Source organism: Triticum urartu, chromosome 6A, assembly GCF_056163025.1.
Source record: "Triticum urartu cultivar PI428250 chromosome 6A, HENAU_Tu73, whole genome shotgun sequence".
NCBI classification, from domain to species: Eukaryota; Viridiplantae; Streptophyta; class Magnoliopsida; order Poales; family Poaceae; genus Triticum; species Triticum urartu.
Window position 1 is genome coordinate 536,899,376 of NC_141878.1, and position 72,089 is coordinate 536,971,464.

At 43.1% G+C, this 72,089-nt stretch overlaps 1 protein-coding gene across 1 annotated transcript; it reads right to left on the reverse strand.

Moving 5' to 3' along the window:
- Window positions 1–735: 735 nt before the first annotated feature.
- LOC125514754 (uncharacterized) lies at window positions 736–52,517 on the reverse strand. The gene is made up of 7 exons (XM_048680107.2): window positions 52,337–52,517; window positions 4,396–4,880; window positions 4,176–4,292; window positions 3,500–3,607; window positions 2,974–3,224; window positions 1,420–2,198; window positions 736–915 (listed from the first exon to the last, which is right to left on the reverse strand). Exons 1-6 carry the CDS (start codon window positions 52,515–52,517, stop codon window positions 2,195–2,197), a joined length of 1,146 nt encoding a protein of 381 aa, XP_048536064.2. The 3' UTR covers window positions 736–915; window positions 1,420–2,194.
- Window positions 52,518–72,089: the final 19,572 nt, after the last annotated feature.

The following is a 72,089-nucleotide window of genomic DNA, read 5'->3' on the forward strand; positions in this document are numbered from 1 at the left end:
GGGAGTGAAGCGCCTTTGGTAGGTGGAATTTGGTAAGGAAAATTTTATATAGTGTGCTGAAATTTACTGTCACATGTTACTATGGAAAGTAATCCCACTACAAGAAATATATCAACTTGTGACCACCACTATTGGTCACTGAAAGGTCATGGTTTTTCATTTGCGGCCTTTTTGTGACCAAAAATAGAAGGTCAAAAGCTGGCGGTCATAAACTGACTATAGCAACCTTTCTTCTGGAATGGTCGAAGACGTTTACGACCAAAATATTCCTACTGTGGCGTTTTGGTCACTAGCTGCCTCCCCAGGCCACGTAGGCATCCAGCGTGGCAAGCTGATGTGGCACAAGATTCAGCCCGGTCCATTTCGGTGCTTTAGATGGGCCAAGCCCATTAATTCAGCCTTTTTAATATTTTTTCCTGTCAATTTTTCTTCGATTTCATGGGCCTAGCCCAACATTATAGCCTTTTTATTTTCTGGGCCATGGCCTTTTTGGCTCAACAATTCCAGATTTTTTTATAATTACATTTTTCTTTTCTTGTTTTAAGATGGGTCAATTGAGATGGGTCCCAATTGTAAGTTCTGGTAATCGGTCCCAGTTGTCAGGTTCTAGTAAGTGGGTCCCAATTTTCAAGGTCATATTCTTCAGATTTCAGTTTCATAGTAAAAAAATAGCCAATATTTAAATTGGCACAGACAAAAAAATACAAGTAGTACTTAAAATAACAGCAGCCAAAATCAGTATGGAGCAGCTACTCTATAAATAACACATAATACATCATCAATCACTGTTTTACAAGCTCTATGTGTAACAACAGAATCAGTATGGAGCTCTATGTGTAACAGCTACAGAATTTACAAGCTCTATGTGTCTTCAATCTTCTTCAACATGGAGCTCCTTCGGCACAAACTGGGCACCTGCAACATCACAGGAAGGCAATTTTAGTGCTCCATCAAAGAACCAAGTAAATTGCCCTCAATCATACAAACAAAGTAATACTGTTGAAGAATAGGTTCAAATGAGAAGGCAGCATGAAACTAGTGATACAACATGCAGAAAACACTACAATGTAATACTGTTGTAAGTTCATATCAGCACAAAATCAGCACTATTATATAGAGCAAATGATATGCCCCCCTTTTAATAAAACTGTAGTCTATGCTAGTGACAAAACAAGGGATAGGACTAATATGATGTGCTAGATTGCCAGCAACAGTGCGTGCATCTTCATATTTCAAAACGACCAATAGACTAGTTAGCTGGCAAAATACTAAAGAAGGCATAGACAAAACCGAAGGTAACATGCATCACATCAAAAAATAGTAACCACTGAACCTACATCATATCTACACCAATTAGGTTGCATGTGTATGCTAGAAATCAAGAATCAAAAGGACTTCAGCTTGTTTAAAATATCTTGCCTCTGTTGCTCCCAGTTCAGTAAAGAAATGGTCGAGCAATGAGCGCTTTGTTTCAAGAACTTGGCAGTGCAAAATAGATTTCGGGTGGAGCACAAATAGAATACCTGGAAAAGAAACATAAAGAGCTATACAGTTAAGTAAGCATCATTGGCTGTACAAATAAGTGGAGAACAATAAAGAGCTATATAGTCTGTTGAGAACAATAAAGAGCTATACAAATTCATATTCAAGTTTGACTACATGCTAACATACTCATGATCAAGTTTGACTACAAGCTAACATATCATTGTGAATACAGATGATTTTCGGACTAGAACCGTTGCGCAAGTTCAGGTCGTTTGAAGTTTTGACAACAAGCTACAAAATCTAGTTAAATCAATAGTAGTATTGCAAGTAACAAATAGACTCTCAGAGCAGAACCAATGCACAAGAACGGACCAGCAACTACTAGGCCCAACAACTAAGATATGTAGGAAATTTCAGATGTATCACTTCATAGATCAAGCATAGGCGCAACATAAAAGGCTCATGAGCGCTACAAAGTCTGAACGATTCAGTAGGAAGCAAGCGGAATCAATCAACTAGACATGCGGACAATAGAGGCGCAGGGGAAGAAGCTCCTGCACCGGCAGAAGCAGACACAATCTGGTCCCACCAATAGGTCAGCCATGCCAGCATCTCCAGAGAACATAGGAGCAATGGTGTCAGAAATCTTAAGCTTCTCCATAACAGGATCGTGCCCAACAAGACCGACTTGGTGCAGAATCACCCCAGTCTATCTGCAGGCAGATACATTAAACAACAAAGTCAAGGAAAATGAAACTGAAACAAAGCAAACACAATGGTTGGATACGAGCAGAATCATGGGAGACAGCTATAATATAAAGAATTGTTGCAAAATTGGACCAAATCATTTTTCAGTTGGAATGCAAGCTAGTTTGCACATGACATAGCAGGGAGACATCTATTCAACAGAGAGACATAGCATGGGAGGAGCACCTATGTCAAGAGAAATCACACATGTCATGAACCCTGGGCATCATTTTAACTTACAAACTGCATCACCAAATAAAACTACCAGGTTAGTGACAACCTTAAAATGGAATCAGGCAGTCTTACGTTTTGAGCCACTTGTAAGATCAATTACAGTTTTCTTTAACTCGGATGTGAAAGCAAAAAACTTGCCAGAATTAGCAAGGATTCCTCTGCCTAACTAGATTCAACACGAGCCAAGCAGGGCACCTTATGCTCTGCACCTAGCACGACATTTTTTTGTTTATTTATATTTAGAAAATGGATGAGATTTATTATTCTTGGCTTCCTCTGCAAGTAGCCAGGCTAGTGGGGTGACCCAAAAGATTCATGGATTTAAGGATAAACACCATGATGCATAATATTGATATATTGAACGCACACTATGAATCTAGTCAGAAAAAAGGCAAAGCCTAAGTCACATGAAACACATGCTGCGTGCGTGCGTGTGGAAACTTCAGTACAGCCCACAATGAACATCAACATCAGAATAGTTCAGAAGGTGGCAAGTGTTGGTCGTACCTGCGATGAGCATGAGTATGTTGACGTCCATGGTGCGCCACGGCGAACCACTTGAGCAGCCTCCAGAAGTGCTCGAAGAGCGAGACCACCAGAAGCACCCCGCAGACGAGCACGTAGTTAACTTCTGCTTCACGGTTGTTCTGCAGGACTGAGCATTTCCTCACCGAGAAGAGATGCTGTGATCTTGCCCTCTTTGCTTCGCCTTCTTCTGGTGCTTTGTAGCAGTTCCACTGGTTGTGTATGTTGATGATCTGTTACGGCACAACAGAACTCTGTCAGCTATTACTGAAATTCCTCCCCAAAATGAGACAAGAGATGGGGTTACCAAGTATAAACCAACATTCTTGTTTTATTAATTTAGTCTGCTAAATGTCGGTAAAATTACTGGGAAACTGACAGCGGCTCCAGTGCAGATAGGATACAAAGTTTCAGATGTGTTCTGCAGTTATATTACATACAGACTGAAGAAATTGACAGAGCACAGTGCAGATAGGAGATGATGCTGGACATGCTACCAGTTGTTTACCTGTTCTGGGTGTTCGTGTTGTGCCCAACAGAGTGGGGATCCTCTGCTATAGGCTGGTGGCGGGCAATGGGGATCCTTTGTTGTAGATGATGAGGAGACACCTCGGGCCTGCAATAAGAATAATATAGGATGAGAATAATATAGGATGCTTCGCTTGCAATAAGTAAATGCATCATGAAGGTCGCAGATCCGCATACAGAATGAAGTTATGTAGGATCAGCAAGCTACTGGGAAATATAATCCCAACAAGCAAGCAAACCCGCGCGACTTATTTTTAATCTATTTAATAAAGGCACTCAGCATTGTGTTTCTGTATGCAGCGTGCTTTCAAGATCACACTTTGAATCTCTACTGTGATATCGATGAGAAATGGCCATTTGTGCTAATTATCTTATCATGAATGTAAATCTACATTTCCACCACAAACCCACAATGATTCTGGCTTCTTATGATGGAAGGGGATCATAAAGAAGAGATTGGAGGGCTCATAGGTGGATGAGTGCAAGATGCTGCAGGAGAGAACGCCTGCAACTAAGTAAATTGACATTGAAAATTAACACTAGAAACCTTGAGACGGAGACGGACTAGAAACCTTGAGCAGCACCTTCTAGCCCCAAACCGAACTCCTAATAATCACTAGAAACCTTGAGCAGCACATTCTTGCAGGTATACGTACCGGATATGGAGACGGAGACGGACTACTGGGAGACAGAGACGGACTCCTGGGAGAGCACACACCGTATCTGCTCCAGCGAGTAGGGGTGCTCCAGGTCCTTGATGTCCTGCACCGTATCTGCAAACGCCCAAATCGGTTCCCCGTCAGTCAGTGAAGCTAAGCCAATCAATGGAGGAAAAAACCAAATAAGGAAACCGAGGGATCCGGGCGCTTCCATTACCGAAGACATCGAGCGCGTCGAGCGCCGCGTGCGCGGGGTGGACGGCGTGCTCCGGCCGCTCGTGCACGAGGCGGGGGCGTCGGCGAGGAGCCAGCGGAGGTGGCGGTGGAGGTGCGGCGCCGAGGGTGTTGCGAGCGCGGCGGCCCTACGGCGGAAGGCGCCGAGTGAGGCATCAGGGACGGGGTGGGTCGGCGGGCGGCGGCCTCGGCTGAATCGGGGGTCGCGCTTGGCCACTTGAGGATGCGCGCGCCCGATCTGGCCCGATGAGAGGAAGGAGCGGAGGGATGGGGTCACCGTGGTGAGCTCGGCGCCACCGGAGGGTGGGATCGGGCGCCGTAGGTGGTGGTGGTGGCGGCGGCGAGGAGTGGTGCGGGGGAGAGGAGCTCGCGTCGGTGGGTAGGGTTTGGTGGAGAAGATACGAGTGGTGCGCCGCCGCCAGGGACGAGGGGAATGAGACGGAGGAAGGGGCTGCGGGTGGGGTATCTCTTTTCAATTTTTTTTATTTTTTCTGTAGATAAATGGATGGATGGATGTGGGATGGAGAGATGGATGGACAGATGGGCGCCATGTCATCGATCCGTGGGAAGAGTTTCGATTGGTTCAAGAAATCAGTGATTTAAATAGTTTCCAAGTACTAAAAAATAGAGGGATTTTGTGAAGTAGCTATCAAAAATATTTTGCAAAAGGGCACCCCACAAATTTTCACTAGAGTTAGAACACATTTTATGGATAAGTACCAATTTATATGCATTTCTAATCTTTCTAGTTATTTTTAATCATTTTTCGAGTACCTAAAAGGAGGTTTTTTTGTGAAGAATCTACCAAATAATTGTTGCAAAATTGGACCAAATCATTTTTATAAAATACTAGGCCATATTTAATGCACAATTGACCAAATGGTTGGGTGTAAAAAGTTTTGATCCTCCTCTCGTGAAAAAGACAAATTTTCACCGATTCAGTTGGAAGCGGGTCAAATTTGAACTGTAGCTGCCTTATAGTTTGCTCTTCATTTTTTCCAAAAATCATTTATAGGTACATAAGTATCTATTAGAAACACCAAAAAAATCCAAGATTCAACCACTAGCTAGGAACGGTCATTCCCGTCGTTTTGACCGCATTTTGAAACAGGCATAAAAAATTCAAAAAAATCAAAAAATTGGGAAACTTTCGCATTGTGTCATTATATGTGGCCAAGTTCCCAGGAAAAATAACAAACTTGTAATACGGAAATTATTTTAAAAAAGTGTTCTCAGAAACGAGCTATCACATGTGGAGATCAATGGCTTTCAAGACAAACGATCAATCTTATGGCCACATTCATGGCATAGTTTGCTCAAATGATCTCATATTGTGCACAAGGGTGCATATTGGAATGGCAAACAATGTTGCATAAGGAAGTTTTCATTTTCTTTGGACGAAAAAACTATTTTCCATTTTTCGAGTGCCCAAAAGGAGGTTTTTTTGTGAAGGACCTCCCAAATAATTGTTGAAAAATTGGACCAAATCAATTTTCTAAAATACTAGGCCATATTTAATGCACAATTGACCAAATGGTTGGGTTTCAAAAGTTTTTATCCACCTCTGGTGAAAAAGACAAATTTCCGCCGATTCAGCTGGAAGTGGGTCAAATTTGAACTATAGCTGCCTTGTAGTTTGCTCTTTATTTTTTCCAAAAATCATTTCTAGGTACATAAGTATCTATTTAATCAGAGAAACACCAAAAAAATTCCAAGATTCAACCACTAGCTAGGAACGGTCATTCCCGCCGTTTTGACCGCATTTTGAAACGGGCATAAAAAATTCAAAAAAAATCAAAAAATTGGGAAACCTTCGCACTGTGTCATCATATGTGGCCAAGTTCCCAAGAAAAATAACAAACTTGTAATACGTCAATTATTTTAAAAAAGTGTTCTCAGAAACGAGCTATCACGTGTGGAGATCAATGGCTTTCAACACAAACGATCAATCTTATGGCCACATTCATGGCATAGTTTGCTCAAATGATCTCATATTGTGCACATGGGTGCATATTGGAATGGCAAACAATGTTGCATAAAGAAGTTTTCATTTTCTTTGGACAAAAAAACCATTTTCCATTTTTCGAGTGCCCAAAAGGAGGGTTTTTTTGTGAAGGACCTCCCAAATAATTGTTGCAAAATTGGACCAAATTAATTCTCTAAAATACTAGGCCATATTTAATGCACAATTGACCAAATGGTTGTGTTTCAAAAGTTCTTATCCACCTCTGGTGAAAAAGACAAATTTCCGCCGATTCAGTTGGAAGTGGGTCAAATTTGAACTGTAGCTGCCTTGTAGTTTGCTCTTTATTTTTTCCAAAAATCATTTCTAGGTACATAAGTATCTATTTAATCAGAGAAACACCAAAAAAATTCCAAGATTCAACCACTAGCTAGGAACGGTCATTCCCGCCGTTTTGACCGCATTTTGAAACGGGCATAAAAAATTCAAAAAAAATCAAAAAACTGGGAAACCTTCGCATTGTGTCATCATATGTGGCCAAGTTCCCAGGAAAAATAACAAACTTGTAATACGACAATTATTTTAAAAAAGTGTTCTCAGAAACGAGCTACCACGTATGGAGATCAATGGCTTTCAAGCCAAATGATCAATCTTATGGCCACATTCATGGCATAGTTTGTTCAAATGATCTCATATTGTGCACAAGGGTGCATATTGGAATGGCAAACAATGTTGCCTAAGGAAGTTTTCATTTTCTTTGGACGAAAAAGCCATTTTCCATTTTTCGAGTGCCCCAAAGGAGGTTTTTTTGTGAAGGACCTACAATATATTTATTGAAAAATTGGACCAAATCAATTTTCTAAAATACTAGGACATATTTAATGCACAATTGACAAAATGGTTGGGTGTAAAAAGTTTTGATCCACCTCTCGTGAAAAAGACAAATTTCCGCCGATTCAGTTGGAAGCGGGTCAAATTTGAACTGCAGCTGCCTCATAGTTTGCTATTTATTTTTTCAAAAAATAATTTCTAGTTACATAAGTACCTATTTAATCATAAATACATGGTTTGGTAGCGATACGTGGAGGTTTGGGCGGTGGTCGGGGGCCCCAACTCTAGAGTGCGTAAACTCGCATGGCCGCCGCATGGTCACTGAGTGACCGTGGCGTTGCCATGTGTTTTGGGCGGCCTAGGCATGTCTAGTGGGTTGGGAACTCCCCAGGTAGGTGCTAGTAAGAATATTACAACATAAGATTCTCATGAGGAGATCGATCGATGCTCAAACATGAATTAGCAGCCAAGTGTTTGATTAGCGGTTCGGGAAATGTACATCGCTAATGGGCGTGAGTTTTGGCTGAGGATGATCAGTTACTAAGAAGACCGTCTTCACAAATTTTCAGCTCAAAAGGAGGAGCCTAGGTGGTACTTGCTTTGCAAAGTACCACACTGGACATAAATACGAATGTTGAAGCTGAGCTCAAAATAATGAATGGATTGAGCTGGCATTTGGTGAAGGATGGTTATTTGGGCATAGGAAAGCACTGTAGAAAATGGATACTATTTGGACATGCCAAAGTGGTACTTCCTTCACAAACTATTGTTTTGAACAGAATAGGAAAATGAATATTTTTGAACTAGGCAAGGAAGGTTTTTACATATTTGACGAAGATATGACCCAAAGAATTTATGACATTTTTTTGGGAATTTTGGGAATGACAAAAATATAGGTTGCTTCACAACCTAGGGCAAAAACTGCCACATGGACATGACACATAGGCAAAACTGATGAGGTGGCGCCTAGTCATAGCAAAACTGAGATAGTAGCTTCTTTCTATGAATCTTTTGCTACTTATGTTGATCTCCCCAAGGAGAAGTGGTTTAAATATCATCCTCCCATAGAAGTAAAAGTAGCTGCATCTATTAAAGTTGAAGAAAATATTGTCACTTATAATGATCCTATTGTTCCTACTGCATATGTTGAGAAACCACCTTTCCCTGTTAGGATAAAGGATCATGCTAAAGCTTCAACCGTGATTCGCAAAAGCAATATAAAAACTTATACACCTCATGAGAAAATTAAAGTTGAACCTGATATTGCTATTGTTAAAGATCTCTTGTCTGATAATATTGATGGGCATGTCATTCATTTCCTTGATGAAACTGCTAGAATTGCTAAACCTTGTGCTAAAGATAAAAAAAGACCGGTGGTAGGCATGCCTGTTATTTCTGTTAAAATAGGAGATCATTGTTATCATGGCTTATGTGATATGGGTGCTAGTGCTAGTGCAATACCTTATTCCTTATACAAAGAAATTATGCATGACATTGCACCTGCTGAGATAGAAGATATTGATGTCACAACTAAACTTGCCAATAGAGATACTATTTCACCAATGGGAATTGTTAGAGATGTTGAAGTCTTGTGTGGGAAAACTAAATATCCTGCTAATTTTGTTGTTCTTGGTTCCCCACAAGATAGTTTTTGTCCTATTATATTTGGTAGACCTTTCATGAACACTGTTAATGCTACCATAGATTGCAAAAGGGATGTTGTTACTATCGGTTTAGATGATATGACTCATGAATTTAATTTTTCTAAATTTAGTAGACAACACCGTGAAGAAGAATTACCTAGTAAGGATGAAATTATTGGTCTTGCTTCTATTGTCTTACCTCCTAGTGATCCTTTAGAACAATATTTGTTAGACCATGAAAATGATATGTTTATGAATGAAAGAAGGGAAATAGATGAAGTATTCTTTAAACAGGAATCTATTCTAAAAAAATTTGCCTATTGAAATCCTAGGGGATCCCCCTCCACCCAAGGGTGATCCCGTGTTTGAGCTTAAACCGTTACCTGATACTCTTAAATATGCTTATCTTGATGAGAAAAAGATATATCCTATTATTATTAGTGCTAACCTTTCAGAGCATGAGGAAGAGAGATTATTGAAAACTCTGAAGAAGCACCGTGCTTCTATTGGGTATACTCTTGATGATCTTAAGGGCATTAGTCCCACTCTATGTCAACATAAAATTAATTTGGAAGAAGATGCTAAACCAGTTTGTGATCATCAACCACGGCTGAATCCTAAAATGAAAGAAGTGGTAAGAAAGGAAATATTAAAGCTCCTTGAGACAGATATAATTTATCCCGTTGCTGATAGTCAGTGGGTAAGCCATGTCCATTGTGTCCCTAAGAAGGGAGGTATTACTGTTGTTCCTAATGATAAAGATGAATTGATTCCTTAAAGAATTATTACAGGTTATAGGATGGTAATTGATTTCCGCAAATTAAATAAGGCAGCTAAAAAGGATCATTACCCCTTACCTTTTATCGATCAAATGCTAGAAAGATTATCCAAACACTAGCACAGATGCCCGTGCGTTGCAACGGGAGAGATTTTTTTGCGAGAAGCATCGGGAGAGATAATTGATGTGTCCATCAAAACGTTCTCCACAACAGTGGCGCCATAGAGCGGAGAGTTGTGGTGTTCTCGTGGGTCATGTTTGGTCTGCGAGATGTTTATAGTAGTGGGGTTGGTCTGAGTGACGGCCACTACCCAACTTGTGCCTATTTTTCCCTTCAGGTCCACGTCCTTATCGAGGTTGTGGTTACCTCCTGATTTTTCTTAAAACATATCAGCATTTTTTTGGAAAGAACGTTAATTGCTGGAAAAGGCAAAAAACTTGAAATAGGAAGATTTTTTTAAATTCACAAACATTTTTTGAAAACAAGAACATTTTTAAGGCGGAGAATCGGACATTTTTCGAATTTGTGAAACATTTTTTAAATGGAAACTGGTTTTGAACTTTCAAAACCATTTTTGAAAATGTGTTTTTTATCATGAACATTATTTTGAATTTGTAAACATTTCAAAAAAAATATTTTTCGAATTACTATTATTTTTAAAATGAAATTTATTTTGTATGTCTCGAAAAAATTTAGATTTTGTTAAATTGCGAATTTTTTTAATTTCGAGAAAAAATGAACGAAAATATAAATTTAAAGTTCCAAATAATTTTGAAAAATAGAACAAATTTTGAAATTCTAAGATTTAACGAAAATTATTACAAGAAACGAAATTTGGGAAAATTACAAAAATACATTTATGAAAAAGGAAAATATATCTTGGAAGGGAAAATTGAAAAATAAAAAAACACACAGAAAAAACGGAAATGGGCCGGCCCAACATTGGGCGACAGATGAGATGCTCCAACTATATGTGGCTCTGTGCGACAAATAAGGTTCTCTAGCAGCGTACACAAGATATAAATTTGGGGCTTTTCTGGGCCTTAGCACGTGCGGCCCATGTATGAAATTCTGGACAAAACTCTTTTGTTTTCTTTTCTAGCAGTTGGACCACAAAAATTTAGTACCACCTCGGATATAAAGATATATTTTCGGCGGTGAATGGATGAAAAAATTGGCGAAACACACCTTGCTTTATTAGTAGGTATAGATACACATTTTTGCTTTCTAGATGGTTATTCTGGTTTCTCTCAAATACATGTGTCAGCCAAAGATCAATCAAAGACTACCTTTACCTGCCCTTTTGGTGCTTTTGCTTATAGACGTATGCCTTTTGGTTTATGTAATGCACTTGCTACCTTTCAAAGATGCATGATGGCTATGAAGGAAATATGCCCTAGAGGCAATAATAAAGTTATTTTTTATTTCCTTGTATCATGATAAATGTTTATTATTCATGCTAGAATTGTATTAACCGGAAACATAATACATGTGTGAATACATAGACAAACAATATGTCACTAGTATGCCTCTACTTGACTAGCTCGTTGAATCAATGATGGTTAAGTTTCCTAGCCATAGACATGAGTTGTCATTTGATTAACGGGGTGACATCATTAGAGAATTATGTGATTGACTTGACCCATTCTGTTAGCATAGCACTTGATCGATTAGTTTGTTGCTATTGCTTTCTTCATGACTTATACATGTTCCTATGACTATGAGATTATGCAACTCCCGTTTACCAGAGGAACACTTTGTGTGCTACTAAATGTCACAACGTAACTGGGTGATTATAAAGGTGCTCTACAGGTGTCTCCGAAGGTACTTGTTGGGTTGGCGTATTTTGAGATTAGGATTTGTCACTCCGATTGTCGGAGAGGTATCTCTGGGCCCACTCAGTAATGCACATCACTTAAGCCTTGCAAGCATTGCACCTAATGAGTTAGTTGCGGGATGATGTATTACGCAACGAGTAAAGAGACTTGCTGGTAACGAGATTGAACTAGGTATTGAGATACCGACGATCGAATCTCAGGCAAGTAACATACCGATGACAAAGGGAACAACGTATGTTGTTATGCGGTCTGACCGATAAAGATCTTCGTAGAATATGTAGGAGCCAATATGAGCATCCAGGTTCCGCTATTGGTTATTGACCGGAGACGTGTCTCAGTCATGGCTACATAGTTCTTGAACCCGTAGGGTCCGTACGCTTAACGCTACGATGACAGTTATATTATGAGTTTTATGTTTTGATGTACCGAAGGTTGTTCGGAGACCCGGATGTGATCACGGACATGACGAGGAGTCTCGAAATGGTCGAGACATGAAGATTGATATATTGGAAGCCTATGTTTGGATATCGGAAGTGTTCCAGGTGAAATCGGGATTTTACCGGAGTACCGGGGGGTTACCGGAACCCCCCGGGGGCTTAATGGGCTTACATGGGCCTTGGTGGAAAAGGAGGGAAGCAAGGGAAGTGTGGGGCGCGCCTCCCCAAGGCCCAAACCGTATTGGTTTAGGGCAAAGTGGGTCGGGCCCCCCTCTTTCCTTCTTCCCCCCTCCCAAGTCCTAATCCAACTAGGAAAAGGGGGGGAGTCCTACTCCCGGTGGGAGTAGGACTCCTCCGGCGCGCCTCTCCCCTTGGACGGCCGCACCCCCCTTGCTCCTTTATATACAAGGGCAGGGGGCACCTCTAGAGAGAAGTTGATCGTCTCTTAGCCGTGTGCGGTGCCCCCCTCCACCATAGTCCACCTCGATAATACTATACCTGTGCTTAGGCGAAGCCCTGCGTTGGTAGAACATCAACATCATCACCATGCTGTCGTGCTGACGAAACTCTCCGTCAACACTCGGCTGGATCGGAGTTAGAGGGACGTCATCGGGCTGAACATGTGCTGAACTCGGAGGTGCCGTGCGTTCGATACTTGATCGGTCGGATCGTGAAGACGTACGACTACATCAACCGCATTGTGCTAACGCTTCCGCTTTCGGTCTACGTGGGTATGTGGACAAGACTCTCCCCTCTCGTTGCTATGCATCACCATGATCTTGCGTGTGCGTAGGATTTTTTTTGAAATTACTACGTTTCCCAACAGTGGTATCAAAGCCAGGTTTTATGCGTTGATGTAATATGCACGAGTAGAACACAAGTGAGTTGTGGGTGATATAAGTCATATTGCTTACCAGCATGTCACACTTTGGTTCGGCGGTATTGTTGGATGAAGCGGCCCGGACCGACATTACGCGTACGCTTACGCGAGACTGGTTCTACCGACGTGCTTTGCACACAGGTGGCTGGCGGGTGTCAGTTTCTCCAACTTTAGTTGAACTGAGTGTGGCTACGCCCGGTCCTTGAGAAGGTTAAAATAGCACCAACTTGACAAACTATCGTTGTGGTTTTGATGCATAGGTAAGAACGGTTCTTGCTCAGCCCGTAGCAACCACGTAAAACTTGCAACAACAAAGTATAGGACGTCTAACTTGTTTTTGCAGGGCATGTTGTGATGTGATATGGTCAAGACGTGATGAGATATAAGTTGTTGTATGAGATGATCATGCTTTGTTGAAGTTATCGGCAACTGGCAAAAGCCTTATGGTTATCTCTCTATTGCATAAGATGCAAGCGCCAAATAATTGCTTTACTTTATCACTATGCGACAGCAATTGTTGGCGAGACAACCATGTGACGACACATTGATATAGATCAAGATGATGGAGATCATGGTGTCATGCCGGTGACGATGGAGATCATGACGATGCTTTGGAGATGGAGATCAAAGGCACAAGATGATGATGGCCATATCATGTCACATATTTTGATTGCATGTGATGTTTATCTTTTATACATCTTATTTTGCTTAGTTCGACGGTAGCTTTATAAGATGATCTCTCACTAATTATCAAGGTACAAGTGTTCTCCCTGAGTATGCACCGTTGCGAAAGTTCTTCGTGCTGAGACACCACGTGATGATCGGGTGTGATAGGATCTACGTTCAAATACAACGGGTGCAAAACAGTTGCACACGCAGAATACTCAGGTTAAACTTGACAAGCCTAGCATATAACAGATATGACCTCGGAACACGGAGACCGAAAGGTCAAGCGTGAATCATATAGTAGATATGATCAACATTGTGATGTTCACCATTGAAACTACTCCATCTCACGTGATGATCGGACATGGTTTAGTTGATATGGATCACATGATCACTTAGAAGATTAGAGGGATGTCTGTCTAAGTGGGAGTTCTTAAGTAATATGATTAATTGAACTTTAATTTATCATGAACTTAGTCCTGGTAGTATTAGCATATCTATGTTCTAGATCAATAGCTCGCGATGTTGCTCCCAGTTTATTGTGTTCCTAGAGAAAAATTATGTTGAAAAATGTTAGTAGCAATGATGCGGATTGGATCCGTGATCTAAGGATTATCCTCATTGCTGCATAGAAGAATTATGTCTTTGCTGCACCGCTAGGTGACAGACCTATTGCAGGAGTAGAGGCAGACGTTATGAACGTTTGGCTAGCTCAATATGATGACTACTTGATAGTTTAGTGCACCTGCTTAACGGCTTAGAATCGGGACTTCAAAGACGTTTTGAATGTCATGGACCATATGAGATGTTCCAGGAGTTGAAGTTAATATTTCAAGCAAATACCCGAGTTGAGAGATATGAAGTCTCCAACAAGTTCTATAGCTAAAAAGATGGAGGAGAATAGCTCAAGCAGTGAGCATGTGCTCAGATTGTCTGGGTACTACAATCGCTTGAATCAAGTGGGAGTTAATCTTCCAGATAAGATAGTGATTGACAGAATTCTCTAGTCACCATCACCAAGTTAGTAGAACTTCGTGATGAACTATGATATGCAAGGGATAACGGAAATGATTCCCAAGCTCTTCGTAATGTTGAAATCAACAAAGGTAGAAATCAACAAAAATATCAAGTGTTGATGGTAGACAAGACCACTAGTTTCAAGAAAAGGGCAAAGGGAAGAAGGGGAACTTCAAGAAGAACGGCAAGCAAGTTGCTGCTCAAGTGAAGAAGCCCAAGTCTGGTCCTAAGCCTGAGACTAAGTGCTTCTACTACAAAGGGACTGGTCACTGGAAGCGGAACTGCCCCAAGTATTTGGCGGATAAGAAGGATGGCAAAGTGAACAAAGGTATATTTGATATACAGATTATTGATGTGTATTTTACTAGTGTTTGTAGAAACCCCTCGGTATTTGATAGTGGTTCAGTTGCTAAGAGTAATAACTCGAAACGGGAGTTGCAGAATGAACAGAGACTAGTTAAGGGTGAAGTGACGATGTGTGTTGGAAGTGGTTCCAAGATTGATATGATCATCATCGCACACTCCCTATACTTTCGGGATTAGTGTTGAACCTAAATAAGTGTTATTTGGTGTTTGCGTTGAGCATGAATATGATTTGATCATGTTTATTGCAATACGGTTATTCATTTAAGTAAGAGAATAAATTGTTGTTTTGTTTACATGAATAAAACATTATATGGTTACACACCCAATGAAAATGGTTCGTTGGATCTCGATCGTACTGATACACATATTCATAATATTGAAACCAAAAGATGCAAATTTAATAATGATAGTGCAACTTATTTGTGGCACTGCCGTTTAGGCCATATTGGTGTAAAGCGCATGAAGAAACTCCATGCTAATGGACTTTTGGAATCACTCGATTACGAATCACTTGATGCCTGTGAACCATGCCTCATGGGCAAGATGACGAAGACTCCGTTCTCCGAAACAATGGAGAGTGTTAAGGCTCATGGCAAGTATCGTTCTTTTTCTGACCTTCACAGATGATTTGAGCAGATATGGGTATATCTACTTAATGAAACACAAGTCTGAAACATTTGAAAAGTTCAAAGAATTTCAGAGTGAAGTGGAGAATCATCGTAACAAGAAAATAAAAGCTTCTACGATATGATCGCAGAGGTAAAATATTTGAGTTAAGAGTTTGGCCTTCAGTTAAAACAATGTGAAATAGTTTCACTACTCACGCCACCTGGAACACCACAGTGTAATGGTGTGTCCGAACGTCATAACCGTACTTTATTAGATATGGTGCGATCTATGATGTCTCTTACCGATCTACCACTATCGTTTTGGGTTTATGCATTAGAGACAGCTGCATTCACGTTAAATAGGGCACCATCTAGATCCGTTGAGACGGCACCGTATGAACTATGGTTTGGCAAGAAACCTAAGCTGTCGTTTCTTAAAGTTTGAGGTTGCAATGCTTATGTGAAAAAGTTTCAACCTGATAAGCTCAAACCCAAATCGGATAAGTGCGTCTTCATAGGATACCCAAAAGAAAATGTTGGGTACACCTTCTATCACAGATCCGAAGGCAAGATATTCGTTGCTGAGAATGGATCCTTTCTAGAGAAGGAGTTTTTCTAAAAGAAGTGAGTGGGAGGAAAGTAGAACTTGATGAGGTAACTGTACCTGCTCCCTTATTGGAAAGTAGTTCATCACAGAAATATGTTCCTGTGACTACTACACCAATTAGTGAGGAAGGTAATGATGATGATCATGTAACTTCAGATCAAGTTGCTACCAAACCTCGTAGGTAAACCAGAGTGAGATCCGCACCAGAGTGGTACGGTAATCCTGTTCTGGAGGTCATGTTACTTGACCATGACGAGCCTACGAACTATGAGGAAGCGATGATGAGCCCAGATTCCGCGAAATGGCTTGAGGCCATGAAATCTGAAATGAGATCCATGTATGAGAACAAAGTATGGACTTTGATGACTTGCCCATTGATCGGCGAGCCATTGAGATTAAATGGATCTTCAAGAGGAAGACGGACGCTGATAGTAGTGTTACTATCTAGAAAGCTAGAATTGTCGCAAAAAGGTTTTCGACAAGTTCAAGGTGTTGACTACGATGAGAGTTTCTCACTCGTATCTATGCTTAAGTCTGTCCGAATCATGTTAGCAATTGCCGCATTTTATGAAATCTGGCAAATGGATAAATAAAACTGCATTCTTTAATGGATTTATTAAAGAAGAGTTGTATATGATGCAACCAGAAGGTTTTGTCAATCCTAAAGGTACTAACAAAATATGCAAGCTCCAGTGTCTATGGACTGGTGCAAGCATCTCGGAGTTGGAATATACGCTTTGATAAGTTGATCAAAGCATATAGTTTTATACAGACTTGCGGTGAAGCCTGTATTTACAAGAAAAGTGAGTGGGAGCACTACAACATTTCTGATAAGTATATGTGAATGACATATTGTTGATCAGAGATAATGTAGAATTATTCTGCAAAGCATAAAGGAATGTTTGAAAGGAGTTTTTTTTTCAAAGAAAGACCTCGGTGAAGCTACTTACATATTGAGCATCAAGATCTATAGAGATAGATCAAGACGCTTGACAAGTTTTTCAATGAGTACATACCTTGACAAGATTTTGAAGTAGTTCAAAATGGAACAGTCAAAGAAGGAGTTCTTGCCTATGTTACAAGGTGTGAAATGAGTAAGACTCAAAACCCGACCACGGCAGAAGATAGAGAGAGAATGAAAGTCATTCCCTATGCCTCAGCCATAGGTTCTATAAAGTATGCCATGATGTGTACCCGACCTATTGTATCCCCTACCCTGAGTTTGGCAAGGGAGTACAATAGTGATCTAGGAGTAGATCACTGGACATTGGTCAAAATTATCCTTAGTGGAATAAGGATATGTTTCTCGATTATGGATGTGACAAAAGGTTTGTCGTAAAGGGTTACGTCGATGCAAATTTTGACACTGATCCAGATGACTCAAAGTCTCAATCTGGATGCATATTGAAAGTGGGAGCAATTAGCTAGAGTAGCTCCGTGCAGAGCATTGTTGACATAGAAATTTGCAAAATAGATACGGATCTGAATGTGGCAGACCCGTTGACTAAACTTCCCTCACAAGCAAAACATGATCACACCTTAGTACTCTTTGGGTATTAATCACATAGAGATGTGAACTAGATTATTGACTCTAGTAAACCCTTTTGGTGTTGGTCACATGACGATGTGAATTATGGGTGTTAATCACATGGTGATGTGAACTATTGATGTTAAATCACATGGCGATATGAACTAGATTATTGACTCTAGTGCAAGTGGGAGACTGAAGGAAATATGCCCTAGAGGCAATAATAAAGTTATTTTTTATTTCCTTATATCATGATAAATGTTTATTATTCATGCTAGAATTGTATTAATCGGAAACATAATACATGTGTGAATACATAGACAAACAATAGGTCACTAGTATGCCTCTACTTGACTAGCTCGTTAATCAAAGATGGTTATGTTTCCTAACCATTGACATGAGTTGTCATTTGATTAACGGGATCACATCATTAGAAGAATGATGTGATTGACTTGACCCATTCCGTTAGCTTGGCACTCGATCGTTTAGTATGTTGCTATTGCTTTCTTCATGACTTATACATGTTCCTATGACTATGAGATTATGCAACTCCTATTTAGCAGAGGAACACTTTGTGTGATACCAAACGTCACAACGTACTGGGTGATTATAAAGGTGCTCTACGGGTGTCTCTGAAGGTACTTGTTGGGTTGGCATATTTCGAGATTAGGATTTGTCACTCTGATTGTCGGAGAGCTATCTCTGGGCCCACTCGGTAATGCACATCACTTAAGCCTTGCAAGCATTGCAACTAATGAGTTAGTTGCGGGATGATGTATTACGGAACGAGTAAAGAGACTTGCCGGTAACGAGATTGAACTAGGTATTGAGATACCGACGATCGAATCTCGGGCAAGTAACATACCGATGACAAAGGGAACAACGTATGTTGTTATGCGGTCTGACCAATAAAGATCTTCGTAGAATATGTAGGAGCCAATATGAGCATCCAGGTTCCGCTATTGGTTCTTGATCGGAGACGTGTCTCGGTCATGTCTACATAGTTCTCGAACCCGTAGGGTCCGCACGCTTAATGCTACGATGACAGTTATATTATGAGTTTTATGTTGTACCGAAGGTTGTTCAGAGTCCCGGATGTGATCACGGACATGATGAGGAGTGTCGAAATGGTCGAGACATGAAGATTGATATATTGGAAGCCTATGTTTGGATATCGGAAGTGTTCCGGGTGAAATCGGGATTTTACCGGAGTACCGGGGGGTTACCGGAACCCCCCGGGGGCTTAATGGGCTTACATGGGCCTTAGTGGAAAAGGAGGGAAGCAAGGGAAGTGTGGGGCGCGCCCCCCCAAGGCCCAAACCGTATTGGTTTAGGGCAAAGGGGGCCGGCCCCCCACTTTCCTTCTTCCCCCCTCCCAAGTCCTAATCCAACTAGGAAAAGGGGGGAGTCCTACTCCCGGTGGGAGTAGGACTCCTCCGGCGCGCCTCTCCCCTTGGCCGGCCGCACCCCCCCTTGCTCCTTTATATACAGGGGCAGGGGGGCACCTCTAGAGAGAAGTTGATCAAGTTGATCATCTCTTAGCCGTGTGCGGTGCCCCCCTCCACCATAGTCCACCTCGATAATACTGTAGCGGTGCTTAGGCGAAGCCCTGCGTTGGTAGAACATAAACATCGTCACCACGCCGTCGTGCTGATGAAACTCTCCCTCAACACTCGGCTGGATCGGAGTTAGAGGGACGTCATCGGGCTGAACATGTGCTGAACTCGGAGGTGCCTTGCGTTCGGTACTTGATCGGTCGGGTCGTGAAGACGTACGACTACATCAACCGCGTTGTGCTAACGCTTCCGTTTTCGGTCTACGAGGGTACGTGGACAACACTCTCCCCTCTCGTTGCTATGCATCACCATGATCTTGCATGTGCATAGGATTTTTTTTGAAATTACTACGTTTCCCAACAGGCTATATTCTCTGACTTTTGTGAAAAGATTTGTGAGGTTTTCATGAACGATTTTTCCGTCTATGGATCTTCTTTTGATGATTGCTTGAGCAACCTTGATCGAGTTTTGCAAAGATGTGAAGAATCTAATCTTGTCTTGAATTGGGAAACGTGCCATTTTATGGTTAATGAAGGTATTGTCTTGGGGCATAAAGTTTCTGAAAGAGGTATTGAAGTTGATAAAGCCAAAGTTGATGCTATTGAGAAGATGCCATGTCCCGAGGACATCAAAGGTATAAGAAGTTTCCTTGGTCATGCTGGATTTTATAGGAGGTTCATTAAGGACTTCTCAAAAATTTCTCGGCCTTTGACTAATTTATTACAAAAAGATATACCATTTGTTTTTTATGATGATTGTGTAGAAGCATTTGAAATACTTAAGAAAGCATTGATCTCTGCACCTATTGTTCAGCCACCTGATTGGAATTTACCCTTTGAAATTATGTGTGATGCTAGTGATTATGCTGTAGGTGCTGTTCTAGGACAAAGAGTTGATAAGAAATTAAATGTTATTCAATATGCTAGTAAAACCCTAGACAATGCTCAAAGAAATTATGCTACTACTGAAAAAGAATTCTTAGCGGTTGTATTTGCTTGTGATAAGTTCAGACCTTATATTGTTGATTCTAAAGTAACTATTCACAGTGATCATGCTGCTATTAAATATCTTATGGAAAAGAAAGATGCTAAACCTAGACTTATTAGATGGGTTCTCTTGCTACAAGAATTTGATTTGCATATTGTTGATAGAAAGGGAGCTGAGAACCCCGTTGCAGACAACTTGTCTAGGTTAGAAAATGTGCTTGATGACCCACTTCCTATTGATGATAGCTTTCCTGATGAGCAATTAAATGTCATAAATCCCTCTCATACTGCTCCATGGTATGCTGAATATGCTAATTACATTGTTGCTAAGTTTATACCACCTAGTTTCACATACCAGCAAAAGAAAAAGTTCTTCTATGATTTGAGGCATTACTTTTGGGATGACCCACATCTTTATAAAGAAGGAGTAGATGGTGTTATTAGACGTTGTGTACCTGAGCATGAACAGGAACAGATCCTACGCAAGTGTCACTCCGAAGCTTATGGAGGACACCATGCTGGAGATAGAACTTCACATAAGGTATTGCAATCTGGTTTTTATTGGCCTACTCTCCTCAAGGATGCTCATAAGTTTGTCTTATCTTGTGATGAGTGTCAAAGAATTGGTAATATTAGTAGACGTCAAGAAATGCCTATGAATTATTCACTTGTTATTGAACCATTTGATGTTTGGGGTTTTGACTATATGGGATCCTTTCCTTCCTCTAATGGATATACACATATTTTAGTTGCTGTTGATTATGTTACTAAGTGGGTAGAAGCTATTCCAACCAATGCTGGGGATATCGCTTATCGGGAACTTATCGGTCAACCTACGATAAGGGGTAAATCGGCCAGTTTATCGGCATATCGGCCGATTTATCGCCATATCGGTTGATTTATCGACCGATTTATCTTATCGGTCAGAGCACGATAAGCGATAAATCGGCCGATTTATCGGAATATCAAAAGATATCTTGAACAGTGATTCCAACTAGTAGTGCTGATCATAACACTTCTATTAAAATGCTTAAAGAAGTTATTTTTCCAAGATTTGGAGTCCCTAGATATTTGATGACTGATGGTGGTTCACATTTTATTCATGGTGCTTTCCGTAAAATGCTTGCTAAATATGATGTTAATCATAGAATTGCATCTCCTTAGCATCCTCAGTCTGGTGGTCAAGTAGAATTGAGTAATAGAGAGCTCAAATTAATTTTGCAAAAGACTGTTAATAGATTTAGAAAAAATTGGTCCAAGAAACTTGACGATGCATTATGGGCCTATAGAACTGCATATAAAAATCCTATGGGTATGTCTCCGTATAAAATGGTTTATGGAAAAGCATGCCACTTACCTCTCGAACTAGAACACAAGGAATATTGGGCCATTAAAGAACTCAATTATGATTTTAAACTTGCCAGTGAGAAGAGGCTATTTGATATTAGCTCACTTGATGAATGGAGAACCCAAGCCTGTGAAAATGCCAAGTTATTTAAAGAAAAAGTTAAAAGATGGCATGACAAAAGAATACAAAAGCGTGAGTTTAATGTAGGTGATTATGTATTGCTATACAACTCTCGTTTAAGATTTTTTGCAGGAAATCTTCTCTCTAAATGGGAAGGTCCTTACGTTATCGAGGAGGTATATCGTTCCGGTGCCATAAAAATCAACAACTTCGAAGGCACAAATCCGAAGGTGGTGAACGGTCAAAGAATCAAACATTATATCTCATGTAATCCCATAAATGTTGAAACCAATGTTATTGAAACCGTGACCTCGGAGGAATACATAAGGGACACTTTCCGGAACGTTTCAGACTCCGAAAAGGAATAGGTATATGGTACGGTAAGTAAACTGACTCCAAAACAGTTTTTAAGGCAATATTTCTCTGTTTTGGAATATTTAGAAAAATAGAAAAATAAGTAGCAGTCCGGGAAGGACACGAGGGCTCCACGAGGGTGGAGGGCGTGCCCTGCCCTACTGGGCGCGCCCCCCTACCTCGTGGGCATCTCGTGTGCTCTCCGGACTCCGTTTTCGTTCACGACACGTATTTTGGTCGGTAAAAATTCATTATATAATCTCCCAGAGGTTTTGACTCCCGTATCATGCAATTATCCTATGTTTTGTGTTTCGAGTTGTTGCTGCTGCAGATTAGAGAAAGATGTCTTTGCAAGAGTCGGTGGGGGAGAGCCGGGTGTCTCACCCGGCACCGAGATCAATGACAAACAACAATGTTGACCTCTTTGGGCCAGTAACGGAGGAAGAGATGGAGGCCAAATTGAAGAGGATAGATGCCATGGAACAGGATCAAGAAGTCACTTCCCGCTTCCGAGCTGGATTCACAATGGGAGAACTGCAGAGCTCGGCTATTCCAAACTCAGTTATCCCTTCCAATATTAGATTTCTTTCTTATGAGAATATGAAAGAGTGTCACTAGTTCTCCCGCAGCTATGCAACACCCTTGGGTGCAGGGAGCTTTGGCTGTTACAGGAAAATTCCGAAAGGAAATAATGGACCTCAAGCAGCAAGTCAATAAGCTCGAGGAGGAGAATCGTATCCCGAGGGGCATCATCGCCAAGAACATCACATCACCACCCACGAAAAGAGAGACATAATCACCTGGGTATGGGCACTCCCCTTGGCAACTGCCAAGCTTGGGGGAGTGCCCCGGTATCGTATCACCATCACTTTTATCTTTACCGTTTTTCTTAGTTCGATCCTTTTGGTAATATCTTGATCTAGTAGAATAAAAGTTCTTAGTATGATCTAGTTGTGAGTTTTGCTTTATAATCCTTCTATGTAATCGAGTCCGTGAGCTATATAATAAAGATTAGTGTTGAGTCAAGGGCTTGATTATTTTGCCATGATCCTAAGGGAATAAAAGAAAAGAGAAAGAAATAAAAAGAAACAAAGAGATCATGTGAGTATTATGGAGAGTAATGAGCTCACATAGAAAAAGTATGATGAATAAAAGTTGTTGAGGGTTGACAAACATAGTTTTGGTCATCGTTGCAATTAATAGGAAGTAATAAAGAAAGATAGGTCTTCACATATAGATATAGTATCTTGGACATCTTTTATGATCGTGAGCACTCATTAAAATATGACATGCTAAAAGAGTTGATGTTGGACAAGGAAGACAACGTACTGGGTTATGTTTTCTTACATCTGAGATGAATTATATTTTCATGGATCATCCAACATGGTTGAGCTTGCCTTTCCCCCTCGTGCTAGCCAAATTCATCGCACCAAGTAGAGATACTACTTGTGCTTCCAAATACCCTTAAACCAGTTTTGCCATGAGAGTTCACCATACCTACCTATGGATTGAGTAAGATCCTCTAAGTAAGTTGTCATGGGTGCAAGCAATAAAAATTGTTCTCTAAATATGTATGACTTATTAGTGTGGGAGAAAATAAACTTTATATGATCGTGTGATATGGAAGAAATAAAAGCGACAAACTGCATAATAAAGGTCCATATCACAAGTGGCAATATAATGTGACGTTCTTTCGCATTAAGATTTTGTGCATCCAACCACAAAAGCGCATGACAACCTCTGCTTCCCTCTGCGAAGGGCTTATCTTTTACTTTTATCTCCTACATTGCATAAGAGTCATGGTGATCTTCACCCTTCCTTTTTACATTTTATCCTTTGGCAAGCACAGTATGTTGGAAAGATCCTGGTATATATGGCTAATTGGATGTGAGTTTTCATGAACTATTACCGTTGACATTACCCTTGAGGTAAAACGTTGGGAGGCAAAAACTATAAGCCCCTATCTTTCTCTTTGTCCGATTAAAACTCCATACCCATAAGTATTGCGTGAGTGTCAGCAATTGTGAAAGACTATATGATAGTTGAGTATGTGGACTTGCTGAAAAGCTCTTATATATTGACTCTTTCCTATGTTATGATAAATTACAATTGCTCCAATGACTGAGATTATAGTTTGTTAGTTTTCAATGAAGTTTACTATTCATACTTGAAATTGTGATTGAATTATTACTCTAGCATAAGAAATCATATGACAAGAATTATATAAGTTGTTGTTCTAAGAATGATCATGATGCCCTCATGTCCATATTTTATTTTTATCGACACCTCTATCTCTAAACATGTGGACATATTTTTTGATTTTGGCTTTTCGCCAGAGGACAAGCGAGGTCTAAGCTTGGGGGAGTTGATACGTCCATTTTGCATCATGCTTTTATATTGATATTTATTGCATTATGGGATGTTATTACACATTATGTCACAATACTTATGCCTATTCTCTCTTATTTTATAAGGTTTACATGAAGAGGGAGAATGCCGGCAACTGGGATTCTGGGCTGGAAAAGGAGCAAATATTAGAGACCTATTCTGCACAGCTCCAAAAGTCCTGAAACTCCACGAAAGACGTTTTCAGAATATATAAAAAATACTCTGTGGAAGTGAAAGAACATGCGGTGCCCCCATGTTTGGTTTTGGTAATTGATGACAATCTCCATGGACTAATGGTTGCCTTGAGTTATATTTGAAGGTTTTGTCCATAGGCATTTCTTGGAGTACATGTGTTGGTTTCAAGGAGAGTTTGTGTTGCCAAGGTGTTATTCGAGGAATTATCCAAATATTGGTCATGTGAGAGTTGAGCTTTTTGCAAGCATGTCTTGAAGAAGAAGATTGTGTGATCATTCATGTCTACCTTCAAGACATCATCCAAATGAAGATAATTGGAAAGGTTCAAGGTTGATCAAGACTAAGTCAAGAGTGAATCAAGTTGATCAACTCACAAAGCGTAGAAGATGTACTGAGAGGGATCAAGTGATCCCATGGTATGGTAAGCATTGTTAATTACGATTTGTGTACTAACCCATGGTCTTCGTGAGAGTTCTGTGTGGGGTTAGGTTGTCGTGTGCAAGTTCAAGTGATGCATCACAAAGAGATCAAGTGCTTGAAGCTTGCCATCCATTGTGGTGACAATGGACTTGTGAAGATGTGCGGAAGAGTTGCTCACCCATAGTGGAGTATGGGGGAGCAATCTACTAGTCTTCACCAAGCCAACGCAATCAAGAAAGGTGGTCCAACTTGAGGGAGTCAAGATCGACATCATCTAGCTCAAGTGGACTATGTGCAAGACAAAGGTTTGCCCTTGATAGGTTTTCTATTTTACCGGTCTCATAGTGGTAGTTGGGAGACCGGGTTATAGGATCGATTGCCGTACTATCAAGGGGGGCTCTCGATGAGTAGCTTGATCGTATCGTTCGTTGAGAGCTCAAACCATTGCATCCTTGCATCATCTTTCTTGGTTCTTGTTTGGTTCTCTTTGTGATTCTTAGAGCTTATGGTCATCTTGTTGACAAGCTTGAGTTCATCGAAAACGGAGTCCACATGCATCTTCTATGATGTTTTCGATGTTGGAGGTTTTGCCGGTTCTTATCGGTTGGAGGTTTCACTCCTCTATTTGTTTGCATACCTCCCCTGCCTCTTCTTACTATAACCTCTTCATCGAAAATGGAGTTCACATGCTACTCGTCGTCTTGTATCCAACAAGCTTGAGTTTGCTCAATTTGGAGCTCATATGCAGAAGTTATGGCAGTTCTGGTTTTCCGTGGAGTTTACTTGCTTTTGTGGAAGTGGCATAAGGATGGCGCCAACGGTAGTACCGCTGGCCGGAGCGGCAGTACCCCTTATCACCACAAGCGGTAGTACCGCTGTCCCACAGTGGTAGTACCGCCCATGGCCATAAGTGGTAGTACGGCTCCGGTTCCGTGCTGGTACCGCCTTGACTTGAGATGTGGTTTTCTCGTGTCGGGTTCAGCGGCATTGGAGCGGTAGTACCGCTCATGTGCGGTAGTACCGCGGCTACCACCACCCCTAGTATCGCTCAATGGCCCTCCTCTCTGTTCCTTCTTCCTGTGCTCGTGGTAGGCACTGTGCGCGGTCCCAGCAGTAGTACCGCCGGGCCGGAGCGGCAGTACCGCTTATCGCCACAAGCGGTAGTACCGGTGTCCCAAGAGGCAGTACCGTTGCGGCCAACGGTAGTACCGCTGGCTCCAGCGGTAGTGCCGCTCATACGGCTCTGCCTCGCACTCTGTTTCGCTCCGCTCTCCATGTTCTACCGCTCGAGCGATAGTACCGCTCCCCTGAGCGGTAGTACCGCTCATGCACGGACTGAGCACATAACGGTTGGATTCGGGAGCTCCTATAAAAGGGGGTCTTCTTCCCCATTCAACCTTATCCTTTGAGCTCGTGTTCTTCCCCCTTTGTTGACCTTCTTCGAACTTGCTAACTCTCAATCCCTCCATGGATTCTTGCTAGTTTTTGAGGGAAAAGAGAGAGGAGATCTAGATCCACATTTCCACCAATCACTTTCTCCTCTATGTGAGGGGAACCCCTTGGATCTATATCTTGGAGTTCTTGGTGTTCTCCTTCTTGTTCTTCCTCTCAATTTCCTCCCTAGCATTAGTTGCTTCGGTGGGATTTGAGAGAGAAGGACTTGGGCACCACGTGTGCCCTTGCCATTGCATTTGGTGCATCAGTTTGAGTTCTCCACGGTGATACGTGGAATTGAAGTTTGAGAAGCTTACTACTCTTGGGTGTTTGCGCACCCTAGAGCTTGTTCCTCTTGGGTGCCTTGGCGCCCTAGACGGTTGGTGGTGTTCGGAGCTCAATCATTGTGGTGTAAAGCTCCGGGCAAGCGTCGGGATCTCCAATTAGGTTGTGGAGATCGCCCCGAGCAATTTGACGGGTACCGGTGACCGCCCCCAAGGGTTGCCAAAGTGTACGGGTTCGGTGACCGCCCACAAGGGTTTCCATTTGTACGGGTTCGGTGACCGCCCTCAAGGGTCCCTTAGTGGAATCACGGCATCTTGCATTGTGCGAGGGCGTGAGGAGATTACGGTGGCCCTAGTGGCTTCTTGGGGAGCATTGTGCCTCCACATCGCTCCAAACGGAGATTAGCATCCACAAGGGTGTGAACTTCGGGATACATCATCGTCTCCACGTGCCTCGGTTATCTCTTACCCGAGCCATTTACTTATGCACTTTACTTTGTGATAGCCATATTGTTTCTTATCACATATCTTGCTATCACCTAGTAGTTTATATTGCTTAGCATAAGTTATTGGTGCACATAGGTGAGCCTAGTTGTTGTAGGTTTTGTGCTTGACAAATTAACCTCTAGGTTTATTCCGCATTTGTTCAAGCCTAAACCGTAATTATTTTAAAACACCTATTCACCCCCCCCTCTAGGCGACATCCACGATCTTTCAGGAAGAGACTCACCAGGGGGGCCACATCCTGCCCACGAGGGTGGGGGGCGCGCCCCCCTACCTCATGGCCCCCCTGGTGGCCCTTCAGTGGCCATCTTCTGCTATATGAAGTCTTTCGATGGGAAAAAATAACAAGCCATCTTCTTGGACGAAACTCCGCCGCCACGAGGCGGAACCTTGGCGGAACCAATCTAGGGCTCTGGCGGAGCTGTTCTGCCGGGGAAACTTCCCCCCCGGAGGGGTCATCGCCATCGTCATCACGAACGCTCCTCTCATCGGGAGAGGGCAATCTCCATCAACATCTTCATCAGCACCATCTCCTCTCAAAACCCTAGTTCATCTCTTGTATCCAATTCTTGTCTCCAAGTCCGGGATTGGTGCTAGTAGGTTGCTAGTAGTGTTAATTACTCCTTGTAGTTGATGCTAGTTGGTTTAATTGGTGGAAGATCATATGTTCAGATCCTATATGCATATTAATACCCCTCTGATTATGAACATGTTTATGCTTTGTGAGTAGTTACGTTTGTTCCTGAGGACATGGGAGAAGTCTTGCTATTAGTAGTCATGTGAATTTGATATTCGTTCGATATTTTGATGAGATGTATGTTGTCTATCCTCTACTGGTGTTATGTGAACGTCGACTACATGACACTTCACCATTATTTGGGCCTAGAGGAAGGCATTGGGAAGTAATAAGTAGATGATGGGTTGCTAGAGTGACAGAAGCTTAAACCCTAGTTTATGCGTTGCTTCGTAAGGGGCTGATTTGGATCCATATGTTTCATGCTATGGTTAGGTTTACCTTAATACTTTTGTTGTAGTTGCGGATGCTTGCAATAGAGGTTAATCATAAGTGGGATGCTTGTCCAAGTAAGGGCAGTACCCAAGCACCGGTCCACCCACATACCAAATTATCAAAGTACCGAACATGAATCATATGAGCGTGATGAAAACTAGCTTGACGATATTCCCATGTGTCCTCGGGAGTGCTTTTCTCTATATAACAGTTTGTCCAGGCTTGTACTTTGCTACAAAAAGAATTGGGCCACCTTGCTGCACTTTATTTACTTTTGTTACTTGTTCCTCGTTACAAATTATCCTATCACAAAACTATCTGTTACCACTTATTTCAGTACTTGTAGAGAATACCTTGCTGGAAACCGCTTATTATTTCCTTCTGCTCCTCGTTGGGTTCGACACTCTTACTTATCGAAAGGACTACGATAGATCCCCTATACTTGTGGGTCATCATTGAGACAAATGCAAAGTGCCCACAGAAATTTGCTAGTTGTGTTGCTCTTGAACGAGTGAGTGGACCAGGTGCATTGATGCTATCAATTATCTTCTCAATCTATACTTCGTTTGCAACACGAGGATGAACTGGAAGAAAATTTTGCTATTGCTGATCATTGTCATCATTAGGAGGATTGTCTTCAGGCTGAGCATTTGTAAGTGCATCTAGTGCCACCCCTAGTTGGTTTTGGAGTATTGACGACAAACCTGGTTGAGGGACTAATGTGTTTGTGAGAATTGCAGGATAACACAGGTAGAAGTCCCTCATTGATTCGGTTTTCCTACCGGAGATGACCCCTAAAAATGTATGAAGACATTGAATTCAAAGGTGGTATGTGAAGACATTCACATTGAAGACTATGACAAGAGAAGACATCGTGTGAAGACTATGGAGCGCGAAGACTTAGTTGTTTCGTCGTTCTTTTTCTTCTTTGTTGAGTCATAGGAACCACCGTACTGTTAAGTGGGGTCCAGGTGAACCAGTCAGAATGACTGAAGTGATGCTTAACCAAAATCCTATATCTTCGAGCGAAGACTATGAGAGCAAATCTTTTCCAGAGCTGGATAAGTCAGCTTTGCTTGTAGCTCAAGTAAAGTTGCCGTGTGTGTTTGAAATCTGACCGTTGGAACATGTGTCAGTTCCTTAGTGACCCAGGGTCATTTCAGACAAATCAGGTCGGGTTGCCTAGTGGCTATAAATAGCCCACCCCCTACACCATAAATTGGTTGGCTGCTCAGAGTTAGTGCACGGCTTTTGTCGTTTGAGAGCAACCCACCTCGAAGCCTTTGAGAGAGAAATCCTTGTGAGGACAAAGCCCTAAGCACCCAAAGCCAAAGAGTGTTAGGCATCACTGAAGTCTTCCTATTTGTGTGATCTGAAGACTTATTACACTTGAGGACTGTGAATCCTCCAACCGGTTAGGCGTCGCGTTCTGAGCATCCAAGAGTCATTGTGGATCGCCGGTGAACGAAGTCTGTGAAGGTTTGGAAGTCTACCTTGAAGACTTACCAGAGTGATTGGGCGAGGACTGGGTGTCCTTAGCTCAAGGGGAATAAGGTGAAGACGCGGTCTTCCGAGTTAAATCTCAGCCTCCCTAACCAGACGTACAATTGTCACAGCAACTGGAACTGGTCCAACAAATCATTGTCTTCAATGAGCAACTGGTTCTATCCTTCCCATCTCTTCATTTACAGTTGGTCCTTGTGAAGTCATTGCCTGTTTGCATAATCTATTTGTCTTCACTGTGTGACTGCTTATTCTGATTGGCTTCATACTATCTTCCATCCTGATCCATACTGCCTATCTTCTATTAGTCTTTGTGCTTTCACTTCATTGAATACTTGACTATGGCTTGCCTAGTGTAGTCTACCTTCCGCTGCATGTTAATAGGTTCATTTCTATCGATTGTCTTCGAAACTTCCATGTTTTGAAGACTTTCATAAAAATTGCCTATTCACCCCCCTCTAGTCGATAACTAGCACTTTCAATTGGTATCAGAGCAAGGTACTCCCTTGTTCTGTGTGATTCGGTTTAACCACCTAAAGTTTTAGCTATGTCAACTGCAGGGATAATCAAAGTCTCCGCTGTGTGCCCCGTCTTCGATGGAACTAAATATCCCTACTGGACGAATAAGATGCGCATGCATCTTGAAGCCATTGATGTCGACCTCTGGTATGTCGTCAAGAATGTCGTTCCCAAGGCTGGTGAAGGTGTCACCGTTGCTGATGTCAAGAAGTTTGTTCAACTGGACTCCACTGCCAAGAACATCATCTGTGGTCATCTAACCAAAGGGCAGTATGGCCGTGTGAGTGCTCTGGAAACATCTAAGCTAGTCTGGGACTGGCTCTCCAAGGTCAACGAGGGCGTCTCAACCCAGAGAGATCAAAGGATCAGTGTCCTTCACAACCTCTTCAACCGCTTCAAGAGAAACGACAATGAGAATGTTCAGCTCACGTTTGATCGACTCACTGACATCACAAATGAGCTTCAAGCTCTCGGCGCTACTGAGATCACCAAGCATGAAATCGTCAAGACACTCCTGAGATCACTTGACAGCTCATTTGACACCCTAGCCAAGAACGCCCTGAATTCAAAAGCCTTGATCCATCTGCCATACTTTAAAGGCTCAACACACATGAGTTTCAGCTTTCTGAGAAAAGAGACATCTACGGTCCCAACTATGGCCGAACTCGCACTTTGAAGGCAAAAGTTGTTTCCTCATCTGAAGAAGAATCTGACTGCAGTTCTGATGATCCCGAAGACATTGGAAAGGAGCTTGCTATGCTTGTGAAGAAGTTCCAGAAATTCACCAAGAAGAAAGGCTTCAGAAAGTCATCATGATCCAGCTCAAGGAATGATGAAGCTTTTGCTCATGACTACAAGAAGAGAACATGCCACAAGTGCAAGAAACCTGGTCACTACATCTCTGAGTGTCCGCAGTGGGACAATGAGAACTAGAAGAAGTAGAAGAGCAAGGAATATGATTCTGACGACAAGAAGAAGAAGAAATACTCAAAGTCTTCTTCCAAGTCTTCCTCAAAGTCTTCATCACACAAGAAGAGCTCATCTAGCAAGGCTCGTGCATCTGTTGGCAAGGAAATGGATTCAGAGGAGGAGTCTGCTTTTGAGGAGGAGGAGGTGGAGTCTGAGGAGGAGTCTGATTCTGGCGTTGCAAGTCTGGCTACAGCCTACGTTGCCAAGTCCATCTTCAACACTGAAGACAATGACTTCGTCACCGACGCCGATGCTGATGACAAGGACAACTCCGCTCGCACCTACTGCTTCATGGCACGCGGTGCCAAGGTAAACTCACGCACCACTCACTATCAAACATCAAGTGAAGATGACTCTGATTGTGGTTCCAAACCCAGCTACAAAACACTTGCTAAAATTGTAACTGAACAACGGAAAGCTATGGAACATATTCAAAAACTGTTAGACAAAAGCGATGACCTGTTAAACGCTGAAATGACTCGATCTCAGTCCTGAATTGAAGACATAAAAAATATTCATGTTAAGTATGAGGAACTTGAAAGTCTTCATGAAACGCTCTCAACAACTCATGAAAATCTTTCCTATGATTATCTTCAAAGGAAGCAAGATCTTTAGAAATTGAGAGCGGCTCATGAAGATCTTCAAAAGGAAAACGAGTCACTTCGCGCCAAACAGATCAGTCCCGCTCAGGAAGGATTTGAACCACCATGTCTTAAATGCATTGAGCGTGACGACGCTACTTCTGTTGCTGGATGTTCTACTGCTGCTACTGTTGCAATATCTTCAACTGTTGATGTGGTAACTAACCCCTCTGCTGAGGATGCCACTGCTATTGCTGATGAAAATGCTAGGTTGAAGACATTGCTTGAAACAGGGATGTACAAAAGTCTCAAAGGGCATCAGACACTATGTGATGTCCTCAAAAGGCAGATCCTGAACCGAAACCCTAGGAAAGAGGGTGTTGGGTTCGAAAGGAAAATGAATGCTGATGGCTCTTACTGGAAACCTGAGCAGTACCCCAAAACCACATGGGTTGCTGCAAAGGAACCTTCAGTGGATCCATCCACCCTATCTGGCTTCACTTGTACTAATCCCATTGTCATTGATGAATCCTTTGATGCAAACTATAAACTGTTTAAGAATCAGAATGGTGAAGTGTTTGCCAGGTATATTGGTACTAACTGCAGGAATGGGCCACCTATGAAGAAAGTCTGGGTGCCGAAAAATTGTCTGGAGAATCTTCCTGTGAATGTTGTCATGACACCACAAGTGAAGAAGACAAAGCCCAGACCACAGGCTTCATATGGTCCAAAGGCTTCATACAGACAGAGGACTCACCTGAGTCGCACTAATGCAAATGTTTTGCAGGGAAACCATACTTAGGCCTATGAATATGAGCGCGTTTCATCAAACCGCCATGTTCATAAGACCAAGAACTACTCTGCTTATTCTTATGAGTACTATTGTCCACCTGCAAGGCTATTTGCTAGGGCTCCAAAGCCAAAGTTCTCAGATGCTGCACTTAGACTCATTGCTTCGAAGCCACCCTTGAAGATGTGGGTGGCTAAGAAAGCTTAACTCTCTTTCGCAGGGAAGGGCCTCCAGCCGAAAATCAAATGCGTCTGAAGCTATTGCTGGGGACCTTAAACATCTTGTAGGGCGCAAGATCAAATGCCCAAATGGTCTTATTATGTATTTTGTTCCTGAGTCGCTTGCTACTTGCCCTATCAGTCCTAACCTCGATCTAAGCTTTCATAATCTACTTGCTCATCAAATGTTTATGCTTCACAATTCTCTTCGTGAAGCCTATCCCCCTAACTGCACTGTAGAGTATGACACCAGCTGCTTCAGAATGGATTATTGATAGTGGATGTACTAATCACATGACTGGCAAGCGAAGTCTTCTCATGGACTCAACTCTACGTCCATCTGACAAAAGTCACATCACATTTTCTTATACTAGCAAAAGCAAGGTATTGGGTCTAGATAGAGTTGCAATCTCAAAGGATCAGCACATGGATAAAGTGATGCTTGTTGAATCCCTTGGTTTCAACTTAATGTCCATCTCAATGCTTTGCGATTTGAACATGATTGTGATATTTGGAAAATATCGTTGCCTAGTTCTAATGGAATCTGACAAGTCTCTAGTCTTTCAAGGGTATCGGAAAGATGATTTGTACATGGTAGATTTCTCAGAAGGACCACAGCTCGTCGTATGTCTTCTTGCAAAAGCTTCAGAATGCTGGCTCTGGCATCGGAGGCTGGGGCATGCTGGCATGAGGAATTTGCACACTCTTGCAAAGAAGAAGCATATCATAGGCATCGAGGGCGTCAAGTTCAAGAAGGATCACTTATGCGGTGCATGCGAAGCTGGAAAGATGACGAGGGCCAAGCATCCCTCGAAGACAATCATGACAACGACTCAACCCTTCGAACTGCTACACATGGACCTCTTTGGTCCTAATCACTACTCAACTCTTACTACTACTGCTTGTCTCTATGGCTTCGTCATTGTTGATTATTATTCAAGATATACATGGGTGCATATAATTCTCTACAAGACTGAAGTGCAGGATGTCTTCAGACGCTTCGCAAATCGAGCCATGAATAACTATGGTGTCAAGATCAAGCACATCCGAAGTGATAACGACACTGAATTCAAGAACACCGGCCTCGACACTTATCTTGATACATTGGGCATCACTCATGAGTTCTCGGCCCCGTACACGCCGCAACAGAATGGCATCGTGGAACGCAAGAATAGAACACTCATTGAGATGGCTCGGACGATGCTCGATGAATACAAGACTCCAAGGAAGTTCTAGCCTGAAGCCATTGATACTGCATGCCATGTCATAAACCATGTTTATCTTCACAAGCTTCTGAACAAAACATCCTATGAACTCCTCACTGGTAAGAAGCCAAATGTCAGTTACTTTAGAGTATTTGGTGCCAGGTGCTGGATCAAGGATCCTCATCACACTTCAAAATTTGCACCGAAAGCACATGAAGGTTTTATGCTTGGTTACGGAAAGGATTCGCACTCCTACAGAGTCTTCAACCTCTTTCACTACAAAGTGGTTGAAACTGTGGATGTGTGGTTCGATGGGACTAACAGCTCGCAAAGAGAGCACCTGCCAAATGTGCTAGATGAAATTCCACCCAGTGAATCCATCAAGCTTATGGGAACTGGAGAAATCATACCGTCTGAAGTACACCCTGAAGAGGAACTTATCATCTTTGCACCTGATAAACCTGAAGACAATGCTCAGCATGAAGACAATCCTTCAAATGATGACAATGATCAGCAAGAGCAGAATCTTCGTCCAGTTCATCCTCATGTTGCAAATGAAGTACAAATTGAGAAGATAATCGATAGCATCAATGCACCTAGTCCACTCACTCGATCAAGGGAAACACAACTAGCAAATTTCTGTGGACACTTTGCATTCATCTTAATATCAGAACCCAAGAAAGTTAATGAAGCCTTCATGGAACCTTAATGGATTCAAGGTATGCAAGAAGAGCTTCAACAGTTTGAGCTGAATAATGTATGGGAACTGGTCAAGCGTCCTGATCCTCGTAAGCACAATATCATAGGCACTAAATGGATATATCACAACAAGCAAAATGAGCATGGTCAAGTTGTCAGAAACAAGGCTCGTCTCGTTGCTTAAGGATACACTCAAGTTGAAGAAATTGACTTCGATAAAACATTTTCTCCTGTGGCTAGGCTTGAAGCCATACGCATACTGCTAGCCTATGCAAATCATCATAACATTCTTTTGTATCAAATGGATGTGAAGAATGCTTTTCTCAATGGCAAGATTGAAGGAGAAGTGTATGTTGCACAACCGCCTGGCTTTGAAGATCCAAAACATCCTGACATGGTTTACAAGCTCAACAAGGCACTGTATGGCCTCAAACAAGCCCCTCGTGCTTGGTATGACACACTCAAAGACTTCCTGAAGAGCAAAGGCTTCAAACCTGGTTCCTTGGATCCCACTCTCTTCACGAAGACATATGATGGTGAGCTGTTTGTGTGCCAAATATATGTGGATGACATTATCTTCGGCTGCACTAATCAGAAATACAGTGATAAGTTTGGACACATGATGCAAGAGCAATATCAAATTTCCATGATGGGTGAGCTGAAGTTCTTCCTTGGTCTTCAAATACGGCAGCAACGCAATGGCATCTTCATATCTCAAGAGAAATACCTCAAAGATTGCCTAAAGAAGTTTGGAATGCAAGACTGCAAAGGTTATACGACGCCAATGCCTATCAAGAGTCATCTAGATTCTGACGCCAATGGTAAAGAGTTCGATCAAAAGGTATACCGCTCCATGATTGGTTCTTTGCTTTATTTATGTGCATCTAGGCCAGATATCATGCTTAGTGTTTGCATGTGTGCCCGATTCCAAGCGGCACCAAAGGAATCGCATCACTTAGCTGTGAAGCGAATTCTTCGATATTTGGCTTACACCCCAACACTAGGATTATGGTATCCAAAGGGATCAGAGTTTGATCTAGTTGGATTCTCAAATGCTGATTATGCTGGTGACAAGGTGGATCGCAAGTCTACATCAGGCACATGTCACTTTCTGGGACGATCACTTATGTGTTGGTCTTCAAAGAAGCAGAACTATGTATCTCTCTCCACTGCTGAATCTGAATACATTGCTGCTGGATCTTGCTACGCTCAGCTTCTATGGATGAAGCAAACACTCAAAGACTATAGCATTCATCTGAAGCAAGTGCCACTCTACTGCGATAATGAAAGCGCCATCAAGATCGCCAACAACCCAGTTTAGCACTCGAAGACAAAGCACATTCAAATCCGTCATCACTTTCTCAGAGATCATGTCATGAAGGAAGATATTGATATCATTCACGTCAGCACTGAAGAGCAACTGGCAGATATCTTCACAAAGCCCTTGGATGAGAAAAGGTTTTGCAAGTTGCGGTGTGGGCTAAATATCTTGGAATCCTCAAATGTCTTGTGACCATGCACACATCCTAACACTGATGCATGTTGATGACTCAGATGTGCAAACACACAAAGTAACGTATATCTTCAACTAATGAAGACTTACACTCTAAGTGTGAATACATTAACATGGAATTTGACTTCGGAGCGCCAAGATAATTGTGCGCCGTGTCTGGGTCTAATACTTCCTATACGGTGGGTAACGCCACCACCAAACTTGTGTTTGGAATACTTTCTATTGGCGTTACATTTGCAAAGTCTTCGCATTCTGTTTATCTTCAATGTACTGATTTGGTTTCTGTCCTCTACAGCATTCACTTATAGCTATGTATTCTAGTTGAATCTTTTGAACTAAGTGAATGTGATCGGACCCTGACCTTTCTATGCTCCTATCTTAAGACTATCTATCAAAATCATATGCATTCTATTGAAATTGTCGAATGTCTTCGCTGCATCCTTGTCAGCAGAAGATACAGAGACAAACATTAAATCTGTTTTAAATGCTCAATCCTTTTTACCTGAAACCCAGAGAAGCGGGAACGACCACCCGACAATCCAGGCATGCGTGGGAACGTGGAACAACCTCCTATGTGTTGCATGATCGCCACGTGTCCTTTAGATGTGAACCGCCAGGGGCACCTGCGTAATAACGTTGTGTCGCCCCTGTCCCTATAAATACACGCCTCACCCCAGTCATTATCTCTTCTTCCACTCTCGCACAAACCCTAGCGCTACCGCTAGCCCTCGACGACGCCGGCGACGAAGCGCTTAGCTGCCGCGACCTCACCGACGCCATCATCACGCCGGCCGCGGACATTGTCTTCTCCGCCATCGCCGTAGGTGTCCTCCGTCGCCAAGTTAGGGCACGGAAGATCGAACTGCTCGGCCTCCTCTCCCACTCCGTCTAGCAGTTCCTCGTGTGGTAAATAAAACCTCTTCTTACAGTCTTTTTGATCTGATAGATTCATCCTTTCCAACCACAAGTGGTTTCTGTTGCTACAAAGTTGGATCTATCCTATTCTGCATCTCATAGCATGCCTAGTATGTTCACTTATGCTTCACAAAGAAGTTAGATTCCTCACTTGTACTTATTTGTGGATTCGTACAAATCTGGAACCAACTCACTACATATGAGTGAATGTCTTCGCACTATGAGGTCAATGTCTTCTAAACTGATTTATCTTCAAATTTTTCTAAGAATGCATATGACCTCTTCCCCTTCCCTCGCATCTCTAATGCTGTCACAGGTACATGTCCGTGGGAGAATCCCTTGGTTCTCATAGTCTGCATTCATTTGCAGAGTTCTTACAGCGTCACATAAATTCTCCTGAAGCCAATTCCTGTCTGACCAGTAGACTGAAGACTTCGACAGTGTTGAAGCCTTTCAGTCTAAACTTCATGACAACTCAAAAATTAGTCAGGAAGGGCGGCATACAACGCCGTGGAAACACTGCTAAGTCAGATCCAGAAGAAACCTATGGAGAACGCAAGAACCAAATCCAATGGATTCGAAGACATTGGGCAGAGGAATGGTTCAAGTACAGATTCGTCACCAAGGAGTATGCTGAGAAGAATGCCTTAAAGGGCCCCTGGGGAGATATAATATGCAAAGGTCTTCAGCCCAAGTCGAAGTCCAAAGCTATTTCTCAAGGCTTCTACCCCTGTATGATTCATGGACCTCAGCCTGCTAATGCCGACCCATCCTCTCTGTTATGGTGTCGTGAAGATAATCTGTTCAAGTGCAACTATCAGGATGCAAAGAACTTGGCCAAGGAAAACAAGAAGTCTCTAGGATTAGACTTCAACCCAGGCCCCTCTACACCATGTGCTGACGGCACACACGAAGCTGAACCCAATCTTATTGGGCCCTTCTACAACTTAGAAGGTGTCCTCACTCACATTCAGGTTCAAGGGGCAGCCGTGGACCACTCTGCAGATGACACTGATTCTGATGAAGCACCTGCACCTCCGAAGCCTGTGAAGCAAAAGAAACCAAAGGCTTCAAAGCCCCCCTCTACACCAAAGGTCTCACGGGCGAAGCCTCTGGCCACTGCACCCCCTGAAGCCAGTGTGCAGTCTGAAAATCTCTCACGCATCTCCAAGTCTGTCAAGTTGAAAAAGCCCATGCAACCCACTAGTCAAGCACTGACCCCTGCTGCCGTTTTGAGAAACGAGAATGACGCCATTGATCTGTCCAGCGACGACGATCTTGGCGATGACGCTCTTGAGCAAATTAATAAAGAGCAAGCAAGAGGCGGAAATCTTCAATGATCTTCCCCTCTTTGATGTGGAAATCTTATACAAGTTTACTGATGAGTGGTTTGACAACCCAGATCTCAGTTTTGATGATCTTCAGCTTCCAATTGGGCTCAGCGTCTCCTTCCATGGAGCCATTGCTCCTGAGCTGGCTCTCGCACAGAAGATTGTTGAGCTGAAGCACAAAATTGACTATGAAAAGGCTTAGTTCAAGAAGCACATGGCCAAGCTCAATGTTGAAGACATTCAAAACTTCAAGGTCATGATGCATGAGGGAGGCGTTCCACAAGAAACGAGAAGAAGCAAAAGGTTCTCGTGAGCGCATGAAGAATCTTGCTGCCAAATGTGTTCAAGGCTACAATGAAGCTGAAAAGCGCAAGGCTTTGGGGCGACCGGGCATCGATCCCAGAATGGCTACCAAGAAGAAGAAGAAGAAGCCAGCTGTGGCTGAACCAGAAGCATCAATGCAGGAAGAACCTCGCATTGTCTTCCCAGCCAGTATGATAGGCTCGAAGCCTAAGGTCCCCACAGTGGCTTCAGAATTCAAGAAAACTAGAGCAGCTGAAGCCGAAGCTAGAAAGCGCAAGACCAAAGCCACCACTGATGATGCTCCCCCAACCAAGAAAAGAAAAACAAAGAAGAGAGACCGAGCTGCTTCCACAGAGCCCCTTGTTGTCGAGCCAATTTCTGTTGCTCGTCCTTCCTCTGCACATTGAGAACGTCGTTTGGTAGTTCATGAGCCTGCTTCCACAGAGGCTCCTGTAGCTGAAGAGAATCCAGCTGTTGACCCCACCACAGTTGAAGACATTGGTCCTCACAACAATGTTGAAGATGATGAAGTCCTTTCTCAGATTGAGCACAATTTGGTATCATCGCATATTCTCACGAACAGCGAACTCATCAGCATTGGTCGTCCATTGATGCCAATTGCTCAGGATGACTCATGGGCTGATCACCCTCAAGAATCCCCTCGTGATGAAGAAACACCAGTCACTCCCCCACCACAGGTCACCACTCCGATGATTGACAGTGAAGACTTTGAGGCCCAACCAACTCCATCTCCACAGGCGTCGCCAGCATTTCACAGGCTTCGCAAAGGACCAAGGCCACAGGTCACATTGTCAAGTGTTCCAGAAGGAGAAGAGCGCCAATCCGTTTCACGCGAAGTCTTTCCTGAAGCCTCTCCTACTACGAACAACCCTGAATCTGAACCAAAACGGCTGAAGATATTCCGGCTGCATCAGCCGATGACCATGAAGAAGAACCAAGAGAAGAATAACGTGTTGGTACACCCCCGTCCAACCCTGAAGTTGTTCTCGAGGAGAACGTGTCCGACCCTCCAGCTCCTGAAGTGGAGGTTACCAATACTGAGGCGGCCACCAACATAAACACTGAAGCCAATGACGTTATCATGGCTGAAGCTAATGTGGTGCCAGAAGTGAATGCACCTGAAGCCAATGTAGCACCCGAAGCAAATCCTCTGCCTGAAGCCAATGCCTCTGCTCCTGTACCTCCTCCAAGGCCACACACCATCGAGCAAGCATATGATCGTGGACAGCTTGTTACCGTCCGCTGGCCAATCCTGGTTCCTCCGCCTGCTCCCGGACCTCAGTTTACCTATCATGTGGAGCACAGGCCTCAGGTCCAAAAGCCAAAGCCAAGGCTACCACGGTTTCCAGGGACTGCAACTTCACCAAGATCATTTAATCTGAATGGATTCAAGGCACACAACACATTCTTCGACAGTGACAAGAACCCCTACACAAGGCCAAGAATCTCTTCGGACCGATTCTGGAGTTATCAGCAGCGAAGCTATTATTCATGCATCTTGTACAATCAGGGACGCATCTTCCCTCATATGCATCTTGATTGTGAAGCCATTACTGGACTGCCATGCCTTGAAGAAGCCCTTGACTGCTTTCGTGATGCGGGTCTGCTCAACTTTGTGACTGCCAAGGAACACTGGAATGAAGAACTTCTGCTTCAATTCTATGCTACCCTCCACATTCATGGATACAACAGGGATCCAAAGACTTGGATCATTGAGTGGACGACAGGAGATGTTCATCATGAAGCTAAAGCCCAAGACTTCATTAATCTTACAGCCCTTCCCACTCCTGGCGAATATTATGAACCAGGTTGTCAACAACACCAGAATGCTTTGGAGAGCATTTTCCAGAAGCCAGAACCCAACATGAGTCAAATGCTGAGCATGATGAAGCCTTTGCCACGCGACGCTGAATACCGAACCGAATTCTTTGTTGAAGACCTAGAGTATCTGCCCCGCACCATTTACCATATCATCAGAAAGACTCTATGGCATGTCAAAGGACATTCATCTGCAGCGAAGCTTGAAGGAGCAATGAAGACTTTGGTTTTCTATATCTTCAATGGCATAAGCTTCAATGCTCAAGACTTCTTCATCAGGCAATTGGCTGCATCTGGCTCCGACATCTTTGGTCTGAAGTTCTATGCTCCATGGGTAATGCGCCTTATCAAGCTTCACTCTGCCTTCAACTACCAGCAGTCTGCGCGCAATCATCTTATATTCTTGCCAGAGGTTGATCTGTCTGTTGAAGCTATTTACCCAGAGCCTGCAAAAGATCCAATCTATCTTCACAATGTTGATCGTCAAAGCTTCACCCAGCCCATTGAAGGAGTTTAGGCAGTCTCTCGTGTTTATCCGTTGGCTGGCAACACACGTGCCCCTCGCGCCCAAACTGAAGCCACTGAAAGCACCATTACCCAAAGGCCTCAGAAGTGATCTCGTGTTCTCAATGACCGAGAGCTTCTCATCGCTCTACATCACGAACAGGATAAGCACCATGACTGGCTTAAGCGTCAGATGCAAAGCCTCTTGGTGGACGTCAATCGCATTCGCAATCTTTCCACCAAGAATGCCTTTGTTACACATGAAACCAGTCGAAGGTCCTGGAAGAGTTTGACTTTGCTCACTGCTGAAGAAGATCTTCAAGACGATGGCTTCACAGAAAGATTCAAGTTTGACTCCACTCCTCCAAGGAATGCTCACTTGCGTCGGACTCCCTCCCTTGAAGACTCTGACTATTCTTCCTTGGCTGCAACGGTGAATGCCAGAATTATCGATGATCAAGATGATGCCACTTCACCACCTCCACCTTCAGCGCGTCTCGACACTACACCAAGTTCTTCTGCACCACCGGACCTCAACGACGACCCTGCTGCTTCGCCTACTCCTCATGGGAACGAATAGAAGCTCTATGTCTTCAAACCTTTTTGGTCATTACTAACAAAAGGGGGAGAAGCATATGAGTTGATAGTCTTCAAGCGGGTCCATATGGGTGGTTGCTTTACTTTTTGCTACTTTTACCAAGTGCTTACAACTCTCGCTTTTGAAACATTTGGTTCGTTTTGAGTTGTAACACTTAAACTTGATGGCCGTCTGCTACCTTTTTCGACACTATGTGATGCGATGATAAATTCCGCATGTGCGACGATAAATTCCGCACGAAGTCATTTTGCAGACGTCCATTTTTCATTATGCATGTCATTCTCTTCATTATATCATTTCATGCATGATGAATTGTCTTCATAAGTAGAAGAGGAGCTCTGCAAGTACAACCTGCCATGTGCATTTGCATTCAAAAGCAAAATAGTTATATGCACATCTTCAGGGGGAGCCTTTCTTCTACTTACGACGACAATACTTAAATCCTTTACAATTTCACATACTTTTATCCCCGTTGAAAACTTCAACCAGTTTGTCATCAATCACCAAAAAGGGGGAGATTGTAAGTGCATCTAGTGCCACCCCTAGTTGGTTTTGGAGTATTGATGACAAAGCTGGTTGAGGGACTAATGTGTTTGTGAGAATTGCAGGATAACACAGGTAGAAGTCCCTCATTGATTCGGTTTTCCTACCGGAGATGACCCCTAAAAATGTATGAAGACATTGAAGTCAAAGGTGGTATGTGAAGACATTCACATTGAAGACTATGACAAGAGAAGACATCGCGTGAAGACTATGGAGCGCGAAGACTTAGTTGTTTCGTCATTCATTTTCTTCTTTGTTGAGTCATAGGAACCACCGTACTGTTAAGTTGGGTCCAAGTGAACCAGTCAGAATGACTGAAGTGATGCTTAACCAAAATCCTATATCTTCGAGCAAAGACTATGAGAGCAAATCTTATCCAGAGCTGGATAAGTCAGCTTTGCTTGTAGCTCAAGTAAAGTTGCCGTGTGTGTTTGAAATCTAACCGTTGGAACACGTGTCAGTTCCTTAGTGACCCAGGGTCATTTCGGACAAATCAGGTCGGGTTGCCTAGTGGCTATAAATAGCCCACCCCCTACACCATAAATTGGTTGGCTGCTCAGAGTTAGTGCACGGCTTTTGTCGTTTGAGAGCAACCCACCTCGAAGCCTTTGAGAGAGAAATCCTTGCGAGGACAAAGCCCTAAACACCCAGAGCCAAAGAGTGTTAGGCATCACTAAAGTCTTCATGTCTGTGTGATCTGAAGACTTATTACACTTGAGGACTGTGAATCCTCCAGCCGGTTAGGCGTCGCGTTCTGAGCATCCAAGAGTCATTGTGGATCGCTGGTGAACGAAGTCTGTGAAGGTTTGGAAGTCTACCTTGAAGACTTACCAGAGTGATTGGGCGAGGACTGGGTGTCCTTAGCTCAAGGGGAATAAGGTGAAGACGCGGTCTTCTGAGTTAAATCTCAGCCTCCCTAACCAGACGTACAATTGTCACAGCAACTGGAACTGGTCCAACAAATCATTGTCTTCAACGAGCAACTGGTTCTATCCTTCCCATCTCTTCATTTACAGTTGGTCCTTGTGAAGTCATTGCCTGTTTGCATAATCTATTTGTCTTCACTGTGTGACTGCTTGTTCTGATTGGCTTCATACTGTCTTCCATCTTGATCCATACTGCCTAGCTGCTATTAGTCTTTGTGCTTTCACTTTATTGAATACTTGACTATCGCTTGCCTAGTGTAGTCTACCTTCCGCTGCATGTTAATAGGTTCATTTCTATCGATTGTCTTTGAAACTTCCATGTTTTGAAGACTTTCATAAAAATCGCCTATTCACCCCTCCTCTAGTCGATAACTAGCACTTTCAGCATTGTCTTCAGGTTGATTAGGTGCATAAATAATAAGTTCCTCTTCAGCCTAAGCTTCAGACGGTATGATTTCTCCAGTTCCCATAAGCTTGATGGATTCACTAGGTGGAACTTCATCTAGCACATTTAGCAGGTGCTCTCTTTGCGAGCCGTTAGTCTCATTGAACCGCACATCCACAGTTTCAACCACTTTATAGTAAAAGAGGTTGAATACTCTGTAGGAGTGTGAGTCCTTTCCATAACCAAGCATAAAACCTTCATGTGCTTTCGGTGCAAATTTTGAAATGTGATGTGGATCCTTGATCCAGCACCTAGCACCAAATACTCGGAAGTAACTGACATTTGGCTTCTTACTGGTAAGGATTTCATAGCATGTATTCTTCAGAAGCTTGTGAAGATAAACACGGTTGATGACATGGCATGCAGTATCAATAGCTTCAGGCCAGAACTTTCTTGGAGTCTTCTATTCATCAAGCATCGTCTGAGCCATCTCAATGAGTGTTCTGTTCTTGCGCTCCATGATGCCATTTTGTTGAGGTGTGTACGGAGATGAGAACTCATGAGTGATTCCCAATGTATCCAGGTAAAGGTCGAGGCCGGTGTTCTTGAACTATGTGCTGTTGTCACTTCTGATATGCTTGATCTTGATGCCATAGTTGTTCATGGCACGGTTGGCAAAGCATCTGAAGACATCCTGCACTTCAGTCTTGTAGAGGATTATGTGCACCCATGTATATCTTGAATATTCATCAACAATGATGAATCCATAGAGATAAGCAGTAGTAGTGAGAGTAGAGTAGTGAGTAGGGCCGAATAGGTCCATGTGTAGTAGTTCGAAGGGTTGAGTTATTGTCATGATTGTCTTCGAGGGATGCTTGGCCCTCGTCATCTTTCCAGCTTCGCAGGCACCGCATAAGTGATCCTTCTTGAACTTGATGCCCTCGATGCCTATGACGTGCTTCTTCTTTGCGAGAGGATGCAAGTTCCTCATGCCAGCATGCCCTAGCCTCCAATGCCAGAGCCAGCACTCTGAAGCTTTTGCAAGAATACATACGGCAAGCTGTGGTCCTGCTGAAAAATCTACCATGTACAAATCATCTTTCTGATACCCTTCAAAGACTAGAGACTTGTCAGATTCCATTAGAACAAGGCAACGATATTTTCCAAATATCACAATCATGTTCAAATCGCAAAGCATTGAGACAGACATTAAGTTGAATCCAAGGGATTCAACAGGCATCACTTTATCCATGTGCTGATCCTTTGAGATTGCAACTCTACCTAGACCCAATACCTTGCTTTTACCAGTGTCAGCAAATGTGATGTGACTCTTGTCAGATGGACGTAAGGTTGAGTCCATGAGAAGACTTCGATCACCAGTCATATGATTAGTGCATCCGCTGTCCATAATCCATTCTGAAGCATGAGGTGTCATACCCTACAGTACAGTTAGGGGGATAGGCTTCACCAAGAGTATTGTGAAGCATAAACAATTGACGCACAAGAAGATTATCAAAGCTTAGATCAAGATTAGGACTGATAGGATGAATGGCAATCGATTTAGGAACAAAATACATAGTGAGACCATTTGGGCATTTAATCTTTGAAAGTGCAACTATTCCTAGGTGGTTTTGGTAATTCATAACAACATATAGCTCATTGCGCTAATGATATTTCAAGATGATTATTTCAGGAAAGCTCAATGATTGGCATGGCATGGATATGAAAGTGGAACCCTCAAAATGCTAAGGACAAAGAATTGGCTCAAGCTCAAAAGTTCAAGACTCTTCATTTTATATTTTAGTGATCCAAGATCACATTGAGTCTTTAGGAAAAGCCAATACTATCAAGGAGGGATGAGGTGTTGCTTAATGAGCCTCTTGCTTTATGTGCTTAGTGATATGCTCCAAAATCCTCAACCACTTTTCCATAGCCACAAATGACCTAAACCCTAAGCCAAACTCGGTCATACCGATTCTGTCAATCCGGCGCCACCGAGTTTCACTTGTCATTTGCCACTGCCAAACCCTAGCAATTCGGTCCTACCGATAAGGATCTCGGTCTCACCGAGATGGGATTGCAAACTCTCTGTTTCCCTTTCGTAACTTTTCGGTCTCACCGAAAGAGCGAATCGGTCCCACCAAGATTGCAATGTAAGCTCTCTGTTTCCTTCTCGTAACTTTTCGGTCTCACCGAAAGAGCGAGTCGGTCCCACCAAGTTTGCCTGACCAACTCTCTGGTTAGCTTATTGCCTAACTCGGTCTCTCCGAGTTAGTGCAATCGGTCTCACCGAGATTACGTTATGCCCAAACCCTAACCGAATTGGTCCTACCGAGTTGCATGTCAGTTCCACCGAAATTCCTAACGGTCACTAGGTTTACTATTTTGGTCCGACCGAGTTTTCTGATTCGGTCCCACCGAGATTGGTAAATTGTGTGTAACGGTTGGATTTTGTGTGGAGGCTATAAATACCCCTCCACCTCCTCTTCACTCATGAAGAGAGCAATCAGAACACATACACCATTCCTACTCATATGTTCTGAGAGAGAACCACCTACTCATGTGTTCAGACCAAGATATTCCATTCAAACCATATGAATCTTGATCTCTAGCCTTCCCCAAGTTGCTTTCCACTCAAATCTTCTTTCCACCAGATCCAAATCCTATGAGAGAGAGTTGAGTGTTGGGGAGACTATCATTTGAAGCACAAGAGCAAGGAGTTCATCATCAACACACCATTTGTTACTTCTTGGAGAGTGGTGTCTCCTAGATTGGCTAGGTGTCACTTGGGAGCCTCCGACAAGATTGTGGAGTTGAACCAAGGAGTTTGTAAGGGCAAGGAGATCGTCTACTTCATGAAGATCTACGGCTAGTGAGGCAAGTCCTTCGTGGGCGATGGCCATGGTGGAATAGACAAGGTTGCTTCTTCGTGGACCCTTCGTGGGTGGAGCCCTCCGTGGACTCGCGCAACCGTTACCCTTCGTGGGTTGAAGTCTCCATCAACGTGGATGTAGGATAGCACCACCTATCCGAACCACGGGAAAAACATCCGTGTCTCCAATAGCGTTTGAATTCTCCAAACCCTTCCCTTTATATTCTTGCAAGTTGCATGCTTTACTTTCCGCTGCCAATATACTCTTTGCATGCTTGCTTGAATTGTGTAATGATTGCTTGACTTGTCCTAAGATAGCTAAAATCTGCCAAGAACTAAAATTGGGAAAAGGTTAAAGTTTTATTTGGTCAAGTAGTCTAATCACCCCCCTCTAGACATACTTTCGATCCTACAATCTTGCGCCCAACAAGATGTTTTAGGTCCCCAGCAAAAGCATCTGACGCCTTTGATTTCCGGCTGGAGACCTTTCCCTGCAAAAGAAAGTCAATTTTTCTTAGCCACCCACATCTTCAGGGGTGGCCTAGAAGCAATGAGTCTAAGTGCAGCATCTGAGAACTTCGGCTTTGGAGCCCTAGCAAATAGCCTTCCAGGAGGCGAATAGTACTCATATGAATAAGCAGAGTAGTTCTTAGTCTTATGAACATAGCGGTTTGATGATACGCGCTCATATTCATAAGTTTGAGTATGATTTTCCTGCAAAACATTGGCGTTAGGGTGACTCAGGTGAGTCATGTGTCTGTATGAAGCCTTTGGACCATATGAAGCCTTTGGGCTGGGGTTTGTCTTCTTCCCTTGTGGTGTCATGATGACATTCACAGTAAGATTCTCAAGACAACTTTTGGGTACGTACCCCAGATCTTCTTCACAGGCAGTCCATTCCTACAGTTAGTACCAATATACTTGGCAAACACTTCACCATTCTGATTCTTAAACAGTTTATAGTTTGCATCAAAGGATTCATCAATGATAATAGGGTTAGCACAAGTGAAGCCAGATAGGGTGGATGGATCCACTGAAGGTTCCTTTGCAGCAACCCATGTGGTTTTGGGGTACTGCTCAGGCTTCCAGTAAGAACCATCAACATTCATTTTCCTCTCGAACCCAACACCCTCTTTCCTAGGGTTTCGGTTCAGAATCTCCTTTTTTGAGGACATCACATAGTGTCTGATGCCCTTTGAGACTTTTGTACATCCCTGTCTCAAGCAATGTCTTCAACCTAGCATTGTCATCAGCAATAGCAGTGGCATCCTCAGCAGAGGGGTTAGTTACCACATCAACAGTTGAAGATATTGCAACAGTAGCAGCAGTAGAACATTCAGCAACAGAAGTAGCGTTATCATGCTCAAGGCATTTTAGACATGGTGTTTCAAATCCTTCCTGAGCGGGACTGATCTGTTGAGCGCGAAGTGACTCATTTTCTTTTTGAAGATCTTCATGAACTGCTCTCAATTTCTCAAGTTCTTGCTTCCTTTGAAGATAATCGTAGGAAAGCTTTTCATGAGTTGTTGAGAGCGTTTCATGACGACTTTCAAGTTCCTACTTAACATGAAGATTTTTTATGTCTTCAATTAAGGACTGAGATCGGGTCACTTCCGCGTCCAACATGTCATCGCTTTTGTCTAACAGTTTTTGAATATGTTCCATAGCTTTTTGTTGTTCAGTTGCAATTTTAGCAAGTGTTTTGTAGCTAGGTTTGGATTCACAATCAGAGTCATCTTCACCTGATGTTTGAAAGCAAGCATCGCGTGAGTTTACCTTGGCACCACGTGCCATGAAGCAGTAGGTGGGAGCGGAGTCGTCCTTGTCATTAGCATCAGCGTAGGTGACGGAGCCATTGTCTTCAGTGTTGAAGATGGACTTGGCAATGTAGGCTGTAGCTAGAGCCAGACTTGCAACGCCAGAGTCGGACTCCTCCTCAGACTCCACCTCCGCCTCCTCAGAAGCAGACTCCTCCTCTGAATCCATCTCCTTGCCAACAAAAGCACGAGCCTTGCCAGATGAGCTCAAGACTTGGAAGAAGACTTTGAGGATTTCTTCTTCTTCTTGTCATCAGAATCATATTCCTTGATCTTCTTCTTCTTCTTCTTCTTCTTCTTCTTGTTTTCATTGTCCCATTGTGGACACTCAGAGATGTAGTGACCAGGTTTCTTGCACTTGTAGCATGTTCTCTTCTTGTGGTCATGAGTAGAAGCTTCATCATTTCTTGAGCTGGATCGTGAAGACTTTCTGAAGCCTTTCTTCTTGGTGAATTTCTAGAACTTCTTCACAAGCATAGCAAGCTCCTTTCCAATGTCTTCAGGATCACCAGAACAGCTGTCATATTCTTCTTCAGATGAGGAAACAGCCTTTGCCTTCAAAGTGCGAGTTCGGCCATAGTTGGGACCATATATAGATATCTCTTTTCTCAGATAGCTGAAACTCATGTGTGTTGAGACTCTCAAGTATGTCAGACGGATCGAGTGTCTTGAAGTCAGGGCATTCTTGAATCATCAGGGCTAGGGTGTCAAACGAGCTGTCAAGTGATCTCAGGAGTGTCTTGATGATTTCATGCTTGGTGATCTTAGTGGCGCCGAGAGCATGAAGCTCATTTGTGATGTCAGTGAGGCGATCAAACGTGAGCTGAACAGTCTCATTGTCGTTTCTCTTGAAGCGGTTGAAGAGGTTGCGAAGGACACTGATCCTTTGATCTCTCTGGGTTGAGACGCCTTCGTTGACCTTGGAGAGCCAATCCCAGACTAGCTTCGATGTTTCCAGAGCACTCACACGGCCATACTGTCCTTTGGTCAGATGACCACAGATGATGTTCTTGGCAGTAGAATCCAGTTGAATGAACTTCTTGACATCAGCAGGGGTGACACCTTCACCAGCCTTGGGAACACCGTTCTTGACGACATACCATAGATAGACATCAATGGCTTCAAGATGCATGCACATCTTATTCTTCCAGTAGGGGTAATCAATGCCATCAAAGACAGGGCACGCAATGGAGACTTTGATTATCCCTGCAGTCGACATAGCTAAAACTCCAGGTGGTTAAACCGAATCACACAGAACAAGGGAGTACCTTGCTCTGATACCAATTGAAAGTGCTAGTTATCGACTAGAGGGGGGTGAATAGGCGATTTTTATGAAAGTCTTCAAAACATGGGAGTTTCGAAGACAAACGATAGAAATGAACCTATTAACATGCAGCGGAAGGTAGACTACACTAGGCAAGCCATAGTCAAGTATTCAATGAAGTGAAAGCACGAAGACTGTTAGCAGCTAGGCAGTATGGATCAGGATGGAAGATAGTATGAAGCCAATCAGAACAAGTAGTCACACAGTGAAGTCAAACAGATAATGCAGGCAGGCAATGACTTCACGAAGACAAACTGTAAGTAAAGAGAAGGAAGAGATAGAACCAGTTGCTTGATGAAGACAAAGGATTTGTTGGACCAGTTCCAGTTGCTGTGACAACTGTACGTCTGGTTAGGGAGGCTGAGATTCAACTCAGAAGACCGCGTCTTCACCTTGTTCCCCTTGAGCAAAGACACTTAGTCCCTGCCCAATCACTCTGGTAAGTCTTCAAGGTAGACTTCCAAACCTTCACAGACTTCGTTCACCGGCAATCCACAATGACTCTTGGATGCTCAGAACGCGACGCCTAACCGGCTGGAGGATTCACAGTCCTCAAGTGTAACAAGTCTTCAGATCACGCGGATAGAAAGACTTCAGTGATGCCAAACACTCTTTGGGCTCTGGGTGTTTTGGACTTTGTCCTCGCAAGGATCTCTTTCTCAAATGCTTCGGAGGTGGGTTGCTCTCAAACGACAAAAGCCGTGCACTAACTCTGAGCAGCTACAAATTTATGGTGTAGGGGGTGGGCTATTTATAGCCACTAGGCAACCCGACCTGATTTGTCCGAAATGACTCTGGGTCACTAAGGAACTGACACATGTTCCAATGGTCAGATTTCAAACGCACGTGGCAGCTTGACTTGGGCTACAAGTAAAACTGACTCATCCAGCTCTGGATAAGATTTGCTCTCATTGTCTTCGCTTGAAGACATGGGATTTGGCTGAGCATCACTTTAGTCACTCTGACTTTGTTCACTTGGACCCCACTTAACCGTACGGTGGTTCCTATGACTCAACAAAGAAGAAAATGAAACTACGAAATAACTATGTCTTCGCGCTCCAAAGACTTCATGCGATGTCTTCTTATGTCATAGTCTTCAATGTGAATATCTTCACATACCACCATTATCTTCAATGTCTTCACACATTTTTAGGGGTCATCTCTAGTAGGTAAACCGAATCAATGAGGGACTACTACCTGTGTTATCCAGCAATTCTCACAAACACATTAGTCCCTCAACCAGGTTTGTCGTCAATACTCCAAAACCAACTAGGGGTGGCACTAGATGCACTTACAATCTCCCCCCTTTTTGGTGATTGATGACAAACTGGTTGAAGTTTTCAACGGGGATAAAAGTTTGTGAGATTGTAAAGGATTAAGATATTGTCTTCATAAGTAGCAAAAGGCTCCCCCTGAAGATGTGCATATATGTATTTTGCTTGGTGAAGACAAAGGATTTGTTGGACCAGTTCCAGTTGCTGTGACAACTGTACGTCTAGTTAGGGAGGCTGAGATTCAACTCAGAAGAACGCGTCTTCACCTTGTTCCCCTTGAGCTAAGGACACTTAGTCCCTGCCCAATCACTCTGGTAAGTCTTCAAGGTAGACTTCCAAACCTTCACAGACTTCGTTCACTGGCAATCCACAATGACTCTTGGATGCTCAGAACGCGACGCCTAACCGGCTGGAGGATTCACAATCCTCAAGTGTAACAAGTCTTCAGATCACGTGGACAGAAAGACTTCAGTGATGCCAAACACTCTTTGGGCTCTGGGTGTTTTGGGCTTTGTCCTCGCAAGGATCTCTCTCTCAAATGCTTCAAAGGTGGGTTGCTCTCAAACGACAAAAGCCGTGCACTAACTATGAGCAGCCACCAATTTATGGTGTAGTGGGTGGGCTATTTATAGCCACTAGGCAACCTGACCTGATTTGTTCGAAATGACCATGGGTCACTAAGGAACTGACACGTGTTCCAACGGTCATATTTCAAACACACGCGACAGCTTGACTTGGGCTACAAGTAAAGCTGACTCATCCAGCTCTGGATAAGATTTGCTCTCATTGTCTTCGCTTGAAGACATAGGATTTGGTTGAGCATCACTTTAGTCACTCTGACTTTGTTCACTTGGACCCCACTTAACAGTACGCTGGTTCCTATGACTCAACAAAGAAGAAAATGAAACTACGAAACAACTATGTCTTCGCGCTCCAAAGACTTCATGCGATGTCTTCTCATGTCATAGTCTTCAATGTGAATATCTTCACATACCACCATTATCTTCAATGTCTTCAAACATTTTTAGGGGTCATCTCTGGTAGGTAAACCGAATCAATGAGGGACTACTACCTATGTTTTCCTGCAATTCTCACAAACACATTAGTCCCTCAACCAGGTTTGTCGTCAATACTCCAAAACCAACTAGGGGTGGCACTAGATGAACTTAAACTTTTTATTCTTACTTTTATCCCCTCAAGATCATAGCAAGACAGCAAAGCCCTTGACTCAACACTAATCTATATATAGCTCACAGACTCGATTACATAGAAGGATCATAAAGCAAAACTCAAAACTAGATCATACTAAACTTTATTCTACTAGATCAAGGTATTACCAAAGGGATCGAACTAAGAAAAATGGTAAAGATAAAAGTGTGATGGTGATACGATACCGGGGCACCTCCCCCAAGCTTGGCAGTTGCCAAGGGGAGTGCCCATACCCGATACTCAGTGCTCCTTTGGTGGTGAAGAAGAGATTGTTGATGATGTAGGCTTGTCGTCCAGCATCGAACATAGGAGATGCTCCAACTTACGAATAATGACCTTGAGTGCGATGATATGCTCTTGCAATAGAATATTTTCACGAGTTAGATACTGGTTCTGCACCTGAACTATTTCAATCATCTTGAAAGCTTTAATTTCAGTAGGGGTAAGAAGATTGTAATGAGGATGAAGGATGTCTTCTTCTCCCTCCGCCGGAGCTTGATCCCCCATGGCTTTATTGAGCTCGTCGTCCTTGTTGATCTCCCCGGGTTCTTCTCACTTTAGCTATATCTTCATTAGCCAAGCATCGTCACCCTCATTGTTGGAGGAGGGGGACGACATGATGCCTGGCCTTGACAACTCTGGCAGAAAATAGCTCGAAACCAAAACAGAGGATAATTGCGTGGTATGGTGGTAAAAACCTTCGGGAGATAATATAATGAATTTTTACCGACCAAAAGAAGTATTTAGCAAGAAAGCAGAGTCCGGAGGGCACACAAGGTGCCCACGAGACAGGGGGCACGCCCAGGGGGTAGGGCGCGCCCTCCACCCTCGTGGATGCCTCGTGTCCTCTTCGGACTACTTCTTATTTTCCTATTTTCTTAAATATTCCAAAACAGAGAAAAATTGCTATCATAACTGTTTTGGAGTCGGTTTACTTACCGTACCACATACCTATTCCTTTTCGGAGTCTGAAATGTTCTGGAAAGTGTCCCTTATGTATTCCTCCGGGGTTACGGTTTCAATAACATTAGTTTCAACATTTATGGGATTACATGGGATATAATGTTTGATTCTTTGACCGTTCACCACCTTCGGATTCGTGCCTTCGAAGTTGTTGATTTTTATAGCACCAGAACAATAGACCTCCTCGATAACGTAAGGACCTTCCCATTTAGAGAGGAGTTTTCCTGCAAAAAATCTTAAACAAGAGTTGTATAACAATACATAATCACCTACATTAAACTAAACTTTTTGTATCCTTTTGTCATGCCATCTTTTAACTTTCTCTTTAAACAGTTTGGCATTCTCATAAGCCTGGGTTCTCCATTCGTCAAGTGAGCTAATGTCAAATAGTCTCTTCTCACCGGCAAGGTTGAAGTCATAATTGAGCTCTTTAATGGCCCAATATGCCTTATGTTCTAGTTCAAGAGGTAAGTGACATGCTTTTCCATAAACCATTTTATATGGAGACATACCCATAGGATTTTTATATGCAGTTCTATAGGCCCATAATGCATCATCAAGTTTCTTGGACCAATTATTTCTAGATCTATTAATAGTCTTTTGCAAAATTAATTTAAGCTCTCTATTACTCAATTCTACTTGACCACTAGACTGTGGATGATAAGGAGATGCAATTCTATGATTAACGTCATACTTGGCAAGCATCTTACGAAAAGCACCATGAATAAAATGTGAACCACCATCAGTCATTAAGTATCTAGGGACTCCAAACCTCGGAAAAATAACTTCTTTAAGCATTTTAATAGAGGTGTTATGATCAGCACTACTAGTTGGAATAGCTTCTACCCACTTAGTAGCGTAATCAACAGCAACTAAAATATGTGTATACCCATTAGAGGAAGGAAACGGTCCCATATAATCAAAGCCCCAAACATCAAATGGTTCAATAACAAGTGAATAATTCATAGGCATTTCTTGACGTCTACTAATATTACCAATTCTTTGACATTCATCACAAGACAAGACAAACTTACGAGCATCCTTGAAGAGAGTAGGCCAATAAAAACCGGATTGCAATACCTTATGTGCAGTTCTATCTCCAGCATGGTGTCCTCCATAAGCCTCGGAGTGACACTTGCGTAGGATCTATTCCTATTCATGCTCATGTACACAACTTCTAATAACACCATCTACTCCTTCTTTATAAAGGTGTGGGTCATCCCAGAAGTAATGTCTTAAATCATAGAAAAACTTTTTCTTTTGCTGGTATGTGAAACTAGGTGGTATAAATTTAGCAACAATGTAATTAGCATAATCAGCATACCATGGAGCAGTACGAGAAGCATTTATGACAGCTAATTGTTCATCAGGCAAGCTATCATCAATAGGTAGTGGGTCATCAAGAACATTCTCTAACCTGGACAAGTTGTCTGCAACGGGGTTCTCAGCTCCCTTTCTATCACTAATATGCAAATCAAATTCTTGTAATAAGAGAACCCATCTAATAAGTCTAGGTTTAGCATCTTTCTTTTCCATAAGATATTTAATAGCAACACGATTAGTGTGAACAGGTACTTTAGAAACAAAAATATAAGTTCGGAACTTATCACAAGCAAATACAATTGCTAAAAATTCTTTTTCAGTAGTAGCATAATTTCTTTGGGCACTGTCTAGAGTTTTACTAGCATATTGGATAACATTTAATTTCTTATCAACTCTTTGTCCTAGAACAGCCCCTACAGCATAATCACTAGCATCACACATAATTTCAAAGGGTTAATTCCAATCAGGAGGCTGGACAAATAGGTGCAGAAATCAAAGCTTTCTTAAGTATTTCAAATGCTTCTACACAATCATCATCAATGACAAAAGGAACATCTTTTTGTAAGAGATTAGTCAGAGGCCTAGAAATTTTTGAGAAGTCTTTAATGAACCTCCTATAAAAACCGGCATGAGCAAGGAAACTTCTTATACCTTTATTGTCCTTTGGACACGACATCTTTTCAATAGCATCAACTTTAGCTTTATCAAGTTCAATACCTCTTTCAGAAATTTTATGCCCCAAGACAATACCTTCATTAACCATAAAGTGGCACTTCTCCCAATTCAAGACAAGATTAGTTTCTTCACATCTCTGTAAAACTCGATCAAGGTTGCTTAAGCAATCATCAAAAGAAGTTCCATAAACGGAAAAATCATCCATGAATGCCTCAAAAATATTTTCACAAAAGTCAGAGAATATAGCAGTCATACATCTTTGAAAGGTAGCAGGTGCATTACATAAACCAAACGGCATACGTCTATAAGCAAAGGTACCGAAAGGACAAGTAAAGGTGGTCTTTTCTTGATCCTCTTTTGACACAAGTATTTGAGAGAAACCAGAATAACCATCTAGAAAGCAAAAATGTGTATGTTTAGATAATCTTTCTAGCATTTGATCAATAAAAGTTAATGGGTAATGATCCTTTTTAGTAGCTTTATTTAGTTTGCAAAAATCAATTACCATTCTATAACCTGTAACAATTCTTTGTGGGATCAATTCATCTTTATCATTAGGAACAACAGTAATACCTCCCTTCTTAGGGACACAATGGACAGGACTAACCCACTGACTATCAGCAACGTGATAAATTATACCTGCCTCCAGAAGCTTTAGTATTTCTTTTCTTACCACTTCTTTCATCTTAGGATTTAACCGTCGTTGGTGATCAACAACCGGTTTAGCATCTTTCTCCAATTTTATTTTATGCTGGCATAGAGTTGGACTAATGCCCTTAAGATCATCAAGAGTATATCCAATAGCAGCACGATGCTTCTTCAGAGTTTTCAATAATTTCTCCTCTTTTGGCTCTGAAAGGTTAGCACTAATAATAACAGGATATATCTTCTTCTCATCAAGATAAGCATATTTAAGAGTATCAGGTAATGGTTTAAGCTCAAACACGGGATCACCCTTGGGTGGAGGAGGATCCCCTAGGATTTCGACAGGCAAGTTGTGTTCCAAAATAGGTCCCTGTTTGAAGAATACTTCATCTATTTCCCTTCTTTCATTCATAAACATATCATTTTCATGGTCTAGCAAATATTGTTCTAAAGGATCAATAGGAGGCATGGCAATAGAAGCAAGACCAATAATTTCGTCTTTACTAGGCAATTCTTTATCATGGGGTTGTCTACAGAATTTAGCAAAATTAAAATCATGAGACATATCCCCTAAACCAACAGAAACAATATCCTTTTTGCAGTCTATATTAGCATTACCAGTATTCAAGAAGGGTCTACCAAATATAATGGGACAAAATCATCTTGTGGGGAACCAAGAATAAGAAAATCAGCAGGATATTTAACTTTCCCACACAAGACTTCAACATCTCTAACAATCCCAATCGGTGAAATAGTATCGCTATTGACAAGCTTAATTGTAACATCACTACCTTCTAACTCAGCAGGTGCAATATCATGCATAATTTCTTCATATAAAGAATGAGGTATTGCACTCGCACTAGGACCCATATCACATAAGCCATGATAGCAATGATCTCCTATTTTAACAAAAATAACAGGCATGCCTACAACAGGTCTATGTTTATTTTTAGTATCAGGTCTAGCAATTCTAGCAGCTTCATCACAAAAGTAAATAACATGCCCATCAATATTATCAGGCAAGAGATCTTTAACCATAGCAATACTAGGTTCAACCTTAATTTTCTCAGAGGGTTTGGGTGTTCTAATTGAAGGAAATATGCCCTAGAGGCAATAATAAAGTTATTATTTATTTCCTCATATCATGATAAATGTTTATTATTCATGCTAGAATTGTATTAACCGAAAACATAATACATGTGTGAATACATAGACAAACAGAGTGTCACTAGTATGCCTCTACTTGACTAGCTCGTTAATCAAAGATGGTTATGTTTCCTAACCATGAACAAAGAGTTGTTATTTGATTAACGAGATCACATCATTAGTTGAATGATCTGATTGACATGACCCATTCCATTAGCTTAGCACCCGATCATTTAGTATGTTGCTATTGCTTTCTTCATGACTTATACATGTTCCTATGACTATGAGATTATGCAACTCCCGTTTGCCGGAGGAACACTTTGTGTGCTACCAAACGTCACAACGTAACTGGGTGATTATAAAGGAGCTCTACAGGTGTCTCCAAAGGTACATGTTGGGTTGGCGTATTTTGAGATTAGGATTTGTCACTCCGATTGTCGGAGAGGTATCTCTGGGCCCTCTCAGTAATGCACATCACATAAGCCTTGCAAGCATTACAACTAATATGTTAGTTGTGAAGATGATGTATTACGGAACGAGTAAAGAGACTTGCCGGTAACGAGATTGAACTAGGTATTGGATACCGACGATCGAATCTCGGGCAAGTAACATACCGATGACAAAGGGAACAACGTATGTTGTTATGCGGTCTGACCGATAAAGATCTTCGTAGAATATGTAGGAGCCAATATGGGCATCCAGGTCCCGCTATTGGTTATTGACCGGAGACGTGTCTCGGTCATGTCTACATTGTTCTCGAACCGTAGGGTCCGCACGCTTAAATTTACGATGACAGTTATTATGAGTTTATGCAATTTTGATGTACCGAAGTTTGTTCGGGTCCCGGATGTGATCACGGACATGACGAGGAGTCTCGAAATGGTCGAGACATAAAGATTGATATATTAGACGGCTATATTCGGACACCGGAATTGTTCCGGGCGATTTCGGAGAAAACCGGAGTGCCGGAGGGGTTACCGGAACCCCCCGGGGAAGTATTGGGCCTTAGTGGGCCTGAGGGGAGAGAGAGGGCTGCAGCCTAGGAGGTGGCGCCCCCCCCATGGGGAGTCCAAATTGGACTAGGAGGGGGGCGCGGCCCCCCTTTCCCTCTCCCTCTCCCTCTCTTTCCTTTCCCCTCTTCCTTCCTAGTTGGACTAGGAAAGGAGAGTCCTACTCCCACTAGGAGAAGGACTCCCCCCTCCCTTGGCACACCCCATAGGGCCGGCCGGCCTCCCCCTTGCTCCTTTATATACGGGGGCAGGGGGGCACCCCTAGACACACAAGTTGATCCTCGTGATCGTTCCTTAGCCGTGTGCGGTGCCCCCCTCCACCATATTCCACCTCGGTCATATCATTGCGGCGCTTAGGCAAAGCCCTGCGCCGGTAGAATATCATCATCGTCACCACGCCGTCATTCTGACGGAACTCTTCCCCGACGCTTTGCTGGATCGGAGCTCGGGGATCGTCATCGAGCTGTACGTGTGCCAAGAACTCGGAGGTGCCGGAGTAACGGTGCTTGGATCGGTCGGATCGGGAAGACGTACGACTACTTCCTCTATGTTGTGTCAACGCTTTCGTTGCGATCTACAAGGGTACGTAGATCATACTCTCCCCTCTCGTTGCTATGCATCACCATGATCTTGTGTGTGCATAGGGAAATTTTTGAAATTACTACGTTCCCCAACAGTGGTATCCGAGCCTAGGTTTTATGGTTTGATGTTATTTGCACGAGTAGAACACAAGTGAGTTGTGGGCGATATAAGTCATACTACTTACCAGCATGTCATACTTTGGTTCGGCGGTATTGTTGGACGAAGCGGCCCGGACCAACATTACGCGTACGCTTACGCGAGACCGGTTCTCCCGACATGCTTTGCACAGAGGTGGCTTGCGGGTGACAGTTTCTCCAACTTTAGTTGAACCGAGTGTGGCTACGCCCGGTCCTTACGAAGGTTAAAACAGCACCAACTTGACAAACTATCATTGTGGTTTTGATGCGTAGGTAAGATTGGTTCTTGCTTAAGCCCGTAGCAGCCACGTAAAACTTGCAACAGCAAAGTAGAGGGCGTCTAACTTGTTTTTGCAGGGCATGTTGTGATGTGATATGGTCAAGACATGATGCTAAATTTTATTGTATGAGATGATCATGTTTTGTAACCGAGTTATCGGCAACTGGCAGGAGCCATATGGTTGTCGCTTTATTGTATGCAATGCAATCGCCCTGTAATGCTTTACTTTATCACTAAGCGGTAGCGATAGTCGTAGAAGCATAAGATTGGCGAGACGACAACGATGCTACGATGGAGATCAAGGTGTCGCGCCGGTGACGATGGTGATCATGACGGTGTTTCGGAGATGGAGATCACAAGCACAAGATGATGATGGCCATATCATATCACTTATATTGATTGCATGTGATGTTTATCTTTTTATGCATCTTATCTTGCTTTGATTGACGGTAGCATTATAAGATGATCTCTCACTAAATTATCAAGAAGTGTTCTCCCTGAGTATGCACCGTTGCCAAAGTTTGTCGTGCCCAGACACCACGTGATGATCGGGTGTGATAAGCTCTACGTCCATCTACAACAGGTGCAAGCCAGTTTTGCACACGCAGAATACTCGGGTTATACTTGACGAGCCTAGCATATGCAGATATGGCCTCGGAACACGGAGACCGAAAGGTCGAGCGTGAATCATATAGTAAATATGATCAACATAATGATGTTCACCATTGAAGACTAATCCATTTCACGTGATGATCGGTTATGGTTTAGTTGATTTGGATCACGTGATCACTTAGAAGATTAGAGGGATGTCTATCTAAGTGGGAGTTCTTAAGTAATATGATTAATTGAACTTAAATTTATCATGAACTTAGTCCCTGATAGTATCTTGCTTGTTTATGTTGATTGTAGATAGATGGCCCGTGCTGTTGTTCCGTTGAATTTTAATGCGTTCCTTGAGAAAGCAAAGTTGAAAGATGATGGTAGCAATTACACAGACTGGGTCCGTAACTTGAGGACTATCCTCATTGCTGCACAGAAGAATTACGTCCTGGAAGCACCGCTGGGTGCCAGGCCTGCTGCTGGAGCAACACCAGATATTATGAACGTATGGCAGAGCAAAGTAGATGACTACTCGATAGTTCAGTGTGCCATGCTTTACGGCTTAGAATCGGGACTTCAACGACGTTTTGAACGTCATGGAGCATATGAGATGTTCCAGGAGTTGAAGTTAATATTTCAAGCAAATGCCCGGATTGAGAGATATGAAGTCTCCAATAAGTTCTATAGCTGCAAGATGGAGGAGAACAGTTCTGTCAGTGAGCATATACTCAAAATGTCTGGGTATAATAATCACTTGATTCAATTGGGAGTTAATCTTCCAGATGATTGCGTCATAGACAGAATTCTCCAATCATTGCCACCAAGCTACAAGAGCTTCGTGATGAACTATAATATGCAAGGGATGAATAAGACTATTCCCGAGCTCTTCGCAATGCTGAAAGCTGCGGAGGTAGAAATCAAAAAGGAGCATCAAGTGTTGATGGTCAACAAGACCACTAGTTTCAAGAAAAAGGGCAAAGGGAAGAAGAAGGGGAACTTCAAGAAGAACAGCAAGCAAGTTGCTGCTCAAGAGAAGAAACCCAAGTCTGGACCTAAGCCTGAAACTGAGTGCTTCTACTGCAAGCAGACTGGTCACTGGAAGCAGAACTGCCCCAAGTATTTGGCAGGATAAGAAGGATGGCAAGGTGAACAAAGGTATATGTGATATACATGTTATTGATGTGTACCTTACTAGAGCTCGCAGTAGCACCTGGGTATTTGATACTGGTTCTGTTGCTAATATTTGCAACTCAAAACAGGGACTACGGATTAAGCGAACACTGGCAAAGGACGAGGTGACGATGCGCGTGGGAAATGGTTCCAAAGTCGATGTAATCGCGGTCGGCACGCTACCTCTACATCTACCTTCGGGATTAGAATTAGACCTAAATAATTGTTATTTGGTGCCAGCGTTAAGCATGAACATTATATCTAGATCTTGTTTGATGCGAGACGGTTATTCATTTAAATCAGAGAATAATGGTTGTTCTATTTATATGAGTAATATCTTTTATGGTCATGCACCTTTGAAGAGTGGTCTATTTTTGATGAATCTCGATAGTAGTGATACACATGTTCATAATGTTGAAGCCAAAAGATGCAGAGTTGATAATGATAGTGCAACTTATTTGTGGCACTGCCGTTTAGGTCATATCGGTGTAAAGCGCATGAAGAAACTCCATACTGATGGACTTTTGGAACCACTTGATTATGAATCGCTTGGTACTTGCGAACCGTGCCTCATGAGAAAGATGACTAAAACATCGTTCTCCGGTACTATGGAGAGAGCAACAGATTTGTTGGAAATCATACATACAGATGTATGTGGTCCGATGAATATTGAGGCTCGTGGTGGATATCGTTATTTTCTCACCTTCACAGATGACTTAAGCAGATATGGGTATATCTACTTAATGAAACATAAGTCTGAAACATTTGAAAAGTTCAAAGAATTTCAGAGTGAAGTTGAAAATCATCGTAACAATAAAATAAAGTTTCTACGATCTGATCGTGGAGGAGAATATTTGAGTTACGAGTTTGGTGTACATTTGAAACAATGCGGAATAATTTCGCAACTCACGCCACCCGGAACACCACAGCGTAATGGTGTGTCCGAACGTCGTAATCGTACTTTACTAGATATGGTGCGATCTATGATGTCTCTTACTGATTTACCGCTATCGTTTTGGGGTTATGCTTTAGAGAAGGCCGCATTCACATTAAATAGGGCACCAACGAAATCCGTTGAGACGACGCCTTATGAACTGTGGTTTGGCAAGAAACCAAAGTCGTCGTTTCTTAAAGTTTGGGGCTGCGATGCTTATGTGAAAAAACTTCAACCTGATAAGCTCGAACCCAAATCGGAGAAATTTGTCTTCATAGGATACCCAAAGGAGATTGTTGGGTACACCTTCTATCACAGATCCGAAGGCAAGACATTCGTTGCTAAGAATGGATCCTTTCTAGAGAAGGAGTTTCTCTCGAAAGAAGTGAGTGGGAGGAAAGTAGAACTTGACGAGGTAACTGTACCTGCTCCCTTATTGGAAAGTAGTGCATCACAGAAAACTGTTTCAGTGACACCTACACCAGTTAGTGAGGAAGCTAATGATGATGATCATGAAACTTCAGAACAAGATACTACTGAACCTCGTAGATCAACCAAAGTGAGATCCGTGCCAGAGTGGTACGGTAATCCTGTTCTGGAAGTCATGCTACTAGATCATGATGAACCTACGAACTATGAAGAAGCGATGGTGATCCCAGATTCCGCAAAATGGCTTGAAGCCATGAAATCTGAGATGGGATCCATGTATGAGAACAAAGTATGGACTTTGGTTGACTTGCCCGATGATCGGCAAGCAATTGAGAATAAATGGATCTTCAAGAAGAAGACTGACGCTGACGGTAATATTACTGTCTACAAAGCTCGACTTGTCGCAAAAGGTTTTCGGCAAGTTCAAGGGATTGACTACGATGAGACCTTCTCACCCGTAGTGATGCTTAAGTCTGTCCGAATCATGTTAGCAATTGCCGCATTTTATGTATATGAAATTTGGCAGATGGATGTCAAAACTGCATTCCTAAATGGATTTCTGGAAGAAGAGTTGTATATGATGCAACCAGAAGGTTTTGTCGATCCAAAGGGAGCTAACAAAGTGTGCAAGCTCCAGCAATCCATTTATGGACTGGTGCAAGCCTCTCGGAGTTGGAATAAACGCTTTGATAGTGTGATCAAAGCATTTGGTTTTATACAGACTTTTGGAGAAGCCTGTATTTGCAAGAAAGTGAGTGGGAGCTCTGTAGCATTTCTGATATTATATGTGGATGACATATTACTAATTGGAAATGATATAGAATTTCTGGATAGCATAAAGGGATACTTGAATAAGAGTTTTTCAATGAAAGACCTCGGTGAAGCTGCTTACATATTGGGCATTAAGATCTATAGAGATAGATCAAGACGCTTAATTGGACTTTCACAAAGCACATACCTTGACAAAGTTTTGAAGAAGTTCAAAATGGATCAAGCAAAGAAAGGATTCTTGCCTGTATTACAAGGTGTGAAGTTGAGTAAGACTCAATGCCCGACCACTGCAGAAGATAGAGAGAAAATGAAAGATGTTCCCTATGCTTCAGCCATAGGCTCTATCATGTATGCAATGCTGTGTACCAGACCTGATGTGTGCCTTGCTATAAGTTTAGCAGGGAGGTACCAAAGTAATCCAGGAGTGGATCACTGGACAGCGGTCAAGAACATCCTGAAGTACCTGAAAAGGACTAAGGATATGTTTCTCGTATATGGAGGTGACAAAGAGCTCATCGTAAACGGTTACGTTGATGCAAGCTTTGACACTGATCCGGACGATTCTAAATCGCAAACCGGATACGTGTTTACATTAAATGGTGGAGCTGTCAGTTGGTGCAGTTCTAAACAAAGTGTCGTGGCGGGATCTACATGTGAAGCGGAGTACATAGCTGCTTCGGAAGCAGCAAACGAAGGAGTCTGGAGGAAGGAGTTCATATCCGATCTAGGTGTCATACCTAGTGCATCGGGTCCAATGAAAATCTTTTGTGACAATACTGGTGCAATTGCCTTGGCAAAGGAATCCAGATTTCACAAGAGAACCAAACACATCAAAAGACGCTTCAATTCCATCCGGGATCTAGTCCAGGTGGGCGACATAGAGATTTGCAAGATACATACGGATCTAAATGTAGCAGACCCGTTGACTAAGCCTCTTCCACGAGCAAAACATGATCAGCACCAAGGCTCCATGGGTGTTAGAATCATTACTGTGTAATCTAGATTATTGACTCTAGTGCAAGTGGGAGACTGAAGGAAATATGCCCTAGAGGCAATAATAAAGTTATTATTTATTTCCTCATATCATGATAAATGTTTATTATTCATGCTAGAATTGTATTAACCGGAAACATAATACATGTGTGAATACATAGACAAACAGAGTGTCACTAGTATGCCTCTACTTGACTAGCTCGTTAATCAAAGATTGTTATGTTTCCTAACCATGAACAAAGAGTTGTTATTTGATTAACGAGATCACATCATTAGTTGAATGATCTGATTGACATGACCCATTCCATTAGCTTAGCACCCGATCGTTTAGTATGTTGCTATTGCTTTCTTCATGACTTATACATGTTCCTATGACTATGAGATTATGCAACTCCCGTTTGCCGGAGGAACACTTTGTGTGCTACCAAATGTCACAACGTAACTGGGTGATTATAAAGGAGCTCTACAGGTGTCTCCAAAGGTACATGTTGGGTTGGCGTATTTCAAGATTAGGATTTGTCACTCCGATTGTCGGAGAGGTATCTCTGGGCCCTCTCGGTAATGCACATCACATAATCCTTGCAAGCATTACAACTACTATGTTAGTTGTGAAGATGATGTATTACGGAACGAGTAAAGAGACTTGCCGGTAACGAGATTGAACTAGGTATTGGATACCGACGATCGAATCTCGGGCAAGTAACATACCGATGACAAAGGGAACAACGTATGTTGTTATGCGGTCTGACCGATAAAGATCTTCGTAGAATATGTAGGAGCCAATATGGGCATCCAGGTCCCGCTATTGGTTATTGACCGGAGACATGTCTCGGTCATGTCTACATTGTTCTCAAACCGTAGGGTCCGCACGCTTAAAGTTATGATGACAGTTATTATGAGTTTATGCAATTTTGATGTACCGAAGTTTGTTCGGAGTCCCGGATGTGATCACGGACATGACGAGGAGTCTCGAAATGGTCGAGACATAAAGATTGATATATTGGACGGCTATATTCGGACACAGGAATTGTTCCGGGTGATTTCGGAGAAAACCGGAGTGTCGGAGGGGTTACCGGAACCCCCCGGGGAAGTATTGGGCCTTAGTGGGCCTGAGGGGAGAGAGAGGGCTGCAGCCTAGGAGGTGGCGCCCCCCCCCATGGGGAGTCCGAATTGGACTAGGGGGGGCGCGGCCCCCCTTTCCCTCTCCATCTCCCTCTCTTTCCTTCCCCCTCTTCCTTCCTAGTTGGACTAGGAAAGGAGAGTCCTACTCCCACTAGGAGAAGGACTCCCCCCTCCCTTGGCGCACCCCATAGGGCTGGCCGGCCTCCCCCTTGCTCCTTTATATACGGGGGCAGGGGGGCGCCCCTAGACACACAAGTTGATCCTCGTGATCGTTCCTTAGCCGTGTGCGGTGCCCCCCTCCACCATATTCCACCTCGGTCATATCGTTGCAGCGCTTAGGCGAAGCCCTGCGCCGGTAGAATATCATCATCGTCACCACGCCGTCGTGTTGACGGAACTCTTCCCCGACGCTTTGCTGGATCGGAGCTCGGGGATCGTCATCAAGCTGTACAGGTGCCAAGAACTCGGGGGTGCCGGAGTAACGGTGCTTGGATCGGTCGGGTCGGGAAGACGTACGACTACTTCCTCTATGTTGTGTCAACGCTTTCGTTGCGATCTACAAGGGTACGTAGATCATACTCTCCCCTCTCGTTGCCTATGCATCACCATGATCTTGCGTGTGCGTAGGGAAATTTTTGAAATTACTACGTTCCCCAACACTAATGTTACTTTTGTTGACCACAGTTGAAGCTTTAGCATGATCCTTTATTCTAGTAGGGAAAGGTGGTTTCTCAATATAAGTGGTAGGAACAATAGGATCAACATTATAAGTGATAGTCTGTTCTTCAACTTTAATAGGTTCAACTACTTTTACTTCAATGGGAGGATGATATTTAATCCACTTCTCCTTAGGGAGATCAACATGAGTAGCAAATGATTCACATAAACAATCTACTATCTCAGAGTCAAGTCCATATTTAGTGCTAAATTCACGAAAAGCATTGGTATCCATAAAAATTTTAACACAATCAAACTTAAGTGTTATACCTGACTTCTTATCTTCGTCGAGTTCCCAATCTTCAGATTTGCGTTTAATTCTTTCCAGTAAATCCCATTTGAATTCAATAGTCTTCATCATAAAAGATCCAGTACAAGAAGTATCGAGCATGGAGCGATTACTGAGAGAAAGCCGAGCATAAAATTTTTGAATAATAATTTATCTTGAGAGCTCATGATTGGGGTATGAATATAACATTGACTTAAGCCTCCCCCAAGCTTGAGCGATGCTTTCTCCTTCGCGAGGCCAAAAATTATATATATAATTATGATTACGATGAACCAAATGCATAGGATAAATCTTCTGCTGAAATTCCAATTTCAATCGGTTGCAGTTCCATGATCCCATATCATCACATAGCCTAAACCATGTCAATGCCTTTCCCTTCAAAGATAAAGGGAAGACCTTCTTCTCGATAACATCCTAGGGCATACCTGCAAGCTTAAATAATCCACAAACTTCATCCACATAGATTAAGTGCAAATCGGGATGCAATGTTCCATCTCGTGTAAAAGGATTAGCTAGCAGTTTCTCTATCATACCCGAAGGAATTTCAAAGTAAACATTTTCAGTAGGTTCAGTAGGTTGAGGAGAAACTCTTTGCTCTACTGGTCGGGGTGAAGATACCCCGTACAAGCCCCTCAAAGGATTACTTTCCATAGTAACAAGTGACGCTAAATTTCAGCACACTATATAAAATTTTCCTTACCAAATTCCACCTACCAAAGGCACTTCACTCCACGGCAACGGCACCAGAAAAGAGTCTTGATGACCCACAAGTATAGGTGGTCTATCGTAGTCCTTTCGGTAAGTAAGAGTGTCGAACCCAACGAGGAGCAGAAGGAAATGATAAGCAGTTTTCAGTAAGGTATTCTCTGCAAGCACTGAAATTATCGGTAACAGATAGTTTTGTGATAAGGTAATTTGTAACAGGTAACAAGTAATAAAAGTAGATAAGGTGCAGCAAGATGGCCCAATCCTTTTTGTAGCAAAGGACAAGCCTGGACAAACTCTTATATAATGAAAAGTGCTCCCGAGGACACATGGGAATTATCGTCAAGCTACTTTTCATCACGCTCATATGATTCGCGTTCGGTACTTTGATAATTTGATATGTGGGTGGACCGGTGCTTGGGTACTTATATTCCTTGGACAAGCATCCCACTTATGATTAATCCCTCTTGCAAGCATCCGCAACTACAAAAGAAGTATTAAGGTAAACCTAACCATAGCATGCAACATATGGATCCAAATCAGCCCCTTACGAAGCAACGCATAAACTAGGGTTTAAGCTTCTGTCACTCTATCAACCCATCATCTACTTATTACTTCCCAATGCCTTCCCCTAGGCCCAAACAATGGTGAAGTTTCATGTAGTTGACGTTCACATGACACCACTAGAGGAAAGACAACATACATCTCATCAAAATATCGAACGAATACCAAATTCACATGACTACTTATAGCAAGACTTCTCCCATGTCCTCAGGAACAAACATAACTACTCACAAATCATATTCATGTTCATAATCAGAGGGGTATTAATATGCATAAAGGATCCGAACAGATGATCTTCCACCAAATAAACCAACTGGCATCAACTACAAGGAGTAATCAACACTACTAGCAACCCACAGGTACCAGTCTGAGGTTTTGGGACACATATTGGATACAAGAGATGAACTAGGGTTTGAGATGAGATGGTGCTGGTGAAGATGTTGATGGAGATTGACCCCCTCCCGATGAGAGGATCGATGGTGATGATGATGGTGATGATTTCCCCCTCCCGGAGGGATGCTTCCCGGCCAGAACAGCTCCACCGGAGCCCTAGATTGGTTCCACCAAGGTTCTGCCTCGTGGCGGCGGAGTTTCGTCCCGAGAGCTTGCTTATGAGTTTTTCCAGGGTGAAAGACTTCATATAGCCAAAGATGGGCACCGGAGGCCTGCTAGGGGGCCCATGAGGCAGGGGGCGCGCCCCCACCCTCGTGGATGGTGGGTGGCCCCCCTGTCGGTGTCAAAATCGGCGGATCTCAGGTAGGGGGTCCCGAACTGTGCGTCTAGGCCGGATGGTAATAGGAGGCAAGGGACACGAAGTTTTACCCAGGTTCAGGCCCTCTTGATGGAGGTAAAACCCTACGTCCTGCTTGATTAATATTGATGATATGGGTGTTACAAGAGTAGATCTACCACGAGATCAGAGAGGCTAAACCCTAGAAGCTAGCCTATGGTATGACTGTATGTTGTGATTGTTGTCCTACGGACTAAAACCCTTCGGTTTATATAGACACCGGAGAGGGTTAGGGTTACACAAGGTCGGTTACATAGGAGCAGATATCCATATACGTATTGCCTAGCTTGCCTTCCACGCCAAGTAGAGTCCCATCCGGACACGAGACGAAGTCTTCAATCTTGTATCTTCATAGTCTAACAGTCCGGCCAATGGAGATAGTCCGGCTATCTGGAGACCCCCTAATCCAGGACTCCCATAGTAGCCCCTGAACCAGGCTTCAATGACGACGAGTCTGGCGCGCAGTATTGTCTTCGGCATTGCAAGGCGGGTTCCTTCTCCGAATACATGACAGAAGAAGTTGAATACGAGGATAGTGTCCGACCCTGCAAAATAAATTCCACATTCCACCACAGAGAGAATAACGTTTTCACAGATCTAATTTGCTGGCTTGTTTTGGCAGCATGACGTTACATCACGACCCGGTGATTATTCGAACCGTTTCTTTTAAACAGCTCCACACATAACGCGAGGCGGTTTCGTGACACGTCTTGCCGAAGCGGAGGATCGTGTTCCCCCAATTACGGGATTCTCATCAATACGGGCGTGGGTAACCGAACCGTTTCTAGGACTCCTAGATTATAGGCAAGTCCTAAACGGCTACGGAGAGGACGCTTGATATTCACCCTCTTTATAAAGGGACGAGGTTTTTGCTTTTTCCCTCTCGTGCTCAATCAAACCCTTCCCCCGCCTCGAGTTCTAACACCCAAAGCCCAAGTTAGGTGCTCCGGATCTTCAATCATGTCGGGATCCAGCCTTCAAGGCCGATGGATGCCCTCCTCCGTTACGGAAGAGGTCATTAAGAAGTTGAGGGAGGCCAGATACCTGACCGCCAAGGTTTCACACCGGCTGCCTGCTCGAGGGCAGGTCGTCCCTACTCCCGAACCCAACAAGAACGTTGTGTTCGTCTCCCACTTCCTCCGAGGTCTAGGCCTCACTCTGGATCCTTTCGTCAGGGGCTTGATGTTCTATTACGGGCTAGATTTCCACGATCTAGCTCCGGACTCCTTTCTCCACATCACGGCATTTATTGTCGTGTGTGAGGCCTTCCTCCGTGTGACCCCTCACTTCGGCCTGTGGCTCAAGACCTTTGAAGTATAGCCGAAGATGATCGAGGGGCAACATGTAGCGTGCGGAGGTGCATCAATAGGCAAGATGGCAGGAGCTCCATGGCCGAAAGGTTCCTTTCCAGAGGTGTCCGAATTATGGCAACGGGAGTGGTTTTACGTCACGGCTCCCAGAAGTGCCAAGTGGGCGGCCGCCCCCGCTTTCCGCTCGGGCCCCCCACCACAACTGATGTCATGGATTAGCAGGGGTCTGAGCTGGGGTCCAGCCAAGGACGTGCCTATACTGCAAAGCCGCATCCGAGATCTCTTTGAGGGAGATTTTAATTTGGTTGCGGTAATACAAGTTATGCTGGTTCATCAAGTCCATCCTTGCAATCGCCGGCCCCTGCGCTTGTGGGAGTTCAACCCAGAGGGACCACGTGCCATTCAAAGTTTCCTCGGCCTGACGCACGAGGAGATGTACAAGTCATTCTTCGAACCTCAAGTGGAATGTCTGGATATCTCCGAGGACGTGGGCCTGAGCAGTAACCGCGCCGCCGAACAAGTAAGAAATCCTCTAGCCGAACACGCTGTCTTTTATTTGAATTTATTTTTGAGAGTTCGCTTTTTTGACCAGGACTGGCTAACAAAGGCGAAGATGATTCGGTGTTTGGCCCCGCTCCCTGAGGGTTTGGAAAATTCAGTATTGGACAAGATGCTCGAGGTTGCACCTTGCCCGGAGCCCTTGAAGGAAGATACCGAGGGGGATAATACGGGCGGACAGAAGCCCCCATCGCTACCCGCTCCAACCGAGGGAACGAGCGTCTTCACGAAGGAGGACGATCGGGGGAAGGAAAAGGACTGCTTCCGAGGATCCGGAAGCCGAAGCCTCCAAACGGGAAAGAAGTCTCCCACAGAGGGTCCTGCCTTGGGGGGGTGCTTTTGCCGCACAAAGTCCGTGGGGGGATCAGCCCTCCAATGAGTCGTAAGTGATCCAAAATATTTTAATAGTAAGGGTATGCTATCTTTTTCCTCTGAGAAAATAACCACCACATATATCTTGCAGTTTGGGCCTCAGCCCCTCTCAAATGAGCTCGTCTTCGGGGGATCTTCTTCCAGAGATGATGGAGAGCGAAATGCCTCCCCTGGACTCCTCCGGATCCGGTGAGGCCAGAAGATAATCCTGTAGACCCCCGAAGTTCCCAGTGTCCGGCTCCCGAAGAGAGCATACAAAAGAGTTCGGCACCGTCTGGTGTGCGGTCGGACATTCTGAGGGAGTTGGTGGGGCGAGCGTCCATCTCAGAAGAGCACCATACGCTGATGGGTACGGTGATGGAGAGAATCTCGTCCGCTGAAAGCGGATTACATGAAGCCTCTATGAAAGTGCAACTATCCCTAGGTGGTTTTGGTAATTCATAACAACATATAGCTCATTGAGCTAATGCTATTTCAAGATGATTATTTCAGGAAAGCTCAATGATTGGCATGGCATGGATGTGAAAGTGGAACCCTCAAAATGCTAAGGACAAAGAATTGGCTCAAGCTAAAAAATTCAAGACTCTTCATTTTATATTTTAGTGATCCAAGATCACATTGAGTCTTTAGGAAAAGCCAATACTATCAAGGAGGGATGATGTGTTGCTTAATGAGCCTCTTGCTTTATGTGCTTGGTGATATGCTCCAAAATCCTCAACCACTTTTCCATAGCCACAAATGACCTATACTCTAAGCCAAACTCGGTCATACCGATTCTCTCAATCCGGCGCCACCGAGTTTCACTTGTCATTTGCCACTGCCAAACCCTAGCAATTCGGTCCTACCGATAAGGATCTCGGTCACACCGAGATGGGATTGCAAACTCTCTGTTTCCCTTTCGTAACTTCTCGGTCTCACCGAAAGAGCGAATCGGTCCCACCGAGAATGCAATGTAAACTCTATGTTTCCTTCTTGTAACTTTTCGGTCTCACCGAAAGAGCGAGTCGGTCCCACCGAGTTTACCTGACCAACTCTCTGGTTAGCTTATTGCCAAACTCGGTCTCACCGAGTTTGTGCAATCGGTCTCACCGAGATTACGTTATGCCCAAACCCTAACCGAATCGGTCCTACCGAGTTGCATGTCGGTCCCACCGAAATCTCTAACGGTCACTAGGTTTACCTTTTCGGTCCGACCGAGTTTGTTTATTCGGTCCCATCGAGATTGGTAAATTGTGTGTAACGGTTGGATTTTGTGTGGAGGCCATATATACCCCTCCACCTCCTCTTCATTCGTAGAGAGAGCAATCAGAACACATACACCATTCCAACTCATATGTTCTGAGAGAGAACCACCTACTCATGTGTTGAGACCAAGATATTCCATTCAAACCATATGAATCTTGATCTCTAGCCTTCCCCAAGTTGCTTTCCACTCAAATCTTCTTTCCACCATATCCAAATCCTATGAGAGAGAGTTGAGTGTTGGGGAGACTATCATTTGAAGCACAAGAGCAAGGAGTTCATCATCAACACACCATTTGTTACTTCTTGGAGAGTGGTGTCTCCTAGATTGGCTAGGTGTCACTTGGGAGCCTCCGACAAGATTGTGGAGTTGAACCAAGGAGTTTGTAAGGGCAAGGAGATCGCCTACTTCGTGAAGATCTACTGCTAGTGAGGCAAGTCCTTCGTGGGCGATGGCCATGGTGGGATAGACAAGATTGCTTCTTCGTGGACCCTTCGTGGGTGGAGCCCTCCGTGGACTCGCGCAACCGTTACCCTTCATGGGTTGAAGTCTCCATCAACGTGGATGTAGGATAGCACCACCTATCCGAACCACGGGAAAAACATTCGTGTCTCCAATAGCGTTTGAATTCTCCAAACCCTTCCCTTTATATTCTTGCAAGTTGCATGCTTTACTTTCCGCTGCCAATATACTCTTTGCATGCTTGCTTGAATTGTGTAATGATTGCTTGACTTGTCCTAAGATAGCTAAA

Coding starts and splice junctions, on each gene's coding strand:
- LOC125514754 (XM_048680107.2), bottom strand. CDS start 52,517: ATGGGGGATCAAGCTCCGGCGGAGGGAGAAGAAGACATCCTTCATCCT. Junction 4,881..52,336: donor CGCACTCAAGGTCATTATTC/GTAAGTTGGAGC, acceptor AAAATTGAAAAG/AGATACCCCACCCGCAGCCC. Junction 3,225..3,499: donor AACACGAACACCCAGAACAG/GTAAACAACTGG, acceptor GTGCCGTAACAG/ATCATCAACATACACAACCA.